Source organism: Apium graveolens, chromosome 8 (assembly GCF_009905375.1).
Source record: "Apium graveolens cultivar Ventura chromosome 8, ASM990537v1, whole genome shotgun sequence".
Classification (NCBI taxonomy): domain Eukaryota; kingdom Viridiplantae; phylum Streptophyta; class Magnoliopsida; order Apiales; family Apiaceae; genus Apium; species Apium graveolens.
Window position 1 is genome coordinate 191143439 of NC_133654.1, and position 72089 is coordinate 191215527.

Below are 72089 nucleotides of genomic sequence, written 5' to 3' on the forward strand. Positions count from 1 at the left end.
ATGGTGTAGCAGCCTTATCAGCAGTATGCAACAAAGCAATATAACCCTCCTGGTTTTCAGCAACTGCAATACACACCAAGACAACAACTCCAACTATAACAATCTAATGAAAAATCTGAATTGGAGGAGTTGAGGATCATGTGCAAGAGCCAAGTGGTTTCTATCAAGACCTTGGAAAATCAAATTGGGTAGATTGCCACTGCCTTGATGAATCGATAATGTGATACACTCCCTAGTGACACTGAAGTACCAGGAAAGAAGGAAGTAAAAGAGCAGGTTAAGGCAATTACATTGAGGTCTGGGAAGGTTGTAAGCCAAGAAAAAGCTCAAGTTCCAGAATCTGAAGATGTGGCTGAAGAAGAAGTGCAGAAGGAAGCAGAAGTGGAATCAAGGAAGAAAACTGTGGAATACACTCCTTCTGAGGGTAATATAGGGGAGAAATGGGTCTATCCTCCACCTCCTTTTCTTAAGAGGCAACGGAAGTTGCCTCCGAAGCTTAAGGATCCTGGAAGCTTCACTATTCCTTGCACCATCGGAAAAGTGTCATTCGACAAATGCTAGTGTGACTTGGGATCTAGCATCAATTTGATGCCTTTGTCTATCTTCAAGAAGTTGGACTTACCTGATCCAAAGCCTACTTATATGACCTTGTAGTTGGCCAACCGTTCTATTACATATCCACAAACATTGTGGAGGATGTATTGGTCAAGGTGGACAAACTCATCTTTTCTTCTGATTTTGTAATTCTTGATTTCGAGGAGGATAAGAAGATTCCCATAATCTTGGGAAGACCATTCTTGGATACGGGCAGAACCTTGATTGATGTGCAGAAGGGTGAACTCACTATGCGAGTACTGGATCATACTATAACTTTTAATGTGTTCAAAGCCATGAAATTCCCTACTGATAATGAGGAGTGCTTAAAAGTGGAATTGGTCAATTCTGTGGTTAATTCAGAACTTGATCAAATGCTAAGGTCTGATGCCGTAGAGAAGACCTTGTTGGGGAATTCAGATAGTGAAGACGGTGAAGGTGATGAGCAGTTGCAGTATTTGAATGCTTCTCCTTGGAAGCGAAGGCTGGATATGCCGTTTGAATCTCTTGGATTGGAAGAGCTGAAAAATTCTCCAAAGCGCCTCAAGCCATCTACTGAGGAAGCTCCTACACTCGAGCTTAAACCATTGCCTGAACACTTAAGGTATTATTTTTAGGTAATGCATCTACTTTTCCTGTTATTATTACATATGACCTTTCAGGTAGTGATGAGGAAAAGCTCTTGAGAATTCTGAGAGAGTTCAAATCGGCAATTGGATGGACTATAGCAGATATCAAGGGAATTAACCCTTCTTATTGCATGCATAAAATTCTGCTAGAGGAAGGTAGCAATCCAACTGTTGAGCAACAGAGAAGGCTTAATCCAATCATGAAAGAAGTTGTGAAGAAGAAAATTCTCAAGTGGCTAGATGCAGGGATCATCTACCTTATTTCTGACAGTTCTTGGGTGAGTCCAGTTCAGTGTGTGTCGAAGAAAGGAGGCATCACAATTGTTGCTAATGAGAAGAATGAGCTCATTCCTACTCGAACAGTCACAGGGTGGAGAGTTTGCATGGATTACAGGAGCTGAACAAAGCCACAAGGAAGGATCACTTCCCTCTTCCTTTTATTGATCAGATGCTTGACAGGTTGGCTGGGCATGAGTACTATTGACTTCTGGATAGCTATTTGGGTTATAATCAGATTCGTATCGCTCCAGAAGATTAGGAAAAGACTACCTTCACTTGTCCATTTGGTACTTTTGCCTTCAGAAGAGTTTCTTTTGGTTTGTGTGGTGCCCCTGCCACATTTCAGAGATGCATGATGGCTATCTTCTCTGACATGATTGGTCAGAATGTGGAGGTGTTTATGGACGATTTCTCTGTGTTCGGTGATTCTTTTGACGAGTGCTTGCAAAATCTTGGTGTCGGTCTTAAAAGGTGTGTTGAGACCAATCTGGTTCTTAACTGGGAGAAATGTCACTTTATGGTGCAACAGGGCATCATTCTTGGGCACAAGGTCTCTAGTAAAGGTCTTGTGGTCGATAAAGCCAAGGTGGGGGTCATTGAAAATCTTCCTCCACCAATTTCTGTTAAGGAAGTCCGCAGCTTTCTTAGTCATGCGGGTTTCTATCGGCGTTTCATCAAGGACTTCTCTAAAATCTCTAAACCCTTATGCAATCTATTAGAGAAAGATGTTCCTTTTAAGTTTGATGACGAGTGCCTAGCTGCTTTTGAGATCTTAAAAAAGAGATTAATTATGGAACCTGTCATAATTGCACCTGATTGGAATGAACCTTTTGAAATGATGTGCGATGCAAGTGACTATGCAATTGGAGCAGTTCTTGGGCAGAGGAAGAACAATATATTTCATGTGGTCTACTATGCTAGTAAGACCCTAAATGGTGCTCAACTGAACTATACTACTACTAAGAAAGAACTCTTAGCCATTATTTACGGTTTTGAGAAGTTTCTATCTTATTTGCTTGGGACGAAGGTGATAGTTTTCACTGATCACGCTGTAATTCGCTATCTCGTCTCGAAGAAGGACTCGAAGCCTAGATTGATTCAATGGGTTCTTTTACTTCAAGAGTTTGAGTTGGAGATCAAGGATAGAAAAGGTATTGAAAATCAAGTTGCTGATCATCTCTCTTGGTTAGAAGATCTGAGTATGACTTCACAGGATAATATATTGATTAATGAGTCTTTTCCCCATGAGCAGTTATTTGTGGTGCAAAAGGAAGAACCGTGGTTCGCAAAAAATTGTGAACTACCTTGTGAGCAATATTATGCCTCCAGAATTGTCTTCTGCTCAAAGGAAGAAGTTTCTTCTTGAGGTGAAGTGGTACATGTGGGATGAGCCATTTCTATTTAGGCAAGGAGCTTACCAAATCATCAGGAGATGTACTCCGTACAGCGAGACGGAGGGTATCTTGTGAGACTGTCATTCGACTGTTTATGGAGGCCACTATGATGGAGAGAAGACAGCAACTCGTATCCTTCAAGCAGGATTTTTCTGGCCTACTTTGTTTAAGGATGCGCATCGGTTCGTTTTGCAATATGTTCATTTATAGTGTGTTGGTAATATATCCAAGAGGGATGAGATGCCTCTTAATGTGCTTCTCGAGGTTGAGGTCTTCGATGTTTGGGGAATTGACTTCATGGGGCCATTTGTCTCATCTTGTAATAACCGGTACATCTTGTTGGCGGTTGATTATGTCTCGAAATGGGTGGAAGTCAAGGCTTTGCCGATGAATGATGCCAAGGTAGTGCTTAATTTTCTTCATAAGCAGATATTCACAAGATTTGGGACTCCAAAAGTCATAATCAGTGACGAGGGATCACATTTCTGTAATCGCAAGTTCACTGCTATGATGCAGCGATATAATGTGAATCATCGCATTGCTAGAGCCTACCATCCTTAGACTAAAGGTCAAGATGAGGTATCTAACAGAGAGACCAGGCGTATTCTAGATAAAGTTGTATGTCCATCAAGGAAGGATTGGTCTTTAAAGCTGGATGAAGCTGTTTGGGCGTATCGAACACCATATAGGACTCTGCTAGGCATGTCACCGTTTAGTTGGTTTATGGTAAGGGATGTCATTTGCCTGTGGAGTTAGAGCATAAAGCGTATTGGGCTTTAAAGAAGTTGAACCTTGATATGGATGCAGCTGGTCAGAAGAGGATGCTTCAATTGAATGAACTCAATGAGTTTCGACTTCAAGCGTATGAGAACAATAAAATGTATAAGGATAAAGTCAAGAGGTGGCACGATAGGGGTCTAGTGCTCAAATCATTTGTGTCGGGGAAACAATTTCTTTTGTTCAACTCTCTTCTCCATCTTTTTCCTGGAAAATTGAAGTCGAGTTGGTCAGAGCCGTTTGTTATCAAAACTGTGTTTCCATATGGAGCGGTGGAGATTTTTGAGAATTATCTAGGCCAAGCATTCAAGGTGAATGGACAGCATTTGAAGCATTACTATGGGGATACGGCAAACCATGAGGTGGTTAGTGCCGTTTTATTATCCACTTGATCTCGAGGATTCTACGTTAAGATATCGACGTAAACCAAGCGTTTCTTGGGAGGCAACCCAAGTTTGTTGTACAATAGTAGATAGATGAAGAAGAAAAGAAGAAGAAAACTTCAAAGAAAATCAGAAAAGGAAAAAATTCAGTGTCAACTACAGAAGCACGGCGCGCCCATGCTAAAGAGCGGGGCGGCCGCGCTGAAAGTACAGTAGATGCGCGCGCCCGCGCTGATATGCGGGGCGGCCGCACTGGTTCTCTAGAAATATGGCGCGCCCGCGCTGCCAGGTGGGGCGGCCGCATTGGCTCCCTGAACCTGAAAAAAATAGAAAAATCAAAAATTCAAAATAAAATCAAAGTCCAGCCGAATTTCCCTCTCCCACCTTCCATATTTCAATCTCCAAATCAGTTTCAATCACCCCATTACTCCCATTATTCCCTTAATCAAATCCCACTTCTTTTCCATAACTAATTCCTAATTCTGTATATATACACATACTTATACACAATCTTCTCCATCACTTCTCAATTCTCAAACACATAAATTTCTCTTACACACACTTTTTCTCTCGAACTTATTCGAATTCAATGGCACCCAAGAGACAAAAAACCCAAGTTAGTAGCAGCACCACCAATTCTTCAAGTGTTGGGGGGTGTGAGGCCCAGGTTTTCTACTCCGGAGGCTGAAACGGAGTATTCGGGGTTGCTATCGAAGCCGATAGCCAAGGAGAGAGAATTTCTACCATCGGGGAGGGATGGTAAGTTTCTTGAGATGATTCTGGAGATGGGTGGGGTCGCTTTTTATGAGACACCCGTTGTTGTGCCCATGAGTGTGGTTTGCGAGTTTTACACGAATGCGAAGGCGGATAAGAATGGTTTTACTGTGGTGAGGGGGTTGACTATGGATTACAGTGCTGAGGCTATTCATCGGGTGATAAATCAGCCCGAGAGATAGTCGGGTCAGGATGATTGGGTGATGAAAATCGGCGAGGATTTTAACTTGGACTTGATTGTTGCTACGTTATGTGTTCCTGAGACTCACTGGAAGTTCAAGACGGGCACGAACGAGTTTGCCACTTTCCCTGCCCCGTGCATGAACAAGTGTGCCTGTGCATGAAACTCTTTAATTTGTGTTAACATTATGCCTTCATCATATGTGCATGATGTTACGGTGGACCGGGCAAAACTGTTGCGGGGTATTCTCCAGGGAGATTATGTAGAATTGGGGTCTGTGATTTATCAGGGTATATTGAGGTTTCTGCGAGGAAGCACTACGGGTTTATTCTGTATGCATCGATTGTTACGAAGCTGTGTGTGGCTGTTGGAGTTCATTGACTGACACATGAGGAGTTGCAGATCCCTAGTGCCCCGATTTACAGTTCAACGATAGCAGTGATGCAGGAGTGGGGAGGAGGTAAGCCGGATGAGAAGGGGCTTGGTTACTCCTATGATCACTTGTCGGGTGGCCATCCGGCTGATCAAACATATGATGGTGGAACGACTCAGGCAAGAAGAGCCGCATGGAGGGCTCAGTTGGGTGAGGGTGGTCCTTCACAGGAGCAGCAGGATGATGAGAGCGGTGTTGGTTTGGATTCAGCGCAGTATAGGCGCTTGATGAGGAGGATGGATGCGATGCATGACATCCATAGTAGGTTTGCACATTATCTCACCCAGGCATTGGGGACTGCATTCAGAGCCACAAGATTTGATATCCAGTGGCCAGTTTTTGGTGAGGACTCTGTATACCCGCCTCCAGACACTCCTGACACTCCACCCGTTGAGGGTGATGATCCTGATTTCGAGTAGGTATGCCTGATTCCTTACTATTACCTTCACTGAGGACAGTGAATATTTTAAGTTTGGGGGTGGTAGTTAAGGAATATATGTTATATGTGAGTCTCATTTAGTTTGCATATTCATGATAGTTTAGTTCATATAGTTGCACATTTGTCATGTATTTTTTTTATTTTGCATGTTAGTATGTTCCATGTAGTTGCATTTGCATTATAACATGATCCCTTAAGTTTGCTTTTCCGATTGATTTGTGATATTGATGTTAGTGTAGTGATGTCGTGTATAGTGATGTTAAGTCCTATCGAGTTGATTTGCATGCTAGAAATAATAAAATTTCACTAAGACTTATAGGTTGCTTGAGTGCTAGATCATGATCATGGTTTGTTTGTTCTCAAGGTTTAATCACTTGTTTATATTTAGAATATAACATGGATATTTAAAAATTAGAGAAAAACATTGGATTTCATTGCTAGTTGTTGTGGATAGGTGTCAAATGGCTAGTAGTCGGCTCATATTTATATGAGTAGTCTAGGGTTGAACGAGATGGAGCGAAACGCACTCGTTCAGAAATTGAAAAAAAAAACAAAAGAAGAAAAAGGAAAGAAAATAATATGTGTTAATGCATAATTGATCACGAATGGGATCTTTAATACTCGAGTTATTAAGTTTTTAGGGGACTTTGTGCCTAGTGACCTAAGCCTTTTATAGTCTGGGATCCACTAACCTAACGCTCGCTACATGGGTATTATTGCATAAGTCTTTTGTGGACCTCACTCATTGCACGGTCAAATAAGCATATTTGTGTTGTTATGTGTTATGAATAAAAGCATGAATTCGTGTAATAACTCAAATAAAATTGAAGTGTTGTCAGTCATTTTGAGTTTAACATTTATTCTATTTATAACCTTGTGATTGCCTTGGTGAGTAGTGAGTCATGATTATTGATCTAGTTGCGATAGTATGTCTGTTAAGCATTTGCACACACACGCACGTTTCTGGCTTGTAAGTTGATTTATGGGATTTGATTGATCTTTGTGTGAATAACTGCATTTGTTGAGATGTTGTGCATCGGTTGGTTTAGTTATTCTGAGGGGATCGTTGCATTCATGTATTTTTATTTCTTATTCTTTGAGTCTGTTTATGCTTGAGGACAAGCATCGGTTCAAGTTTGGGGGTGTATTAAGTGGTATTTATGTCCACTTAGAACGTCCGATAAAGGCTTGAATTGGTGTTTTGTACTCAAGTTATTTATGTTTTTGAAACATTTTTGTAGTATTTTGCATTTCAGACATAAATAAGGGATCAAGGAGATTTATCATTATTTTGGTACTAAATTGGTGTTAGGAAGGTGCTAGGGGTGTTTGCTCGTGGATCGCCATCAAGAACTAGCAAAGAAAATAAAAATCAGAAGTTTTTCCAGAAGGTCAGCGACGCCAGAGAAGCAGAAAGTCAGCGTGCCCGCGCTGGGTCGAAAACTGAAGAATCTTGTTTTGATTAGATGATTGATTTCTGGACTTCTATGCTGATTGGGGTTGCTATATAAAGACAACTTAAAGACGTTTTTCATAACGGAGCTTAAGGAGAAGACATCGAGAAGACCTAGGAGCACAAATACAACCAAGGCGAAGAGGATCTAGTTTATTCTTGTGATTCTTTGTTTTAAGTTGTAACTTTGGATGTTAGTTTTCTTATTTGTTGAACCTATACTCTTGATTATGTACTTTGATTATTATTCAGTTTATAAAGACTTAGTTTATTATACCATGCTTTCATCAGAACCCGCGGTGATGATAAGTTCGGTTATGAATTAATCGTTATCGTGGGGTTCTAGCGGATTTACTTTTGGATTTTAATAGTTAACTTATTTCGATACCATAGTGTGTGGTGATTGTATGATATACTAGTATTGGTTGTGCTTATTCGTCTTATGAGCGTCGCGAACTTATAAGATAGCGTGTTAATATCTATTGAAGCGAAAGTGAATATAGAGGTTTAGAACTTGCCATGCTAGCATAGGTTCATGTATTTGATATGCATGATTCGTAGGTAATTTTAACCATCTTACTTGCCCTACATAATCATGATAGATAACTTGCGCATTAAACTGTTATGTTGTCAAATTCTATAGACATATAGGGTCTCAATATAGTTGGTGTCTATTCAGCTTCTATCTCTTTTGTGGATGTTTGGTAGTAGGGTATTCGTACAACGAAAGTTGGCGTTTACTAGTTTCGTGTTATCTGATTAGTTGTCATCACCATTGCTTGCTAAGGTAAAGAACAAAAAGGCTATTGAATGAAGTAGTAATGAAGTTAGAATCCCATGTTTGTGTTATATAAGTAATCAACCCTTTTAATCTCTTAGTTAATTGCATGTTAGTTAATAATTTAGTTATAAACAATCTCAACTTGTTATTCGTCTTAGCATTGAATAATAACAATTGTTGCATAAGTACATATTCTTAAATTAACCTAAGCCAGTCTCTGTGGGAATGAACTAGAAAGTATTCTATATTACTTGCGAACGCGTATACTTGCGTGAATATTAGCGCGTATTTTCGTCCTAATACTGGGTCATGATACAACATAGACCTCATGTTCCTCATATAGTGAACACGGGCTCTCTTCATGACTCAAAGCACAAATGGAATAAGAATTTGTGGTCTTAGAATGGAAGGATGGAGACTGGTGGGGCGTACTTCAGACGTGACTTCATCAGTCCAGTTGATAGTTCTCAATACATCCTCAATCGTACAGATGCTGAGCTTCTTGCCCACGATCTCCTTATTGATGATGACGGGATAAACCCTATTGAAATTTTGTAACAAAAACCAAGCTCGTCGAGGCTGGTATTAGAAACCTTTCTATAGAGGGTATTTACTTTTATTCTACTTCAACTTTGTACAATTTTATTCTTATATATGTCTTCTGTTCCTCTTGTTTCAGTTGCTGAGGCTCCTGATGCCAAGGCCAACAAGAGCGATGTTGTGACGGGAAGAATGGCTCGAGATGCAGCCAAGCAGGCGAACCGTGTCCCTAAGATTCTTGCTTTCCTTGAAGCATATAAATTTGGCCAGAAGAGGACCAAAGATTTTGATGGGAGTGCAAGGATCCCTTGGGAACATTCATGGGGCATCTCCACCAATGACTCAGTGTTCGACAACCCGGGTCTAGCCCTCGAGTGATCGAGGAACTGTGTTACTCCTCTCGACCTTCTGCATGTCTCCTCTGGAGAGAAACTTCTTGAGGCCGAGATGCTGGGGGCTCACGCCTTGTATCATGTACACTTCAAATTGTATAAACTCTTCGTTTAAATGCACTTATTTTAGAATTTGAAGAAATTTCGTAGGAATCACCCCTTCAGGGGGCCCTTCTTGGCCAAAGGGCCTTGTTTTATGTTGGTCGGCCTAGGCCTCGTACTTGGGGACTCAGCCCTTCTGACTTAAACTTTTGATAACTCTTTTCTATGTTTTCCTTGTCAGGCCAATGCTTATTTCGCAGCGTCCTCCACTTAGAGCATAAAGATGAGAAGTGAATATGCAGTGCTGTAGATCTCAATGAACAAGATGGATGTCTCTTCAGACGAGTGGGAGTTCAAAACCCATGAAACAGAGGGCAAGATTGCTGCCTTGGAGATGAAGTGCGCTAAGGTGGAGGAGAAGAGGAAGAAGGAGTGGAAAGACCTTGTAGACTCATACCACATATCCTCGTCGTTCACTAAGATGATGGATGAGCACGATGATGAGATGCATCTTGTTAACCTTGCTCTTGGATGGAAGAGGGGAGTCAACGATACTCAAGGCTTATGGCCGGACGTCGTCGACCCGAGTCTCATATCTTGCCCTTGGTCATTACCGATTATGGGTTGAGGGTTCACAGGTGCATGTAGCTGCTGAAATTGGGGATTCGTCCCTTAAGGATCCGGGGGATTCGTCCCTTGTGGTTGAGCCTCAGTTGCCCTTACCAGGGTTCCTCCTTGGGTAGAGGCATAGGTTGAGTGCGGTGGTACCTCTACCACTGATGCGATTGTTCGCGATGGGACAGGAGTGTATGTTCCACTATTGTTTTTTCCCCGTGTGTTTACTATGGTTGTTGTAGTCTTTCCACAGAAGGCGCTCTCGTGTTCGGGACTATCGATCCTTGCAAGATGCTTACGTATCTTTGTGTTGTAGAGAATCAAGTCAAAAACATAGTTCTAGGTTAAGGGGTAGAGCCCTTTATATAGAGTTGAGTCTAGGGTTAGCCTTGTGTCGGGAGACTTGGTGGACAAGTCTCCAACTTAGATGGCGATTAGGAGTCCTTTAAGGGAAAGAACTCCAGAACCTTCTACGTAGGACTTTGAGTCCATTTAAGGCACATGTCTCTGCTCTTCCAGCCGTATTAAGCCTAGTCTGCGAACAGCTTGTGTTCGTGGACCTTGACGACATCTGCTGGTGGGCCTTGTCTACATGGGTCGTCTGAGTCTGCTACGAGCTCAGACCAGACATGTCTGGACTTCAGACAAAAAGCTCAAGTGTAAATTAATGTGACATTTAATGTGTTTTTCAAATGTATTTTCTATCCATATCAATTTTTATCAAACATAAGTCACTAATTTGCTAAGCATAATTTTTGTAATTTAATCATTTTTGATACTTACTATTAAAATCACTACAATTATAATACTCCTGCTACGTTTTATTATATTATGACGCTTGTCCTCTAGCACACATTTCAATAATTTTACCGGGTAGTTTTATATATTATTTTTAGAATTTATATTTGTAAACCATAATATATATTTTCTTTTTATTAAAAAAATAAATTAAAATTATATATATATATAACTATACTGTCAATACACATTAGTAGTGCGAAAAGTTCATATAATAAAAACAAAAGTAACATGTAAAAATAATTTTAGCAAGAAAGAAAAAAAGGAAAAAATATTGGTTTGGACTAGGGGTGTAAGCGGTGTGATTTTTGGAGGGTAAAAACCACACAAAACCGTAACCTATGATTTTCCAATATCTCCATACACAATCAAACCGTTTGTATATAAAAACCAACCAAATTCACTCTCATAATTGCGGTTGGTTTTGCGGTTCAACCGCTCAAATAATTTAAAAAAAACTAATTTTAATAAATATTGCATATGCAAAATTATAAGGTTTTACAAAAGAAATTCAATAAGCCTAAAAATTCAATAAACTTATTTCAAAAGAAAAACTAATCCTGAAATATAAAAGATAATGCAATACTTTTCTGACTTTATTTAAATTGAGTCAAGTCCAAGGTTCAATACTTGAGTAATTTTATTTATATGTATATTTCAAATGTTTTTTAAAAAATATATTAATTTATGTTTAGCTTGGGCCTTGGACTATATTAATTTTTATCTTAATAGTGCATTGACTAGGTTTATTAGCGGGGGGAAACAAGAAGATATTTCCCAAAATGTTTAACGGTTAACGTTCGGTACAAAAGAAGTAGCAAGACCCCGGTTGTAATTTTATCGAACTGCATTTTATAATTTCGTAACTGCATTTACAAATTATGTTCATTTTTGTCCCCTGCCTACTACTACGTTTCAAATTAAATATCCACTTTTAAAAAATCTTACATACTAACAAATTTGAAAATTATAAGAAAAAGGTGTATTAATTACATTAAATGAATGTAAAATATGATATATAATTAATATTGAAAATATAAATTTGAAATAAGTGGAGTAGAGGTGATTTTAAAATCATAAACTTACGTTGAAAGGTGAAGTGGACAATTAATTTGAAATAAAAAAATTTCTCCAAAAGCGAACTATGTAATTTGAAACGGATAGAATATCATAAACTGCACCATAATTGGGTTCTCCCCATCAGTCATCTTCATCAGCCTACTTAAAACACAATTACACAGCAAAATAATGACCACATTAAGTACAACTAAATACGACATAAGTTTCATGCTGAGAGCTCAATATTTCCATTCCATAAGATTACAGGAAGAGGGTAGTAAAACTTACTATCCACCTTTATTAGTCTTATTGGTAACAATGTCACAGATTTAAACGAAGGACTTATGAAAATTATTGTTTCTATTTGGCGTCCTTGGAAAGGAAGTTCTTGGAATCAATTTTACGAGCATTGCAAACTTCATCACAGGCATCACCTCTTTCAAAGACCGCAGCAGCCCCCATCCCTGTGCCTGTAAATATACATAAAGCAGCAAAACATGGTTATGCAGAAATCAATAAAAAAATAACGTGACCAATTTTATACATATACATAGACTCGTGGGGAACGGGAGGGAGAGGGAGATACCTATGCACATGGACACGACACCAAATCGGCAGTCCCTACCACGGCGCTTCATCTCATGTAACAATGTTGCAACACAGCGGGCTCCTGTTTACTAGATATTAGTCTCGTGGAAATGAAATAAGTAATCAATACAACAAAAGACGGTACATTTACACAGTCCCATAACTAGGGAAAGAGTACTGTGAAAGATGTTCTGCTCTCAGCTCCGGAAACCACCAAAGAGAATATGAAATTCTCATAAGAAACATATAATTCCCGTAGACTGATAATTAATGGATCACTACATGTATCAATAGCTCTTTTAACCACTCGTAACATATGCAATTATGATTCTACTCTTCATTTACTAAGTCTTTCCAACGACGGTTGAGATCATAATGTCCTGGTATCTTGTTCCTATGGCATGAATTGTGCAGATATGAACCGACATATTGTGGAATGGAACAGCATTATATAAGGGAAACAAGAGAAGGCAAAGTCTTGGATCAAAATCATTTTACATTGCCCCAAAACTTCGCCAACTGCAAAGTGGAACTTAATGCATCAAGAAGCATCTTCACTATGTGCGGTAAATTAGCCAAAAGGAGCATTTTTTACTTCAACACTCCCATAAGTTGATTTGACTGCTCGATAGAGAAAGAAGAACACAAAATGAAGCCTTAAAAATTCAAAATATTGGCTATCCAACTCACAAGACACGAACTAAAACAAATAACTTGACAATAGATAGTAACATAGTCAAATATTGAATAACTTAACAGTAGACAGAAATATAGTCTACAGTCTGCACTCTAATAATTCTACTTGTAACAAAATTAGTAACATCTCAAACAAATATTTCACTGTACTACATGCAAGGGAAAAAATTCACTAGTCACGAACGTCATACTTTAAAATAAATAGTAAATGTCAAACTGTCAAAGATATGGTAGGTGAAGAACCTTTTAAGAAATTAAAAATGCATCACTAGTACACTTTCAATGTCATAAAAATGGAGAAGATCTACTGATAACATGTTCATCATAAAAAAAAAAAAAAGAAAGTTCAATGTATTTCTGAAGCAGATGAAGATCTAAACATGTAGAGTTTAAACGTAACCCGTGTCTTTGAAACACATACCTGTTACTCCCAAAGGATGTCCCAGAGCCATTGCACCTCCATTAACATTGATCTTTGCTGGATCTAGTTCCAGCTTCTTTTGACAATACACGTACTGAGATCCAAATGCCTACAGTTTGGGAGCAGAGTTGGAATAGCCGCAAAATATTAGTTCATAATATTAGAATCGTCATGCTAAATAACATCAGCTTACCTCGTTGATTTCGAAAAGATCAATATCATCAATTTCAAGACCAGCAGATTTAACTGCAGCTGGAATTGCAACAGCCGGGCCCACTCCCATGACGGCAGGATCTACCCCAACAGCAACAAAAGTCCTGCATGGTATGCCCAATAGTTTAATCATTATATAATAAAGACGTGAAAGTTCAAGCCAAGGTTTCCGAAATGACAGCCTATCCTTGTCCCATAAGGCTTCGTATATCACATAACTGATTTACGCCCCCCCCCCCCCCCAAAGACTTGATGAAAGAGAGAATGCCTTTAACTCGGTAATATCAATTTTAGCCACTCTCAAGTCTATATTTCTGTCAAACATCTATAAATCCTCCTTCTACTTCCTAAAGAAACACAATATTGTTAGAAGAACAACCCTCTCGTATTTTAATTGAGGTACAGAAATTATGTTTCACGATTCCATGTCTTGCTCACCTTCTACTTCCTAAAGAAACACAATATTGTTAGAAGAACAACCCTCTCGTATTTTAATTGAGGTACAGAAATTATGTTTCACGATTCCATGTCTTGCTTTATCTACGGTCTATTCGCAATATTATCAAAATTTTCTTTTTATCACTTACCATGGACACAATTCAACCTGATGATACCCGGTGTTTAAATTCTAATCAAATTTTGTCGAAAATCAATATTGACATATGTGCTTAATGTTTAAAATTCATTCAACAAAAACTTTAAAAGGTTCTTAATTCAGAACAGAGATTTACAAATAATTGGGAAACAAAGAGTATATTACACCAAGACATGAACATTAAAATATCAATCAGAAGTGGCACATTGTATTTTATGTTCCTAAAATCCCTTTGATTATGGCACTGAAAGACATTATGGATGCAAAAACATCAGAAAAGTTTTGGACAGGAGATAAAAGTCGAAACTTTAAACCTAAAAAACTACTAAAAATTAAATCTAAAAAGAAAGCTAATAACAAACTAAAATCTGACGAGGACAATAGATTCTTTTATACAGATTATCCAGTTCCCAACTGCATGCAACTTCGATGAACATATATCTGAAGAAGACATCTTCTATAGAATACATTTATTCACAACTCAGGTCCAAGCATATGCTTGTAAAGTTACCCAAGCTCTCATACTTTCCTCAATCAGTTGACATATTTGATCGACAAAATTCTCTTACATTTAAGTTTCTGCAGTACCCAATCTATATAGATAGTAAACCCTAAAAGCAAAATATACCATACCATTGCCTATAATATCAGTCATATGACACATAAGTATGGACAATCAGCCACCACAAGAATGTTGAAACTTGAAAGTTAGATAATATATAAACCGGGATACAATTTAGTTAAAACTAAAACAAGAACATACCTAAATACACCAGGAAATAACAATAACATATCAAATAAACCTGAATAATTTTTACGCTTGTAGCCTAAGAAAACATATAAATTTTAATTTAGTAAAGAACATACCTAAATACACCAAGGATTGGTAATCCTTTCTGCATTGCAACACTCCTCTTCATAAGAAGAACAGCTGCAGCAGCATCACTAACTTGGCTAGAATTTCCTATAAACATATGATGAATAATATAATACAGATAAATCTTCTGCAAATACAAGTCAGGTAAATGATGTGTGAATACCAGCAGTTGTTGTCCCGTCTTTCTTAAATGAAGGCCTCAATTTCCCAAGATCAGCCACGTTCGTGTTCGCTCGGATACCGTCATCCGCAGAGATTGTGACAGGTGTTTCATCACCAGTTTTTGGGTCCACAATCTTTTGTAGCAGAATATTAAGTCAGAAAAAAAGGGGAAAATGTGAAGTATGAAGTACTACTAAATTGCAAACTACACTTAAATGAGGGTACCTTGGTCTGCACAGGTACTATCTCATCCCTAAATTTCCCTGAAGCAGCGGCAGCAGCAGCTTTCTTGTGTGAATCAACCTGATGTAGTGTATAAAAAGAAAGTTAACATATACAAAAAAAAATTAAGTATCAAACATTAAACTGCCGGATGCTTATAACTAACCGCAGCCTGATCCTGCTCCAACCTAGTTATGCCATAACGACTTGCAACATTTTCTGAAGTTATACCCATGGGGAGAAGACAACTTTGGGCATGTTCCATGCTTTTGACCTAGTATTGAAGGACAAATCAGTGAATTCTGAGATACCTCCATGTGCACATACGTTCAAAGGGAGGGAGGGAGAAAAGAGGAGAGAGAACATACTCTTGGATTGACTGTTCCATCCCAACCCATGGAGTTTGCAGTCATGGATTCCAATCCAGCACCAATCCCTGTTGTATTCAGGATATAAAGTATTGAAGTATGAACGTCAAATTATAGAGAGTTGCCAAGACAGTTAATAAACACATGAAGCAAGTCACCATACCAATGTCATAAAATCCAGCTTTGATGGCTGCAGCAACATCAGCTACCGCTTGAAGACCTGATGAACATTGTCGATTCACAGTTCTAACCGGCACGGTTTCTGCGCAACACATAAATATTATGATTCAGTAATATTTGCTACTCAGCTTAAGAACTTGTTGCTTATGCATGCGAGTAATTAGTACCAGGGAAACCAGCATAGAAAGCTGCCATCTTGCATTCAGCAGCTCTTTGAGAGCCGGGCGCCAGAACTGTGCCCACAACAATGTCTGCTATTTCACTTGGGTTTACATTTGTCTTATCTATTACAGCCTGCATATATCATAACAATAAAGTATTAAACATTGTTTACTACTTCATATTCATCTTAACCATTTTTATAGACTTGTAACGACCTTCAGAACCGGTGCAAGCAAATCATCAGCATAAGTATCCTTGAATCCACCCCTCTTTGCCTTGCAAATTGCAGTTCTCTGTGCACTGTATGAAACAAAACAACCCTCAAGTTGAGATCCAACAATCGATTGCTAGAGAACGAATGACAGAGAGAAACTTACGCTACTATGACGACATCATCCCCAAAAGCAGATGTCCTGTGGTATGCAGAACTGTCCCCAGCTAAACAAGCAGATGCCTGATATGACAAAATTCATTTAAAAAAAAGACATCCAAAATCCAAATTGCAATTGTGTGCATTCTTCATGTACAAAAAGTCAGACCGCATAAGTCAAACAAACGGACCAATTCCAAAATCTCAAATCAAATATTGCTTCTACACAGTCCAAAAACACATTAAGGCTCTGTTTGGGATTGCTAATAAAATTTGCTGTGATGTTAGAAAAAGTGCTGTAAATTGCTGTACTGTTAGAAAAAGTGCTGTTAAAAAAAGTGTTGTAGGAAAAATCAGATGACTGTTTGGTAATTTTTTTGATATGTATATGTTTTGATGCAAAAAATTAAAAATAATAATGCTTTTGGTAAGGTTTGATGGTGAAATCAGCATCTGCTTCCCGCAAAAGCTGAAAAGCAGCTTTTTCTAAAAGCATGGGGGACTTGATTTCTCTGACAGCAGCTTTTAAGCCAAAAGCACTTTTCCGAAAAGCAGCTTTTGAATTTTACCAAACAATTTTTTAACAGCTTTTAAGCTGTTGTTGCTGACAGCAACAACAATACCAAATCTGATTTCATAATCAGATATATTCTCCTACGATCTAGTTCAATCACTTGTGCCAACAATTTTGCGTGATGACTAATTGACGATCAGACTACAGCAATTACAATCCCGTAAAAGCATATATAGTTTTAGAGTTCCCAAGTTTTCATTTCATAAGCTTCGGAAGTCATATATAAGCTTTACCTATTTCAAATCATGCATTTGAATATTATATAATTTCAAAATTAATTATATAATACATCACATAAATTCAACAAAGGCGGGCGGGGCGGGGCGTGAAAAACAAGAAGTGAATAGTATAGATCACAGCATAATTCATTTCACATGAAAACATATAACGATCACCAAAACAAACCAAGGTTCGATCCTGGCTCACTCCGGAATTTAGCTACTACTTATTAGCTTATAAGATTAAGAATTAACGATCAGAATCAGAAAAACAAGGTAGGCTTGAGTTGGATTCTCGCTCACACCAAGAAATAAAAGAAAGGGGGGGACTTACAGAGAGAGAAGAGTCAAGGTTTTCGAGGGTAGAAGCCGTAGAAGAAGGGCGAAGATGTTGTAGCAATACTCTTTGTCTCTCTATTGCTTTCTCCATTTCTCCTGTTGATTTTTCTTTGTAATGAAATTCAAGCAGCCGGTGTCTATACCCTCTTTTGCGTATATATACAGAGGATTGATTGAAATTATTGTATTGGGAAACGTGACAGAATGACGTATTTTTTTGTTATCTAGATACCGGCCACATTATATTATATTATTTTATTTTATTTTATTTTATTTTCTCTCGTAAAAAGAAGATAACAATTTAACAATGTATGATTTTTAATATAAATTTTGGAAAAAGTTTCTGGGAGAAGTACCTTTTAGAACCCATTTTTTTTGTAGTAGTAATATATGTGAAAAGGTTAAATTTTACAATATTCTCGAATATCCCAAAAGAAAATAGTACCAGTCTTTGAAAGGTGAGTTTGTATAATCTTTGTATGCAGATAGATGAATGACGTGGGCGTATATCCTATCTTCTGGATTATTGTGACAATTTGAGGCAGCCATCGTGAGAGGTGCCTTGACATGCGTGCAAGTTACTACTACTGCTTCTGTTTACCATCTCAATTCTCAGCAACGTAACTGCTGATCAAAGAATCCAAAAATATCTCACAATTTTCAAATATCGTATCTGTGTTTTAATTTAAGATCGCACATAAGTATGGGCCAAATTTCATATACTATTATTTTATAACAACTGCGAACAATTATTTAACAATGTATATTATTTGAAAATATTTTGGGATTAAAAATTCCGAGTCCATTTTTGTTTCTTTTTTAATTTTACCTGCAAAATAAATTGAGCGTATCCTTCGTTCCACAATCTACATTAACTAGCTCTATAACTCGTGAAATGCACGGACATACTCTATATTGCCTGAATTGAATTTTATTCAAAATGTAATTGTTAACAATATATTTATATTATTGTCTGATAGATAAATGATGTATTTATTTGTGAATATGAGCACGAGTATTTGTGTTGTTATTGTAATATTGTTACGAGTATTTGTTTTAACTGCAATTATTGACAGTATATGCATGTCGTTACCCAGAGGATTGAGGACATATTTGTTTGTGTATATGACTTCTTTTTTGGGGCGTGATGATATTTGGGTTGAACGTGTTCTTGAAAATTTGACATTAAACTGAAATAATAGAGGCCGAAAGTGGTATTTCTGTGTCCACTGCTACTGGCGATCCATGGGGGTTGTTGTAGAAATGTTTGTGGTATCTATTATTGTCCACTGCTAAGGGTGATCCATGGGGGTTGCTGTAAAAGTGTTTGTGGTTGTTTGGGATACTGCACAATATAGTAGTTTGTACGCTTATAATTTTATTTTTGATTGTTATTTAAATGTTTATTCTTTACCTTAGTAGCTTTTTACATCCCTTATTCAATTTTAACAAATACATAGTTTTGAACATGCAAGGCTCCTTCTAGTTTCATTTAAATTCGATACAAAAACATTACTAAGATTATTTGCTTCGGTCGATACCATTCTTTCAAGTTGTGACGTGTAAGGACCAGTCAAACACCGATATAAACGAACATGATCATATGTTTAACTAAGGCTATAATCCAAAAATTATACGTGTGTCTATATTCATTTTCAACCACACATTTCAAAGAAAACAACATTTATGGAATAGAATGGTACATATAACTCACCGTAGACGATAGAGAAAATAATAACAAGATTAGGGGTGATCACGGTCTGGTTTAAACCGCAAAATCCGCATAAACCAATTTGATCTTAATCCGATCCGAAACCGGAATGAGGTTTACGGTTCCGGTTTGACTAATTTAAAAAACCGTGGTTTGTGGGTTGGTTTCGGTTTCATATTAAACCAAACCGCTAAAGAACCGAACTGCGTATATATATACATATAAATATTTTATATTCTATATACACAAAATATTAGACATATAAGTATATTAATTTTTTAATTTACACTTGCCGTTATGCTTACCTTATCAACACCAACTAAATTGTGGGTAATTGCAAGTCATATCAATCCACTGTTCAATCTTCCATCTATCTCTACGTATTATTCTGCCTCTCAGTCTCCCATGATTCCACGAAGTCTTCTCCCTATAGTCTATATATAAATACATTTACATTTCATCTACAGGCTATAACTTTGCAAGGTAAGATTAGGGCTTTACGTTAATCAATTTAATTACTAATTACTACATGTTTATTGTGCTAACTAAATTTATATTATTGCATATGTCTAGTTTTGAGTTTGATGAAGTTCAAACCCAATCGGGGGATCCTAATTGTACTTCAACTCATGAAAATCAGGATAATCAGGGCACTATTACTCCAGATAATTAAATAGAACCAACTCAGCCCCAGGTGAGTGAGATTGATCCAACGACAAATAGAAAAGATAATTTTGCTATTTGGTTAGGTTTTGACAAATTAGTAGATCGTACAAAAAAGTAACCAATGCTAGATGCAAGTATTGTAAAAAAGTCTACAAAGCAGGTAGTAGAAATGGTACCAGTACTCTATGGAATCACTTTAATTCTTGTGTCAAGAATCCTAATAGGGGAAAAAATAAAAAATAGAAATGCTTAAGTTTTCAAGGGGGGATGGTAATAGTGCATCACATATAAGCGTTAAATTTGATCAAGGGCTTTTAAAAAAGGAATTGTGCAAAATGATAGTTGTTCATGAGCTGCCTTTTATGTTTGTGGAACGAGAGGGTTTTCGTCGTTTTATTCAACTTTGTGAACCCCGATTTAAAATACCTTCGCGCCATACTGTAGTTAAAGGCTCCCTACAACTTTATTTGGATGAAAGAAAGAAATTAGCTAATGTTTTGCAAAAACATACTCAACAAATATGTTTCACTACTGCTATATGGACATCTTTGCAAAACATTAGTTATATGTGTCTTACTGTTCATTTTATTGATGATGATTGGCAGTTGCATAAGAGAATTCTGAATTTTTGTCCAATTACAAGTCATAAGGGAGATGATATTGGTAAAGAAATTGAAAAGTGTTTGCATTCTTGGAAAATAGATCAAGTTTTCACTATTACCCTGGATAATGCTAGCTCTAATGAAGTGGTTGTTGACTATTTGATAAAAAAATTAGGGAGTTGTGATGGAAATGTTTTGTCTTGTGAATTTATGCATGTGCGTTATATTGTTCACATCCTTAATCTTGTCGTAAATGATGGTTTAAAAGAATTAGATGTGTCTATTCAAATAATTTTGTAACAAGTTTTTGCAGATTTCAACAAAAGTTTTATGCACTTTTAAACAATTTTTAGTGTAGATTTCTGCAAATTTCTGCAGCGTTTTTATATAGATTTTTGCATCAGTTTTATGCAGATTTTTGCAACAGTTTCTACGCGGATTTCTGTAAATTTCAGAAGTTGTTTACTTTAGTTTTGTGCAGTTTTTTATAGCAAGTTTATGCGAATTTTCATAGTCGTTTTCTATAATTTTTCGTAGCATTTGGAGATACATAAGTTGTGACTGAAAGTTATATTTTTATGGCAGGATTTATGTCAAGACTGTTGTCGACTTTGTTGAAGTTGGATGCTAAAGTTTTGCACCACTTTGCTCAAGTTGCTCTGCTGTTTAAAACTTTTACTCTTTTAGTTTATCATATGTCTACATTTTTATTATTTTAATTCATTTTGAACCATTGTTGAAATACTTTCAAATAACTTTTGACATTGTTGTCGAATTGATTCGGGTTTATGCATTTTTTAAACTTAAGTTCTGATTCAATTTTATGCATTACTTAGACTAAAGTTTGTATTTATATTTAGCTCTATGCAATTGTGCACTCGTGCACTCAATGGAGACAAAGTGACATTACTTTATGCATTGCATAAAAATGTAACTACTTTATTTTCTATTATGATTTATTGATATTTCTTTCTGATCGTAAGCTTTAGTCATAAACCGATTAAATCATTTAACCGAACCATCAAAAACCGCACTGCATGGTCCGGGTTAGTTAGTTTTCAGGTCACGAGTTGGTTTGATATTTTAAAAAACCGGGACTATATGGTTTGGTTCCGGTTTTACCTCCAACCCGAACCAAACCGGACCGCGATCACCCCTAAACAAGATATCTTGGAGGTCGATTCCTTATACATAACACAATTTTTTGCAGTGTGATGCACGGGTATTCTCTATATATGTATAAAATATTATTTTGTCCATAATCATTTTATTTGTTTGTATATTAGAAATGTAATAAAAAACATTCCATATATTTGTTGTGTTAAAATTGTGATTGATTAGCCATACAACACTTAGTGTCAAATGTCAATACAAGTTTGTATTGTACTTATATACATGAAAGTTCCTTAATCTTTGTCTGAATTTGAATTTATTTGAATCATAAAAATATAATAGTTAAAGTATGACAATAATCTATATAACTTATCTAATTAGAGGCATAAATAGTTCAATGCACATATGTATATTTGATACATAATTTTTTTCCAGCTGACATCTAACTCATGCATTATTATTTATCAAATTAAAAATATAATTAAGTGAACTAAAATGTTAATATTCAGAATTTTAAATTTCACTGAAATATCACAAAGTACTTAATTTAAATTAGATGTATGTTTGATATGTTTCTCACGTATAGTTATGGGATGATATATTATTATTATTATTATTATAATTATTATTATTATTATTGACAAAAAATATGTATATATGGACCTACTGCGCAACAATAAATCTAAATCAAAATAAGTAAATTTAATATTTTAGTGAGATTTAAAAAAGATAAGTATTAATGATGCATTAATTGAGAGATTAAGTGTGAAATAAGTATTATTAAATAAAGCACGACCATGAAAATATGTATAATTCATTAATTTTTAGAGATTATTTGTAACGTCCTCCAGACCCGGGGTATAAGTCTGGGGATTACTAGCTAATCACCAAACATGTGCAATCTGATTAACAAATAATAAAGAAATGCATCCAAAACCCCTTTTACACTAACCAGGATCTTTTTAGGTTGAAGTATGAAAACAAGAACCACTAAGTACTTTATTACAAACCAAATTCAAAATATTACAAACTCTCTTTATTATAACCCATTGTCTAACCAGTTTTAAACTAATTTCATCTTTTATTCCAACACACACACTAACTATCTACACTCCACCTGTTCGGACAACTTAAAGTTTTCTTCCTGGATTGGGATCAACACATTGGGTATGAGAGGATCCCGAGGCTTGACCCGCTTCTTTACCAATCGAGTCCTGATGGGTTTCATATTCCTTCTTAACTGAAAACAATAAGGTGAATAACAACAAAAAGGGGTGAGCCAAAAATTGCTCAACAAGTCCACAAAATATAAATAGTGTTAAAGCAGTTTAATTGAATCAGTAACCTGGGTATATCTGCAAAGATATAACCCTGCGAGAATAGAAAGAAGGCCATTTCTGGCGAGTACAAACGGACTAAACTGGACACAAGTTCACATCTATACCCTGCTGATCAGCCAGGATACAGTGCAAATCTATATCCCACTATATAGATCCAGTTGAGCACCCAGGCACTATGGCCCATCTCAAGGATCCGGTTATGTCCCGGTCCTTAGGATTAAGTAAACTTAATCCCCAAAAGTATCACTATCCAGTCCCTGGAGAGCAACCGGAACAATCGGTATGCTTTGATATATTCTAATCACCGGAATATATTAATATCGGTGAGTGTCAATTGGAATATGAATAAGGAATTCAAGAAAAAAGAGAAATCAAGAATCAAAATGAAATATGAACAAGAGAATAACAAGTGTGTATCCGTGTTTATGAACAAGAATCAAAAGAGTGCAAGCGTGATAAGAATCTGAAGAAATATCACTATTCTGAAATTAGACTAGGGGAAAAACTTGCCTTCTGCGCGACTCGCGTCAATTATATCACCTTCGTCTATCACCAGCTCAACCTGCCTTGCTGGCTTAACTTCTTTGATTTGACTACTCGAACGGCTTGATTTGGTATAGAAATCAGATCAAAATCACCGGTTTAATTCTCGACCCGACCCTGTTCTTCCCGACCCGATTTGCAGAGAATTTGTGTATTTTTCAGAATTTTAATGATTAATTAATTGTAATTAAATAATTATTAGGCTATTTATAGTAGTAAAATTAATACTCCTAATTAAAATTAAGGCCCTAATTTTACACTTTTTAAAATTAATAAGCCCCTAATTTTATAATTTTTGAGTATTAAAATTTAATTTTTAAATATTTTATATATACAATATATATGCCAAAATTTTCCAAAAATTGTGAATAATGCAAAAATGCAAAGAAATGGTATAAATGAAAGTCCTATAATTTTATAAAAATAAAAATATGATTTTTGTGGGGTTGTTAACACCCAATGGGGCCCGGCAAAGTCATTTTTCGCAAAACGAGAAAATTTATAAAAGACCTAGATGTTCAGAATAATGCGATGGTAAAAACCGTTTGTCGAAAAATAAGGCCCATTGTTTTATTTGAAATACCTGCTTTAAAATCATGATTCGGGTCGTAAAACTTTTGAAATAAAAGCTATAAATGAAAAATAAAATATCTGGAAAATATCTTAAAAATACCGGGACGACACAGAATGCACGTAACACATAACAATTAGGGTTTGACAGTTATTTCCACATAAATGACACATTAACACACATAATTTATTATAAATATGATATAATATAGTCGTAAATTTCCCAGACGTTACATTATTTTATGTGTACGTATTAGAAATGCGGTTAGAATTCTTTTGTGTGTCAAAAATATAATTGATGATTAAAATTAGTAGCTCGGCCAAGTATTCAATTCGAGTATTCGCTTTTGACCCATTTGTCCGGTTCAAATAAGTATATGTGCATGTGTGTGTGTATATGTGTGGGCATGTGTTTATATGTATGTATATATATGTATAAATATGTATCTATGTGTAGTAATCATGCAAATTTAATAGATTTTAACAAATAATGATTTAATTAAATAAAATTTTACATTTACATTAATGTATATATAAAGTACATAATGATAATGATGAAGCATATTAATGATACGTCAATTAATATATATTAATCGTGAGCAATAATTATTATATAGGTATTAATAGTCAACTAACAAATATTAATTGTGAGAATAAATGTAAAATAAATATTATATAAATATTAAATGGGGGCATAATCATCATATGAATTAAATTGCTCAACAAACCCCTTGTTGTTGTATTATATATAATAGATAGATAGATATGATTTTTTCACTTACTTTAATGTTTATAAAAGATAGTTCCATATATTAGTTCCATATAAACTGATATGTATTTCGATATAAAGGCAATAGTATATATATTATCGAATTCACACAATATTATCGAGTTCACACATATCTGGTCAACCCAATTTTATCTTGTTAAATTTAAGTAAGTTCAAACTACATAAATTTGAATTATAAAGTCAAATTTGAACATATAAATGCTCATTTTACCTAGTTTTTAATTTGATAATTATTAGAGATTTCATATGCACTATGCACGATTAAAAAAAAGACTCCAACGACCCAGAAGAAACATAAGCATATAAAATGATAAAAATCAACTAAAATGGTAGAAATCAAATATTTAGAATACATAAAAGAATTTTATAACATAATTTAAATAAACTAAAAATTGAACTAAAATATTACAAGTACATGAATAATAAGATATAATAATTTTAAACAAAGAAATAAATAAAACGAAAATTACTTCAGAGGTAAATTTATATAAATTTTTATAACAAACATCATTTAATTATATTAATATAATTTTCATATTTACTTTTTTTATTGAATATATAAACATTAAATATAAATATAATTTTCAAAAAGTTAATCACCTTAAAATTGAATTATTTAAATAGATATAAGTAGACAAGTTATCAAGGAAAAACTAGTGAAAGATTTAATATTATTTGTCTAACCTATGAAAAAAATTAGCATTCATGTTACATACTTTGTTAATCAATTTGTTTTCAAAATTTTATGGTTTCTAAAATTTTTAAGATTAATGATTTTTAAAATTTTTCTTAAGATAATAATTTACAATTATTTAACAATTACTATTTTTTTAATTTTTACTCTATATTCACATTTTTTCCTCGAAAATAAAAATTATACCATTTTTTTGTATACACATAAAATACACACATACATCTATAAAAAAATTGTGCCCTCCAAATTTTTGGACCATCTACGATCGAATACTTCGCACACCCTCAGGCACAGTCCTGGTATTCATGAATCGATTTGATTTAGTTTAAAATTTGAAATTTATATTCAAGTTTAATAGGTAAGACTTGCATTCACTCTTCAATTTATGAATCGATTTGATTTAATTTGAAATTTAGATTCAAGTTCAACAGGTAAGACTTGCATTCACTTCTCTAGTAAGGTGTACACGTTGAATTATACCATAATTATTATTAAATTTAATATCTTAAAAAATTATATCACATACGTTAGAGCATTTTCAAAACTACAAAAATTTTGGGTAAAAAATATCGACAATAATTTTCAGTTGATTATATTTGTCCAACTAAGAGCATCTACAATGCTAATATTTAAAATGGTTGGTTTTGTGATTGATATGGATTGAAAATACATCATAAAGACACATTAAATGCCACATTAATTATATAGAATTCACGTACAAAATCCAATACAAACCAGGTTGCTCTAGGTCCATAACAGATTAAAAACGGCTTAAGCGGTCAAGGCCCACTAGAAGAGGTCGTCACGTTCCACAAACATGAGTTGTTCAGTGATTAGGCCCAATACGGTTAAAAGAGCAGAAACATGTGTACACTACGGACATAAAGTCCTACAAGAAAGGATCAAGAATTTCTTCCCTTACACGAATCCTAATTACCATTTAAGTAGGAGACGTGTCCACCAAGTCTCCCAACACAAGTCTAACCCTAGACTCATCTTTAAATAAATGGCTCTACCCCTCAACCCAGAACTATATTTTTGGCTTAATTATTTACAACACAGAGATATGTAGGAATCTTCCAAGAATAGCTAATCCCCATCGCGAGAACAACCACTAAAGCTCGAAACTCACAAACCCTAGCATTAATTACGAATGTACCCTACTTTTTATTCCACAATATTTGGCGTTGTTTGTGGGAAGACAATAACAACCATGGTACTCACACAGAGCAAAAACAACAGTGGAGCTGATGATACTGTCTCATCATAGACAATCTCCTCAATAATGGAGAAACCTCTGCACTCAACCTATGCCTCCACCTAAGGAGGAACCCCTGTAGGGGCATCTGAGACTCAACCCTAAGGGACGAATCCCCCAATCCAAGATCCTCCACTAGGGATGAATCCCCCAACTCCTCAAGGGATGAATCCCCAATTTCAGCAACTACATACAACTATAAAGCCTCAACCCATTGGGTATGAATACTCAACGGTCATAACCCTGGGGACCACCAACCCACCTTAAGGGATGCCTCTATATCCCGAGGTTGGAGGAAGTGGAAACTCTAATCGGAGCGAAGGATAAGGGCGGACGCCCCAATACATCCGTGGCTTGGCTCCCATCCCTGAGAATAGAGAATCCGCTGGACCCTATTCTGCTAAAGACTCTGAATCATCGGATGATAAAGTCACTCTAAGAAGGAGGCGTGCTAGTAAGGAGCCAATGCCTACTGGCTACCAACAGCTCAAAAGCACTCAGAGAACGATTCCCAAAAGATGTAAAAGAAATGATTAGGGCTCATGAAGCTGAGATCCAAAGGCTGAAGCGTGACCTGGAGATGCACTTCACCCCAAGACCTCCACTTGTAGTGAGGCAAAGGGATTTTCTTCCTATCATAGACCCGGAAGGTCCAACACCAAGAAGGGAGGATGATCCAAGTGATCTGAGGCCCCTGGGAGATCTTGATGATCCCAGCCCACCATTAGATAATGAATATCAACATCTCGAGAAAGTTCAAGATGCCCACCATCAAAGCATATGATGGTACTGGCGACCAACTAACCATGTCAGGACATTCTCTAATGCCTTGTTGTTACAGCCCGTGAACGATGCTATTAAGTGTCGGGCCTTCCCTCAAACCTTTTCGGGTATGGCTCAAAGGTGGTACAGCCATCTACCCCCCGAAATCGATTGGATCTTTCAAGGATTTGAGCCAAGCTTTCATTAAGCAATTTATTAGTGGCAGAGTACACGAGAAAAGTTCGGCTTCTATCATGGGCTTAGTCCAAGGAGCAAAGGAGTCCCTTAGGGACTACCTGAACCGATACACGAAGGAGCCCCTAAAGGTCCCAGATCTTGACGATAAGGTAGCTATAATAGCCCTATAGCAAGGGACTAGAGATGAGTTCTTTGAGATGTCCGTGGCCAAACACCCTCCTGAAAGCATGTTGCAGCTCCATGATAGAGCCGAAAAGTATATAAAGGTGAATGAGGGTATGAAGAAGATGGTGGTGAATAATGAGCTCGCTGGAAACAAGAAGCAGAAGACGGATCAGGAGTATGATTCCAAGGACAAGTATCCATGAACTGGAAAAAGCTCTGACTCTTCTGCTAAGAAGAATCAAACACCCAGGTTCACTGAATATGCAAGGTTGAACGCTTCAAAGAGCCAAATACTTATGGAGATTGAGAAGGACATAGAGTTCAAATGACCGAAACCTCTAAGGGGAGACCACGAGAAAAGAGACAAGGGTTGATATTGTCGGTACCATAAAGATGTTGGTCATGATATTAATGATTACAGACAACTCAAGGATGAGATTGAGTATTTCACTCGAAGAGGAAAGTTCGGATGTTTCACCTAGGGTGAAGAGGCTGTAGGACAAAAAATAGATAATGATCGAAGAGAGGTAACGAAAGGGATCGTAACCCACAACCCAGAGGGCTAGTGATCAACATGATCTTAGGAGGTCCTACAATAGTTGGGACTACAAGGAACTCTCCAAAAGCTTATGCGAGGGAGGTAATGAGTATAGTCGGAGAATCGTCTAAGCGTTCCAATTCGGAGATGACGCTTCAGTTCGGTGACCCAGACCTTGAAGATTTGAAATTTCCTCAAGACTATCTTTTAGTCATCACACCAATTATTGGAAATTGTCCTGTAATGAGGGTCCTAGTGGATAATGGAGCTTCCATGGATATTTTTTTCCATGACAGGTTCCTAAAGATTGCTACAATAATTCCCAATTGACTCCATCTGACGCACCCATCTACGGGTTTAATCATGTGGAATGCCAATTCGAAGAAGCAATACAACTTCCCATAACTATTAGGAAAGAGCCCAGGGAGGCCGCGTAGATCTTAAACTTTTAGGTTGTTAAGGCAGCCTCTACTTATAACGCTATCATGGGTAGAACAGGAATCCATGCGTTTAAGGTTGTGCCCTCAACCTACCACATGGTACTGAAGTTCCCAACTAGGAACGGTGCCAGTGAGGCAAGATGAGATCATAAAATGGCTCGTAGTTGCTATATTACAGCACTTAGGATCGATAGAATTGATGGGAAGGTCCTCCCCATTGAAGACATGGATGTCCGTGAGAATGAAGAACTTTGAGGGAATTCAACAGAGGATTAGTCCCAATTCACCTGGACTTCTTAGAACCAGAGAAGGTCATATCTATTAGAGCATCTTTGGACAAGCCCCCGAAGGGCCAATTGACAACTTTCTTACAAAAGAACAGTGATGTGTTTGCGTGGACGGCAGCTGGTATTCCTAAAATTGACCTCAACCTTATAACTAATAAGTTGAATGTTGATCCAACCCGGAAGGCCGTAAAGCAGAAGAAGAGAGCTTATGTCCCTGACAGGCTGGAAGCCATTAGACAGGAGGTCGAGAAGCTCCTAGAAGCTGGATTCATTGAGGAAGTGCAATTCCCTGAGTGGTTGGCCAACCCCGTAATGGTCAAAAAGGCTATTGGGAAGTGGAGAATGTGCATCGACTTCACTGACTTGAATGATGCTTGTCCTAAGGACTGCTACCCCCTACCAAGGATTGATACCCTGATCGATGCCACAACCCGATACTAGATGCTGAGTTTCATAGATGGTTTTAACGGTTACAATCACATCAAAATGTACAAAGATGACACCCCCAAGGTATCTTTCATAACTGACTTTTGTGTCTTTTATTATCTTGTTATGTCTTTTGGACTTAAAATTATAGGAGCTACTTACCAAAGGTTGGTAAATAAGATATTTGCCCATCTAATTCGGTAGACCGTGGAGGTCTATGTTGATGACATGTTAGTCAAAAGCTTAGCCAAGGCCAATCATATTAATAACTTCAGAGAGGAATTCGAAGTGCCGAGGCACCACAAGATGATGTTAAACCCCATCAATTGTGCTTTTGGTGTTGGGTGTGGAAAATTTTTGGGTCATGTGGTCTCGAAGAGGGGAATCGAGGCCAATCCTGACAAGATCAAAGCAATCCTGGACATGGAGCCACCATGCTCCATCAAGGACATTTAGAAGCTAACCGGAAGAATCACAACTCTAGGGAGGTTCATCTCCAAGCCTGGAGACAAATGCTTTCCCTTTTTCAAAACCCTTAAGAATGTGAAGAATTTTGAATGGATAGCTGAAAGCCAAGAGGCCTTCAAACAACTGATAAAGGAAGAACAGAAACTCCAGAAGTCTGTTTACTATGTGAGCAAGGTACTTCATTGAGCGGAGTTGAATTACTCTACCACTAAGAAATTCACACTTGCCCTCATCACAGCCTCATGAAAGGTAAGGCCATACTTCCAGGCCCACAAGATCGAAGTCTTGATGGACCAACCCTTGAGGAATATTCTCCATAGCCCAAAGGCCAGTGGAAGGCTCATCAAGCGGGCGATTGAGTTAGGAGAATTTGACATCAAGTACAAGCCTTGAATAGCCATCAAGGCTCAGGCCTTAGTAGACTTTATGGTCGAATGCACCATTAGCGACCAAGAAGTCGGGGGCCAAAAGATAGTAACCCCATATGGAGGAGAGAAAGAGAAAGATGTAGGTGCGACTCTGAAAGAGTATTGGGTTCTCCATTTTGACGGGGCATCTAAAACAAAATCTAGTGGTGCAGGCCTAGTCTTGCAAAGTCCCGAAGGGTTCATGATTGAGTATGTTTTGAAGTTGGACTTCCCAACTATGAACAATGAAGCAGAATACGAAGCGTTAATAGCCGTCTTAGGCTTGGCTAGAGCCGCGAGGGACAAAAACCATAAGATTTGTGGAGATTCAAGACTTGTAGTTGCTCAATTCAATGGAGAGTTTGAGGCTAATGATGATACTATGGCCAAGTACCTGAGAGTCGTGAAGGGAATACTAACTCAGCTTGATGAATGGTATCCTAAACATGTTCCAAGATATGAGAACACTACAGCCGATGCCCTATCTAAGTTCGCCTAGTCTGAAATCGAGAACTGCCCGAGGAGTATCTACTTTTAGGTCCTGAAGACGTCTGCTATATATGTCATAAATTTAATAGCACCAATTGGTGTGGCAAGTTGTTGGATAGATCCAATCAAATCTCACCTTGAGACTGGATGGCTCCCCGACGATGCCCAGGAGGTTGCAATTTGTCGGTGAGAGTATTGAGATATTCGTTGATTGAAGGCCTTCGGTATAAAAGATCCTTTGTTATTCCGTACTTGAAGTGCATGAGACCTCTTGAAGCAGATGAGGCACTTAAGGAAGCCCATGAGGGGATTTGTGGACAGCACTTGGGGAGCAGGGCCCTCACTCACAAGATAACTCGATTGGGGTTCTACTAGCCTACGATATTAACCGATGCAAAGGCTTATATAAAGAAGTGTGAAAGATGCCAGAGGCATGCTCCGATAGTACGATAGCCCCAAGAGAGGCTTATATCCATCAACACACTCATCTCTTTTGTAATGCGGGGAATGTATATACTTGGCCCATTTCCTGTGGCATCGAGACATAGGAAGTTCATTGTGGTAGCCATAGACTACTTCACAAAGTGGATTGAGGCCAAGACACTAGCCAAGATAACCACCAAGCAAATCACCCAATTCTTCTGGAAAAATGTGATATGTCGGTTTGGTATTCCGGGCATCCTTGTCACGGATAATGGGCGACAATTTGATAATACAGAGTTTAGAGAATATTGTGATGATAATAGCATAGAGCTTCGCTTCACCTCGGTTACACACCCACAAGCAAACGGGCAGGCAGAAGTTGCTAATAGAATCATCCTTGATGGTCTCAAGAAATGGGTCGAGCTCTCGAGGAAGACTTGGGTGAAAGAACTGATGCCTATACTATGGGCCTATCGTAACACCTGTAAAGTGACGACTGAAGCTACCCCATTCATGCTGGATTACGGAGCCAAAGTTGTGGTACCTCTATAAATCACCCATGGATTGCTTAGGGTCGAAGCTTATGAACCAGAAATCAATGAAGAAGGCATGAGGCTCGCTCTCGATCTTATTGACGAGGTCAGAGACGAGGCCAACACCCACAATACAGAGCATCAACAAAGAGCCTCCCTTTATTACAATATAAGGGTTAAGGAAAGGTTCTTTTAGCAAGGAGACTTGGTTATAAGAAAGATTGAGGCGTCATGAGTCGGGGAGAAAGCAAAGCTAGCCCCTAACTGGGAAGGACCTTATAAAGTCAGGAAGACATCCGGACGAGGATCCTACAAGTTAGAGACCTTGAACGGTAATGAAGTGCCCCGCACTTGGCACGCTTCAAACATGAAGGTTTATTATGTTTAGGACGTTCATAACATATTCCTAGTACTTAGTAATAGACATATGAATAAGGTTGACGAAACCATATTATATAAGGGTTGAACCCAGTTTTCAGAGATATTATCTATGCAAGTATGTTTTTTAACATCTTGTCTACCATTATATTTAAGTACGTGCATCTAAAAAATGTAAGTCCTGAAGGACCAATTGCTGAAAATAAAAGACGAGTATGAGATGAAACCAAATGACATGCTTAAATAAAGATCCTGAGGGATCACGAGTTAGTCTCGAATGACAGGTAGGTTACAAACCAAGATAGTTCCAATAAACAAGTTCTCAATACTAAAGCCATAAATGGCACCTAAAGCCATGCAAGGCTATCACAATCACTCAGAAGAATGATCCTCTTCCTCATCATCATTCCCCTCTTCCCGGGCAACCTATCCTTCTTCTTCTCCTTCTTTTTTTCTTCTTGTTCTTCACCATCTTCATTTAAAACCGGCCTTGAAGGAAGAACTGCTGCTCCCTAGAACCAGCTTCTGGATCTTCCCGTAGAGAGCCGCTTTAGACCTGAAGCTTTCTGAAGGAGCCTTACCCTTGGAACCAGATCCCCCCGCGGCTTGAACTGGATTGAGACTGCCGGAGGGAAGTCTCAGGCACAGACCCGGAGGCTTGCCTTGATGGATCTATAACAGGAACCTCCCAAGGGAAGTGAAGAGACTTGGATCGACCACGTCTGCATACAAGCTGTAAACATCTTTGACGCCCCTTTTCCATCATATGGCTAGGTTCACATGGCGCATTTTTTCATCATGAGCATCCATCATCTGGGTGAACTCTTGAGATCTATGATACACATCCACAAGGTTCCTCCACTTCATCTTCCTCCTCTTCATCTCCTTGGAGTGTTTATTCTCTATGACAGCAACCTAGTCTTCTGCCTGATGAGCCTTAGGCTCCCATTCATCTAAGGAGATCTTCATATTGTTCATGAAAGTCTGTAACGATGAATAGTCACTCCTTATATTGATGCTTTGAGTAAAGTACGCAGAAAAGTAGGCATTGGCCTGACGAAGAAAACACAAAGAAGAGTCATAAAAAGACTAACTAAAACAAGGGTTAAGAAATTAAGACCGACTAAGACTCAAGAGGGTCGAGTCCCTAACACATAGAGTCACAACTGACCAGAACCTTCTCGAAAGAGTGATCTTGGTCGACCAAGACCAGGAAGGGCCGAGTAGGCCACATGGAGGGCTTGGGGTCGACCAGGACCTCCAGTAAGGTTATTCCAGGACCTCCTGAAGGATTCTCCATGCCTTTCTGTAAAAATTTCTTGAAAATTTTAAAAGAAGTGCACTTTAACAAAAAATTATAAAAGTCAAAATGTACCTGGTACAAGGAATGAGCTCCTAACACATCGGCTTCGAGCAACTTCTCACCCGAGGAAACGTGAAGGAGGTCTGGAGGAGTAATGCAATTCTTTGACCACTCCAGAGCCAGGGTCGGACTTTCAAACACCAAGTCGTTGGTAGATATGCCCCATGAAGGTTCGAAGGGGATTTTTACATTTCCATCACAATCTTTAACCCTCTTATTGCCAGAGCCAGAGGTATCAAGGAACGCCGGAACCTTAGGAATGCGGTTAACTTGCTTGGATGCTTCCCTAGCCATCCTTCCCGTAATCATGTCGCTCTTATTAGTGATTGCATCCAGGGCCTTAGCAACTGAAACAAAATAAAAGAAAGATGGATATAAGAACAAACTTGAAAAAATTAGATAAGAATAAAAATGAATACCCTCTCTAGAGAGGCTACTAATACCAACCTCGATGAGCTTGGTCTCCGTGACAAACTCCCAATAAGGGGTTCTTCCATTATCATCGATAAGGAGATCACGATACTGTGACAAACTGTCCACATGACAGTTGAAATTGCGCCTGAAGTAAACCCCCCTCCCAGTCACCCTTATTCCATTAAAAGACTACAAATTTCTTGTTCCAATGGTGAATAGAGTCATGAAGAGAATGTGTGTTCATGATATGAGGAACACAGGGCATGTGTTGTAGAAGAACCCAGCCAGGCCTAGTCAAAGGAGATGCCTTAACATGAAAATACTTCGGAAAATTGAGACACTCAGTGGAATACCCAGGTCATTATACCTCATGATGAAAATGATAATGAAAGACCACCTATTGGGATAGAGCTGGCATGGGTGAACCTTCAACTCAGTAAGGAGCCTCAGGATGAAAGGGTGTAATGGAAACCTTAGCCCGGATGTCAGAGCTTCCTTGTACACATACAATCTGTTGGTGCTCAGATTATAGGTCCTCTTGTTGGACTTGGCCTTATAAACCTTTATGCAATCAAGCCAGGGGTAACTCGATTGGATCTCGTCGACGTCCTCTTCATCAAGCACGCTCTTATGCTTGAATCCATCAAAGTAAACGTTGCTTGAATACTCATAAGACCGCTCATCTACCATACTTTAAGCTGTTAGAACAGCGGTTAAGGGAATAAGAAGAAACAAATGCTATACCTTTCAATGATCAGATTGTAGCTCTCTTGTGCATGGATTCCTTGGCTGAGATGGAGGGCTTTCTAGGATGTTGAGACATCTTGAAGAAATTAAGAAGTTGAGAGCTTCTAAAACTTGAGAGAATTTGAGAAGTTGAGAAATGAAAGTATGAATTAAAATGAGCACTTCTCATCTTCTTTTATAGGAGAAGAGATACATGCTACAACAAGACATAACTCTGTCTGCTTCATGTTAGCAGGTATCCCTCGAAAAAAGACCGAAGAATGGTAGGAAAAATGATCAAGAAGTCTGAGAAAAGGAAATAATAAATGAATAAAGCAATACAGAATGTCACTTAATGTATCAGTCCTCCAAGAAAAACCTGGATGAGGCTAAGCACAAGTCATTAGTCTTCGCTTAGTGATTAATTATGCTAATCACTATGATTATTGAGAACCATGAAGATTAGAGCAAGATCAAGCTCTTAATCCAACATCAATGGCCATCTATAGCCACGACTCGATTATGGATACATTCTGAGAAACAACTTTCATGAAGAGTAGAATGTTCACGAGAACAGGAGCAGAACATACTAGAAAAATAATAGAACGTCCACCAAAAAAGAGCAGGACGTTCACCATAATAAACTTAGAACGTTCGCAGGGACGAATATAAAAAAGTTCGGAGAACGTTCGCCTCCCGGCCGACCAGGACCACCACGAAGGTGGCTCCATGGCTGACCAAGAACATGATAGGCTGAGTAGGCCACATGAAGGCCTTAGAGCCGACCAGGAGGAGCCGAGCAGGCTACGTGGAGAGATTGGGCCGACCAGGACCTCTTGGGAGGATGGTCCAGGGGGTCATGTGGGTTTTCCGGTGACCCTCCTGCAAAAAAATTCAATTTTTTTAGCAAAAATTGGAAAAAAATTGAAACTTTTTAAAAAATTTCAAGATTTTAAACTTAGCCCTGAATAGGGCTGATTAGTGAGATTTAGCCCCAATTAGTGTATAATACACGTAATTAACCTAAATCAAGGGTAATAAGCGGTTCGTGTGATGCAATTAACCCCGATTAGGGTTATTTAATTTATTCACGCACATGAGTAGTATGAATTAGGGATAATTAGTGTCTCGTTCATACTAATTAGTCTTGATTAAGATAAATTAGCCCTGATTAGAGCAGATTAGCTTTAATTAAGACTAATTAGCGCATTCTAGCTTAAAATTAGGCTATTTGAAGCCTAACTAGCAACTTATACATGGAAATTAGCCCACTTAGGGTCGATTAGCCGCGGTTAGGCCTGTTAGCAGCTCTCACCCTATAATTAACCTTGACAAAGATTAAGAGGTGATAAACGCTCACTTTTTAGTCTCAATTAGGACTATTTAGTGTCTAACTCTATTCAGTTAGACTGTGTAAAGGCCTTAAGTGTGTATACTCACGTTATATAAGTCGTAAATGTGTAGGTCGCTCCATACTTTACGATAAAACGACGATACCCATGAAGCGCCGGTACCCGAGAACGGTCGAAAGTACCCCGAGTCGCGAATGGACTATTATAACTTCCACGGAAACCCGAGTATTTTCCCCGGTAGTTGGGGGGCAAATGATATGGATAGAAAATTTATCCTAAAGATACATTAAATGCCACATTATTATACTTGGAATTCTTGTCCAAAGTCCAATACAGACCAGGAAGGTCTAGGCCCGTAACATACTTAAGACGGCCCAAGCGGTCAAAGCCCACTAGTAGAGGTCGACATGGTCCATGAACATGAGTTGTTCACGGATTAGGCCCGGGATGGCTAAAATAGCAGAGACATGTGTCCAACATGGACACAAATTCCTACAAGGAAGGATCTGAAAATTCCTTCCCTTATAGGAGTCCTAATTGCCATCTAAGTAGGAGACTGGTCCACAAAGTCTCCCAACACAAGTCTAACCCTAAACTCGTCTCTATATAAAGGGCTCTATCGCTCAAACTAGAACTATGTTTTTGGCTTGATTCTCTACAACACAGAGATACATAGGCATCTTGTGAGGACAGCTAGTCCCCACCGCGAGAATAACCGTTAAAGCTCGAAGCTCATAAACCCTAGCATTAATCCTCTATTCAGGAAAAACCTTAGCACCCATTCCTTCGTAAAATCTAATAGAATTCATATTCTAATCCAACATAATCCACTTAGCTCTCCCAAACCCCACCACTTGTTTCATAACAAATTCAAGAATAACCCAGATCATGAACATTATCCATGGTTTTCATAAATATAAAAACACGAGAGAGGCAGAGAAATGGGAAAAGAGAGGGGAGGAGAGAGGGGGGAGGGCAATGGAGAGAAAAGAGAAGGAGATGGAGAGAGAGAGAGAGAGAGAGAGAGAGAGATTATACCTTCAGATACGATGTCGGAGAGAAAGCAAGACCGTGTGCAATGGGATTGAGATAGCGATGTTGGCCACCAAAAAATAGTCAGCGCCAACACACCAATTTGGGGAGTCAGAAATGTTTAGTTTAACGTTCAAATAAAACCCTCCCCAACTCTCATTTGAACCCTGTCAAACCCAACCCCTGATTAAAAAAATTCCCAGACACGGTTCTTTCAAACTCGGCCCATCCCATCCCAGCCCATCCACTCCCAACCCCTAATCTAAACATGGCCTAAATGAAGAGAATTTCTACAGGACATGGAAATATTTTACCGAAGCAGCTTAATAGTTGAGCATAATTTCTCTAGAAAAAATTCAAAATACAAACTTCACTATTAACTTCAAAAAGTTTAAAAAATAAGAACGAAGAGTAAAGTGCATTTTGCATGTAAATCTGTACTGTGGCTGTTATACCACTTGCAGTACTACAGTTTTAGAGCTACTAGTTGTAATATCAAACTTCATATTTTTTCTATGTTAGCTAATTTTTTATATTATTTTTTACTAGATCAAATTTTAGTAGCTTTATTTGTATTACGTATGTTTGTCCTAAGTCCCAACTAAAAATAATACTTGTTAAAATAAGAATCACATAAAAATGTCATAAAAAAGGTAGTTGATATAGACGAAATGTACATAGATCCAACGAAATGTGAACTCTAGTGTTGCAAACAGTAGTTTCTAAAGTGTAGTATTGCAAATGGTATGTTGGTCAAAGTAAAGCTACACATAATGCACTTTACTCTAAAATTAAATGATTTTTTTTAGGAGATTACCAAAAACACATTAAGGTAAAGTAAAACAACCTCACTTAGAGCTGTTCGCGAACCGAGCCATTTACAAACAAGCTCAAGCTCGGCTCGTTAAGGGCTCGGTTCAGCTCGGTTCGTTAAGGGCTCAAGCTCGAGCTCGAACACAAAAATGTGTTCATTAAGAAAATGAGCTTGAGCCGAGCTTTTGGCATGTTCGGCTCGAGCTCGGCTCGAGTTCGGTTCGGCTCGAGCTCGGCTCGGTTCAGCTTGAAGAAAATTCGAAAAAAATTATTTTAATTTTTATATAATGGATTATTAGGAATATTATTTAGTTTTTTTATAAATATTTCTCAATTACTGAACTGTATTAATGTCAATATATATATTAGTAATCTAAAAAAAGTTTCAGATAAAAATAAATATATTTAATTTGATGTTTTAATAATTAACAAGTGATTTAGCTACTACTTGTAACTAGTATTTATTCCCAGATTGGTATTTCGATATTTTTAAAACTATTTATGAATGATCCAATCGCACAGATATCAAGATCTATATATTTTAGTAATATAATAAAATGTTTTGAAAAAAATAAATGTATTTAGTTTGCTATTTTAACTGTCAACCAGTACTTCTTACTAGTGTTTAGTCCCATATTAATATTTTGATTTTTTAAAAATATTTATGAATGATCCAACTGTACAGATATCATGATCTATATATTTTAGTTATATACTAAAACTTATAGGAAAAAATAAATATATTTAGTTTGCTATTTTAACTGGCAACCAGTAGTTTGACCAGTACTTCTTACTAGTGTTTAGTCCCATATTGATGTTTCAATTTTTTAAAAAATATTTATGAATGATCCAATCATACGGATGTCAAGATATATATATATATATATATATATATATATATATATATATTAGTGATATAATAACACTTTTAGAAAAAAAATAAATGTATTTAGTTTGCTATTTTAACCGTCAACCAGTTGTTTGACTAGTATTTCTTACTAGTGTTTAGTCTCATATTGATATTCCGATTTTTTTAAAAATAATTTATGAATGATCCAACCGTATGAATGTCAAGATCTATATATTTTAGTGATATGACAATATTTTTATTAAAAATATATTTATTTGAAACAGTCAACAAGTGGTTGACAAGTACTTCTTACTAGTGTTTAATCTCATATTGATGTTTCGATTATTTTAAAAATATTTATGAATGATCCAACTGTACGGATTTTAAAATTTATATATTTTAATGATATGACAAAAAATTTAGAAAAAAATAAATTTATTTATTTATTATTTTGAAAATCAACCAACGGTTTGAACAATACTTGTAACTAATGTTTAGTCTCATATTAATGTTTCAATTTTTTTTAAAATATTTATGAATGATCCAACCGTACGGATGTTAAGATCTATATATTTTAGTGATATAACAAAATTTTTAAAAAAAAATAAATACATTTGATTTGTTATTTTAACAGTCAACCGGTGTTTTGACCAGAATTTTTCTTTTCATCTCAGTTCAGTTCGGATCGATTCGGCTCATTTTGATGGAGAAAACTCGTGTATGACTCGTGTTCAGCTCAGTTCGACTCGTCTCGACTCGGCTCGATGTTGTTCGATAAAAGCTCGTGTTCGGCTCGTTCGTTAACGAGCTCGAGCTCGAACACGGTTTTATGTTCGTTAAGAAAGCTCGGTCGGCTCGGTTTATCAGGAAAAAAATTAAAGTTCAGCTCGGTTCGATTAAAACTCGGATCGGCTTGGTACGTGAACATCTCTACTCACTTATGGTGCAAAATACATGAATACTTGTTTCAAATATTGCAAAATTGTATACAAATGCTTCAATATGAAATTCGAAGCTATCTTTTACCTTATAGTTATCCAGCAAATTTGATGTCCTCTGGAACTTTTCCGTTGTTATATTTTCCAGTCAGAACTCTTGAGGCTAGTGGACTTCATGTGCTTAAACCAAGGCCATAATTGGTATATAGAGGAAGGAACTCAACTTCAACCTGCAGTATAAGAATAAACAACAAATAAAAACCATACCATTATTGAATATGGAAGGAAAGTCTGGACATGAGGAGAAAGGAGGTAAAAGAGGAGAAGGACATATCCTTGCAAGTTAAAATTTAAAAGTGACTAGAAGAGTATGAAATCCGAACAAGTTAACTTTATTTCAATACCCTGTTCCGAATTTTCAGATCGACACCAGTTTTTGTATTGGAATATGGCATCACTTCATAGGTAATATATGAAGAAAACAGAGCGTATGTAGTCTTCACTAGTATAGAATCTCACTTGTCCATCAAATAAGCTTAATCTGTATGGTTTAATTAGTAGGGTAATATTATTATACCCTGCTACTTGGAGGGTTAATAATACAAGACATTTAGATATACTAGTTTATTGTTCTCCATATAGAAATTTCTTAGTAACTCTGCATAAAAATTGTAAGACTTTGCCTTGTTCTTCTAACAATCTCATAGTCACCTGGAAGAATTATACACTAATTGTATCAACATCATATGTGATAACAAACTAGCACCTCACACATATAGGCAATGTCGCAGAACCAAAATATGTAATCTACTCCTAAAAGAATAATTAATCACTAATGTAGGTAGACATAAAATTTAAGAGCTGCCTAAAACTAATATCATTCAACATTAGATAAGAGTAGGAACAACAATGTGTAAAATAACCAAAAAACCCGACTTATTATCACCATAACTGTTAGGTCCCGAAGTATTGTAGAAGGGGGGTTGGATACAATACTCACTAAATTAAAAAAATTCTTTCAAATCTTTTGCGGAGATATAATTTAGTGTTCGGTTAGCGGTTTCATGTTCTTAAGGTGAATAGTGTTTAGGAAAATAAAATGAGGAAGTTAAACGGATATTCAAGGTGCCTAAGCTTCTCTGTAAATCGTTGCTTCTTGTTTTATCATCTCTCGTTGTTGGAGAAGAAGATAAACTGAAAAATACAAACTAAATTGTTAATTTTTTTGCTGATTGAGTCTAGACTTATATATCAATTGTAATATGTGGCCAAAAATTAACCACACAAATCAATTGATTGGATCAATAAAATTGTGGCTGTGATGTGACTTGCGACCAGGGAGCTTCTTTTCTTTACTTGAGACCAGAGGGAGATAATTGCCTTGGATAATTTACCATGCTTCCTTTTTGTTTGTTGCGACTAGAGAAGGTCATGGGACTTTGCCTTAATTAATTGAGTTGCTTGATCACAACTTGCGACGAAGTACCCATCCTTGTATGTTCATTAGCGACCAGAATGGAAGTACTAGTACTTAGTTTCCCTTGTAAAAAAACAAAACAAAATGGCCATCTCCCTTTTTTTCCCTTTTTATTTAATTTTAAATTGTAACTAACTTAATTTATAAAATAACCTTAAATATAACTTATATAAATAAACTAATTTAGATTTATAAATTAAACTTATTTTAAAGTTTATGAAATAAATCATTTTAAGTTTATTAAATAAATTATATTAAAGTCCATTAAATAAACTTATTTAAGTTAACAGTTAAACTTGGCCAATTTCTCGACCTGTTTAGCTGTATACCCTGCACAACTCTTCTCGTACTTTAACAGATAAACGTTCAATCCAGGTATGCTCTTCAACTTAACCATTCTTCTATAAATAATACTCAGATTCCTTTCACGTGTTGTTGACGCCGAGTGCAACTAGTCTGGTTCACAGACGACTAACTCCAATTCAGGTCTTCGTATTATGTCCTTGATTCCATTGTTAAGCTTGCAACAACTTCATTGCTTCAAACACCGACTGTCAATAAACAAATATACTTTCACCGAAATCTTTTCTTGTACTTAGACAACATCTTTATTGTTACTACAATATTCAATACTTCATTCACTGTTCTTCATTAACGCTTGAACATATAAATAAACTCCTTTTAATGAGTATAACTTCAAGACTGTAGCTGTCTTCTTTAACCTTTGTCTATACCCTATCTTCAATTCTTCAGATTCCTATGCTTCGAACACTTTCTATCTTCAATCAATGCTGATACACTGAAATCTTCTAGTGGCACTTTTATACTGAATCTTCAACATTTATGAAACCCTGAAAGTCTTTAACCTTTATTCTTCACTGAGGCATGAACATATTAATGAACTTCTTTCAGTGACTTGTAAACAGACTTTAAGCCTACTTCTAATCTTTTGATTCTTTGTATTTGACTTGTCTTCATTTCTTTCTGATTTCTAGTGTAGATGTAGTATTATTTACCTATCATGTTCTAGTGTTGTTCTCGTGTTGAGTTATCACATCTACTGTTCATACAGTTTTGCAATCTCACCAACAATCTCCCCCTATTTGATTATTAAACATAACAAACCAAATAAATAGAGAGGATAACTCAACTAACAACTAGAAAAAGTAAAATACTAGGACTTGCGAATAATGCTATTGGTTTTCTGAATCAAATTCCGCATTTCCAGATTTCTTGAGTAACTGAAATGAAAGATTTTTGTTCCTCTAGCACTGAACAGATCTTCAAGTAGTTTTATCTTCATTTCCTTGGTTCTTCAAATCTCTGCAAAATAAAACTTCTCAATATTGAAGCAATCATCAGCAAATTCTTTTGTTCAACCACATTTCTTATTGAAAAGCACAGATCTCTCTTGCTTCTCCTCCTATGAGAATCAACTGCTTAAAGGAGATCACCTTCGTTTACCACCTCTCCCGTACAATAGGATCCGCATATAAAAACCAATGGTACTCCCCTTTTAGAAAACAGCTTCTCCCCTTGTGAAGAACAGTGATGAACCAAACCACTTTTTTTGATAACTAGGAACTCACCTACGTGTTTACCATCTCTCCTGTACAATAGGATCTGTAATTTCAAATAACAATGGTGTGGTGTGGTGTAGTGTACGTGTGCTTTACCTTTTTCCTCATGCTTGCTATTTCTCCCCCTTAATTGAGGAATCCTCCAAACTATTATTTGTGCTATTATCTCCCCCAAAATGTATGCTTTTATCTGAAGGAGTTCTCATATTTTACTTAGTTGGAAAAGAAATAACAAGTCATAGTCTGATCACCCATGTCCCTTCAAATGCTGCAAAAAAGTGGCTTCACCGTTGATCATCCTGTTAACCAACCTTCCCGACATCCTTATACCTTCTAACTGTTCGATCACAATTATTAGTCCCAACTATTTGAATCCAATCTGTATACGTTAGGTCCTTAAGAGTTAGGTTCTAGTCATAAATAGAGTTGAGGTGAAGTATCAAGTTGGATCCCTAGTTAGGTCCCGAAGTATCAAGAACCATGTTTAGGGATAGGGAATGGGATATGGTGTTTCTCTTTCTTCCTCACTGTGAGTATATGATTCTATTTCGTGTACCTCATAAGTGTTTCACTCTTCTCTCCACTCGTGTTTGCACTCATTCTTACAAGTGTATCACTCCTCTCATAGCTCCAAAATTCAGCTATACCTGCAAGGAAAATCACCATAGTCATCCTTAAGGAGGTCACATATGGTGCAATGGGAGTTCACAAATCCCCATCCTTGTTAGACTCGTCAGATGAATCTGAGTCATAATCTACAAGTTGCTAGTTTCCCTTTTAGGGTTCCAGATTTAAACTCTGGGAAGATAAACAATGATCCAAAGAATTTAGCATAAAGATCAAAGTTTCCTTGTAATACATGTGAAGACATTTCCTTGTGACCCATCAAGTAAATCTGTATCATTGTCAACAAGTTGTCGATCTGCACCTATGTCAGACCCACTATCCGCAAATGCATCCAGGGGATTTAAGCCTGGGGAGGTAGACACTGACCACTGATATATGGCTATTGGATCAATATCCTCTCCTAACACCTGTAAAGGCAATTGGTCCATTAAAGAACCTTGAACAATCGAATCTGGCCTTATAATGGTTGAAAATCTTGTTTTCGTTAACTCTTCCTTTGTGTGTGTAACCTATCCTTGTGCATCAAGAATTGTTTATATTTGAGGTGGTGACACTACATCGGATACCCTGACCGACATGTGAATTTCAATAGACGCACCCTGTTGTGAGGATGAATCTAGTAACTATTTTTATGCCTTTTATTATCCATTACATCTTTTTGAGAAGATGTATGGGGGTTAGAAGTTGCCTCAGTTTTAATACTACTCATCTTTGTAGGAGACAGAGCTGTTGGGTTGACTTCAGGACCTTCCTTATGTGGTGCACTAAGGCACTTTCTCCCTCACACTCATTTATACTTCATTTTAGTGGTAAGAGAGTGTTGGTTGGTTATATTTCTATGTTTGTCTTTACAGTCTGGGATAGAAGTTGTGGGTTTTAAACCTCATGACTATCAGATGAAAGAAGGCCATTGGAGGCTAAACCTGCATTACAGGATAAATGGCAAAGTAAATAGAATGCACATGAATCTATAATGAATGAAAATTATACCTTTAATCTTTTGAGAAAAAGGATTTACAATAGTGATTTCACAAAGATTTTCATGAAATAAGTAATCACCACTGTAAAAAGAAGTTTGATTTTTGTCTTAAAATTGTTCGAGTGCACGAGTCTGTTTTTATGCATAAAGAGATAAATGATCATGTCTTTTAATATGAAAAAGACACAGACTCATGACTTGGCAGTTTTAAGAAGAGAAAGAAAGATTTTATCTTTCAATATGAATGAGTTTTTATAATAGCATTGATCACTTAGGGTAAAGTCTAAGCAATTCTCATTCATGTCAAAATCTCCATAATCCAAATTTATAAAATTATTATCAGCAACATTGTTTATTGATAAATAATCTTAATAAGAATGACTATGCTGCTGATTTCAAATTATAGTGAATCTTTCAGATATAGCAAAACATATAAATTCACTAGAACTTAAAATATCATAACTATTTGCAATAAAATATCAAAAATATATCATTAAATGATACTTTTCAAGTATTTTAGATACCAATAATTATGTTGCACCCTATTTTAAATATTAAAATAAGATATCAATGAATTAAATACCAACTATCTATTAAATAAACATTAGCTTTCAATTTCATATTCTATACAACTGTTAACTCCTAACAACTGTAATATCTCAAACAATATTGGTTCGATAAATAAAGCAACATTAACCGACATTGTCTTGTTTGCAATCTTAGAAAAACATTCTAAGTTCCATATACTTTGATCCATTGATTATTGCATCTACATCAAAGTATTCCGGAATTTGCAAATAAGTTTAAAAAGTATTCTAATTGGACAATATATGGTTACTTTTAATAAAGTATTATCCACATTGACCATAGTTGCACTTAGGAAAAAATTTCACACTTTGTATATTTGTATAAGTGACCGTTGATAAGCATGGTTACTTAGAGGAGTTTTAAGTAATGCCATAAATACTAATACCTCACAATTAGTTCATAGTTAAAATCTTAACTAAATATCATTAACTGACATAAGTCAAGAATTAACTCACAACTAATCATGCTACAATCATGATTTTGATTTCAGTGAATTCTTGAGATGTAAAATTTGCTAAATTCACTAAAACCAAAGTCTCACAATTAACCAATAACAATTTAGTCATAATCAATATACTAGATATCAATCGTTGATAGATTTTGTTATGATTAATCATGCTGCTTATTTATTTTAAGTTAGTTTGAATGATGGAGCAAATAAAATCATTGAATTGCTTCAATTTCCATAATCCAAACATCCGAAAATAAATAATGAAAAAATAAATACTAAATATCTATGAGTTAGATACTAGCACTTAGATATTTATAATTATCCTTGAATAATCACCAATATGATACATGACTTATATATATGGCAATCACTTACTGGATAATTAATAATTTCAGAAATACTTTCTAAGCATATAAAATATTGAAAGTTTTATACACATAACTTAGAAAATACTTCACCTTCTAATATTAGTGATTTTAGTAATGAACATTGATTACTCAGAATAAAGATTCTAAATAATATCATTAATACTAAAAATACCATAATTATTTCTACATGATACAAATAACTATGCTGCTTATTATTTTAATTTTATTTAAAGTATGTGACTGATATGGAATGGAATTGTCTCCTATCATAATTTAAATCAATTAAAATAATGTTCAAACTTAATGATATAATACTTAATTACCATAAATGTATATGTCATTGTAATCATGATAATCAAGATAGTAGCACTAAGTACGAGGTACTGGATTACTGATAAATTCACAAGTCCTTTAAATATTGAAAATTTAATTTTTGTGAACTCATTTAAAGAAATCCTAACAGATGAGATTTCCAACTAATATGCAATGAATGGTATCTCACATTTCTAAACCAGTCTTGAAAATTTAACTTTATCAAGTGATTTAATAAATGTTTTTGCAAGTAACTCTTTGACTAAAAGACATGCTCTTGAAATAAATGATACCTGGTGTCAAGGTGCCTTGTCATAGAGTGTTCCACAGATTTGTTGGATTTGACATTGTTAATTATCATAATAAGAACTCAATCTTCTTCCATGAAGTTGACAGCTTTCTGAGATGCTTCTCCTGTCATTTGAGTTGACAGCTTCCAGAGATGCTTCTCATGTCTTTCTTACAACCTGCGTAATCTATATCTATATAGCCAAATATGTTAAGCACAATATCTATAGGGTACTTTACTCCAAGAGTTGGTAGTGCCTTACGATATCTAATAATCTTATTAGTAGCTATAAGATTGGATTATCTAGGATCAACTTGGAATCTTGAACTTTGGCATTTTGAGAACATTACATGTTGTCTATTAGCATTTGAGTGAAAGAGTGAGCTTGTCATACCTCTATAGCTTGTTATTATTACCTGAGTTGCACTGATCAAGCTTTAGTGGTTTCTTCATTCTTTTGGTTTACTTTTGCTTGTAGTAATAATAATTAGAATTGCAACCTTTACAACATGCTCCTCCATACTTACTCTGCAATTACTTAGCAAATAATCTTGCACAAGTTTTTATTAGTAGACCAATATATAACATTATCATCATATCACTACACATGTATAACATTATGTTTGTGCCTAGTGATAAAGAGAATTATCAATATGATGACTCTACTAATTCATATTAAATTATAACTTCAGTTAGAGTGCCATACCATGTCCTTGATGATTTCTTGAGTAGTATACTAGTTCACACCAACTGAAGTGAGCTTGTGAAGAAGAGATATACAGAGTCCAATAGATCTACAACTGCAAATTCCATGAAATGTTGTGCATTGTCTTCCTCTTTTAACTCACCAACCAAGAGTGCACTTGTTCACATTCAATAGAGTCCAATTCCAAGTTAGAATGTGCATCAGGTGCCTGGTATGTCATAATATCGTCAAGTCTCATTAGTGGTGCTTTCTGCTAGATACTGCTTCCAGATAATAACCTAGCATCCAGTTTTGACTTCTGGTTATCCTTGTACCAATTATAATATTATCGTTTGGTTTTGGATACCATATTCTCTACAATCTTCTTTCTCAATGATTGAGTTCATCTTGCTTTGCAATCACCCAATTAATCCGGATATATTAGAGCTTCTGTAACTTTCTTAGTTTTCCTCTTCAGATAGAAAACTAGAGATATAATCATTCATACTCAGTAGCCCTGCTAATCATTAATCCACCATCTAGATCATTTCAGAACTAGACTCTGGGGATAACATTGACATCAAACCCTTTATCTCAGCAGATATGTTCTTGTTGTGTCCTCTTGATTTATAATGAGGTGTTGTGTCTGACTAGTTGATAATGCTTTTGCTCCCCCTAAGTTGTTGCTGGTATTCCTGAAAATCCTTACCCTTGGTGAATGGCTTCATTGAAGTAATGAGTTGTGTTATACACTGCCATTCCGCTACTTGGATATGAATCATCAATACCATTAATTTCTCCTGTAGCAGCTTGGAGCATGGAGTTGTTGAATTGTGCACTTAGACTGTAAATCACCTTATGTTGATCAACCACAAATGCCCTGTAGGTTGTATACTCCACTAAGTATCCATGGAAAATATCCTAACAAGTCTTAGCTGCAAATGTCAAGATCTTCAAACAACTGAAAACATTTCTTTATTTGTTTTTTGTAGAACATTCTCTTGAAACACTTTCAGGTTATCCAGTGTTAGCTTCTGTAGGCCATTAACTCATTAGTGGTCTTCATGTGTACATCCTGATCGATGCATAATCTTACTTGTAGCAAACTATTTTGACTGCTCCAGCCCTTTGGTATTTAGAAAGTCTTGATTTTCTTGATATTTCCCTTGTAGCTTTAATCAAGTTCCGTTTCTTTCTTTATACCACTCCATTTTGACACGGAGCTCCAAGTGTTGACTATGTTTTAGAATATTCTTGATGTTACAGATATTAATCAGAACTACTTCTTGAATTCAGTCCCATCATTTGACCACAAGATCATTTCTTTTAAAGTTGTTTCCAGATTGATCTTCTTTGATGTGATCAATCACCATATGTGATGTCTTGTCTTGAGAACGCACGAACAACAACTTTGATTTAAGAGTAGTCATCAATCATCACTAAGGTATATCCTTACTTTGATGTGATATTGTCTTTGACTCCTCTTTCTGACATGCCTCACATTTTTCATCATTCTGAATTCCAGATGAGGCAGTCCTCTCACTAATCCCTTTTTATAAAAGAGTTCCTTGATTTTATGTTCAAGGGTGAGAGCTTCTAATGTCACAACTAAACTTTTGTTAGATGAAGCTTAATAGTAGAAACCATTGACCTCACCTTTCCTGAGATTCCAGCCTAGCCACGAGCATAACATTTCCTTACTCTAAGAAGAGCAAGACACTAATCCTTCATTGAATTGATATTTTGTATTTTGATGCAGAACTATCTGATATGAGGATTTGTGCATTGATTCTTCAACAAGAAAGATGCTTCAAATGTTATCAGTGACACTAGTGATTAGTTATTATCAGTGATACTAATTGTTGAGTCCATGGTGACATCCCTTTTTTTGTATAGCTTGTCCCATGATGAAAACCTTTGCTTTCATCTCCAAATATTATTGACAGAATAACTTTTGTTAATCACATTTTATTGTGAGGCTCTTTTTTTGATCATATGCCTGGAGTATAAATTACCAAGAATGCATATGAATCAATTAACCTGTTATGTCCTGCACTCACAAATAGATTAACAGTTCTTTGTACCCAACTTATCAGTTTGGATCCAGAGGGATTAGATATTTTACTATAAATAGAGATAACAACAGCTGCAACCTTATCATGATGATTCTTATCTTTGACTGACCATTTTCTCTATTTTAATACCCTTGACAAATTTGTCTCCAAGATAAGGAAAAATGGTTCCAACCTTACATAAGGAGGACTAGCAGTCTTTGCCCTATTATAATCCTAAAACATGTTTTTCTATAATTAATGCAAGTACTAAGAGATGCATTCATGGCATTGAAATAAGCAAGCATTTCATTAAAAATACATGACATTCATTCAAAAATATTACACATAAGAATTAAGCAAGATAGGCTTGATATGGAACAAATAGAATTAATATATAAACCACTAATTCTATCTAGACCAATCTTGTTGATGTATCTCATCTAGTTGTCTCAATCCAATTATAAACTAATATATCTTAACAAACAATTCATATCAAATGAATAAATCACATTACGATAAGGTACAGAAAATAAGCATAAACAAAGGTCTTATATGCTGGAAAACTTATATCTCGCTAGAGCAATAAATCATGTTCAATAAATATTCAAACACATATTTAAGATCATCTAAAGTAACATGCATAAGTTAAACATCAATCATAGTTACCAGAAAAATATTCTAGTGAACTAGATCAGAATTATCTATATGTGACGCTATCAAGCTTGTGCGAGTGTTAAATATTTAAATACTAAGATCTTATCATGCATTGAATATTGAGAGCAAAATATTGCAGTGGTTTAAGAAATTGAAACCTGGGATATGTCAGTTGGACCATCTTCAGAGATTGCTATGAAAGCAAGATATTCATGATCTTCCTTCTCATCATCTGATCCATCCCAACTCTTTCTCGATGCACTATAAGTTTTGACTGGCTGCTTCCTTAAGAAAACATTCCACCTTTGTCTCGACTCGGCAACTGACTCCCTACTCATCCTTGTTTGTCAAGCTTCTTGTTCTGTTGTAGCAAACCCTTGATAGTTACTTGATACATATTTTTTGTCAAAACTGTAGCTATTAAATCTTGTTTATGTCACCATCTAAGTCTTGTAACCACCTCTTGAACTGAATCTTTAAGAGTCTCTACTTCAGAATAGATAGGCTTGATCCTTAGATATAGCTTATGTACTTCTTGTGAATCTGATGCGACTAAACTTCCCTAATAAGTGAAACACTGCCCTATTGTCCAGTCTCTCAAGTATTTATACATGAGCTTCCTCTGATTCAACTATCAGTAACTCTTACATTCTGTCCTGAGGTTCCAACTTTAATGTTTGTAACTGAGATATTTGTATGTTCCCACTATCCTCCCTGACCTCCTCGATTCCTTTCTTTATGATCTCATTGATTTCTGAATAAATATAGCATTGGTACATACCATTGTGTGACTGTACAATCTGGAATCATTAGACTTGTCTTTAAAATCTTCGAGAATAATTATTCCCGTAGAAACTTTCTTCATTTCCTGCATCTGAAAATCCAGTGGTATCCTATGGAGTAAGCCTTTGAAGGAATTTCACAATTTTCTTCTGTAGGTCTTGAAATCAGCTTCTTTGGAATAAGAAAACCACTATCTTCAAAATCTGTGTTCGGAGGAATCTTGAGTCTACCAATACTTTGAGAACCCTTAATTTAATATTTAAGAAAAAATTAAATTTCTAATTTTTTTAATTTTCTTAGAAAATAAATTAATCAAAAATAAATATTTACAAAAAATTTAGTTTTCAAGAATTTTGAATTTTCTTAAAAATTAAATAAAATTTAAATTATTATCTAAGAAAAATTTAAATTTAAAAATTTTAAATTAAAAAAATAATCAAAAGTAATAAATTGATAGCAGCGGAATTGAACTCTTGTATATTAGGAGGAGATACAATTGTTGCAGCAGAGGCTGAGTTGCGACAAGAGGGTAATACTCGTACTTGATTTTTTTTGTGGTAACTTGCGCATACAAGGAGGAGTTGTTTAGCACTTGAATAAATCACCAAGTCCTAACTTGTGCATTCACTACTCCTGCCTTGCACTTCTAACTTCTGAATGACATTCCCTTGAAGCTTCTAACTTGCGATCCAATTGTTAGGAGTTAGTTTTTCGTTTGAAAAGCTCTTAGTTACGACTCCTTGTGCTAGATGAATCCTTGGAATCAGTAATAGTACAACCCCTATTTGTTTATTTCTCTGTACTTGCAGGCGCGTACAGGGCGTGTAGGTCACTAATCAAAAATTGTTTCCAATCTGCCTTGCTGCCTGGCGCGTGTAATACACCATGCATCTACAACTAACAACTTTGTTGCGCGTGCACAACATTGGTCCCCTGTCTATTTTTTTTCCCGCGCATGTACCGTCATTTTTATTGCCTTTTCCTTCTTTTATTCCTTCGCGCGTTCATTCCACACTCATAGTACTTGACCAACTTGTTAACCAAATCTGGTAGCCACAAATTGAAAATTGGATGTACCAAACAAACAAGAAATTGGCAGGCATTTTACAAAATAAAATGTACCGAAAAGCTAATTTAAGTTAAAAAAATTATTTACTAAAATTTAAATGATAAATTTATTTAAGTCAAATTTATAAAATAAATTTATTTAAATTAAGTTCACAAAATAAACTTATTCAAGTTTATATCATATACTCATTTAAGTTAAATTTATAAATTGAATTTGCTAAATCAAATTTATAAAATAAATTTATGTAAATTTAAATTAATAAAATAAATTAATTTAACAAGGTCTCTCATCGATTAGAGTCCAAACAGCTTCTGCACACCGAACTGTACGGGATAAGGATCTTGATTTGTGTATCAATCAGTCTGCTCTGATACCAATTTTTAGGTCCCTAAGTATCGTAGAAGGGGGTTGAATACTATACTCACTAAATTAAAAAAAATTCTTTCGGATTTTTTGCGGATATATAATTTAGTGTTCGGTTAGTGGTGCTGTGTTCTTGAGGTGAATAGTATTTAGAACAATAAAACAAGGAACGCAAGATATTCGGGGAAGTATGTATTCATATATAAATCCTCGCGGGTTGCTACACTCCAGTAAATAAATTAATCTGCTACAATCCAAAAACAACAATATTATTGCTTCTACAAAGATATTACAAATTAAATCCTATACAATGATCTAGCTTTTGTTTGTTTAAGGATCTAATTACCGGATAACGATTATAATGCCCCTATAAATATACAAGAGTTAAACCGGGCATTATAATGTTTCTCCGGTGAGAAGTTAAACGGATATTTAAGTTTCCTGAACTTCTCTGTAAATCTTTGCTTCTTGTTTTATCAGCTCTCGTTGTTGGAGAAGAAGATAAACAGAGCAATACAAACTGAATTGTTAAATCTTCTGCTTCTTGAGTGTAGACTTATATATCAATTGAAATATGTGGTCAAAAATTAACCACACAAATCAATTGATTGGATCAATAAAATTGTGGCTGAGATGTGACTTGCAACCAGGGACCTTCTTTTCTTTACATGCGACCAAAGGGAGATAATTGCCTTGAATAATTTACCATGCTTCCTTTTTGTTTATGGCGACTAGAGGAGGTCATGGGACTTTTGCTTAGTTAATTGAGTTGTTTGATCTTAATTTGCGACCAAGTACTCACCCTTGTATGTTCACTGGCGACCAGAATGGAAGTACTAGTACTTAGTTTCCCTTGTAAACAAACAAAACAAAATGGCCACCTCCCTTTTTCCTTTTTCTTTTTTCTATTTAAATTTAAATTGTAACTAAATTAATTTATAAAATAATCTTAAATATAACTTATATAAATAAACTAATTTAAATTTATAAAATAAACTTATTTAAAGTTTATAAAATAAATCATTTTAAGTTATTAAATAAATTATATTAAAGTCCATTAAATAAATTTGTTTAAGTTAACAGTTAAACTTGACCAATTTCTCGAGCTGTTTAGCTATATACCCTGCACACCTCTTCTCGTACTTTAACAGATAAATGTTCAATTCAAGTACGCTTTTCAACTTAAATTTTTTTCTATAAATAATACTCAGATTCATTTCACGAGCTGTTGACACCTAGTGCAACTGGTCTGGGTCACAGACGATTAACTATGATTCAGGTCTTCATATTATGGCCTTGATTCCATTGTTAAGCTTGCAACAACTTCATTGCTTCGAACACTGACTGTCAATAAATAAATGTACTTTCACTGGAATCTTTTCTGGTACATAGACAACGTCTTCATTGTTACTATAATCTTGAATACTTCATTCACTGTAATTCACTAACGCTTGAACATATAAATGAACTCCTTTCAGTGAGTATAACTTCAAGACTGCAGCTATCTATTTTAACCTATGTCTATACCACGTCTTCAATTCTTCATATTCCTATGCTTCGAACACTGTCTATCTTCAATCAATGTTGATACGTTGAAATCTTCTTGTGGCACTTTTACACCGAATCTTTAACATTTCTGAAATCCTGAAAGTCTTTAACCTTTATTCTTCACTGAGTCATGAACATATTAATGAACTTCTTTAAGTGACCTGTAAACAAACTTCAAGTCTTCTTCTAATCTTTTGATTCTTTGTATTTGTCTTGTCTTCATTTCTTCCTGATTTTTAGTGTAGACATTGTATTATTTACCTGTACTGTTCTAGTATTATTCTCATATTGAGTTATCACGTCTACTGTTTATACAGCTTCGCAATCTCAACAATACAAACACAAAATTTGAAATTTTTCACAAACATAGTCAACTCAGATACCATTCACAAGACCCTAGGTAACTTATTTTTTTCTTTAAGCTTATCTAGTCATCTTTATCAATTTGCACCATCTTTTAAAACATCACAACACACAATCAAATACCTTGACAATAACAACTTGGAACCCAAATTTTCCATCATATATTCGAACATTAACAATATCAAATACAAACCTTTACCATCATACCACCAATTTCACATTCAAAAGCGTAAACTACAAAATTTGTCTACATTAGCTCTAAGCCTCTAACCATCTATAATATCTCGTAAAAAGAACCTTCAACATCCACATTTCCATAAACATGATCCCACAAAAATACAAATAACAAAAACCAACACAAAACACTAAAGAGCACAATTAACCTTATGCCTATATAAGAGCTTATACTCAGGTTGTTCAACAACAGGTCAAATAAGCCCGAACCTCCGAACGACACTCCAAGCCTCCGTAATCTGGTGAGCTGACCACTCACTAGTCCCCCAATAAAATGTCATTCCTTTCTCAATCAAATAATTCATATCCCTCACAATCTCTTCAATAGGAGTACTCGGATCAGGCCTATGACAATAAACCATAAAACATAACTCATATTAAGTCCCTTCAAACACCTCTACATTGCCTCAACAACATATTTTCTTGACAGCCCTATGTCATTGGGCCAGGACCTCCCCAAAAGATTTTTGTTGAGATGACAATGTCTGATCTTTTCCAGCCCAGTTCACGAATGGATTGGTCCATGATTTCTTCGGCTCAGCCGTTGGCGTAGACTCTGCATTGTCGAATAAATTGACGCTGTGGTCACGACAGCATTGGAGGAGAGATTTGGCATCTTGGACGTTGACTTGGTTGCCAAAACTTACCCAGGCTCAGGAGGAGAGTTGCCAAAACTTGACTTGGTTCTTGTATTGCATTGTGTGTGTTTTGAGATTGAAGATTTGGGGGGGGTTTGTTTTCTTTTGTGATGGCACTTTACGGATATTTGTGAAATGATGAGAGAGAGAAAGACGGGTATGTTAAAGATACGAGGAAGTACAGAAGTGACAAGTGTTCAGATGTTTGAGATGTGACCCCACACTAAATTATTCTTTTGAATATTTGACACCCCTAGCTTAAAAGGTTATTTCAAAATAATTACCAAACTTTTAATTTTTTTTAGGTATTTCAGATATTTGATGCAAGAACACAATTTTCTCACAAAACCAAATTATAGAAATGCTGATCAAGTTTACAACTATTTCGTCAAAACCAGTTCTGCAAACAAAACTACTGGAGAAACAAATGTAATTTCTTCGACCAATGTAGTAAATTTTCAAGGTAATTGAAAGTTTTGATCAATATTTTTCTTGGCAACTTTATAAAGACTACAATTTATTTTGGAAGAATCTGTAAGTGTTCATTAGCTTCATAATCTTTTATCTTAATATCATTCATTGTATGTATTTTAAACCTTTAATTTGTTACACTATTGGTCAGTTTTCTTGTTGGCGATGTTCACCTCATTGGTGCTCTCATTCATCTAGGTACTTTAGGTATCCAGCTCCTCACTATTCTTGATCACAAACTCATCACCTCTTAAGTGAAGTATGTTGTTAGGAATATGTCATAGGCTTGATGATAAGTTCACCAAAACACCTTAGTAGATTTAATTCAGTGTTTTTGTAGCTCTCGATAAATGATCACCTTTACATCCGTTGAGAGAGTAGCTTATGTATCAATAAGTTTTGTAACACATTTTTGTATACTACAATACCTTGGAGATCTAGGAGTTGTAGGATATTTAAAGTCATGTTGACTGCTATATTGATATGCAAAGTAGGTTGGCTAATTGTAAATATTATATGCCTTGTAATTTTTCATAAGTGAAATAGAGTTAACTACTATGGAAAAATTTCAACGGATGACTCTACAAGGTTTCGACCGATGATCCAAGTCACATTCAACGGATGATCTAATAAAGCTTCGACGGATGATTCAACACAGTTTCAACGGATGTTCAAATTCAAATAGCAGTTGATAGTGACTTGACAATCACATGCATTGATTAGATGCAAATGAAATGTGGCATCCTATTTACAGGTTTAAGAGAACAAAGAAGCATTTCCATTTTCATGCTAAATTGAAGATATTCAAAGTTGCTGGATAGAGAAATGACGAAGCATGTAATTAGACTAAGATACTTTTGTCTTATTAGTTTGTCTTTTTACCATGTAACTTGGTGATATATAAACTAAGAGTAGCAAGTAGAATAAATGTAATCAATCAAGCAAGTAAGCAATAGACGAGAGAAATAGATAAAGCTGTAATAATGAAGAATTTCTCTGTTCTTTTGTAACTCTATTTGAAAGCAGCCGTGCACAATTTTGGTGTCACAGAGTTCTCGATTATATATATATATATATCTGGTGGAAAAGTTTAATCCACCAGGAAATTTTTTAAATACTTGTGTTTAATTACTTTATGTGTTGATTACTTCAATATTTTCACTCCGCACTTTTGTTTAATCAAACACTGTTATATATTTGAAGTAGAATAATTCTTGGAATCGAAAAGAAACCAGAATAACATTCAACCCCCTTCTATAATTCTTTGTTAGATTATTTGGGAATAACATATATAATCAAGTTATTATTCATTCTGATAATGAAGCTGCCACAATGAAGGATATATACATTGTTTAAGTGGTTTTATATGTACTTAGATACAGGTGTTGATTCTTCAATCTTATTATATAGTATGATGCACCATAAAATAGTTCAACTGACAGCGTTCCGTCTGATATGATGTGGTGGTCTTGACATGTACATCTCTATTTGAGTTCAAAGTTTTGCATTACCTTTCTGTATGTGTTAATATGTTAATACATAAATATTTCCTTTCTAATATTCGCCTCTCTAGCGCTTTTAAAATGAGAAAGGATGAAATGATGAGTGGTAGAAGACGTAGTGCAACTGGAGAGCTTGAGGATGCAGGCATTTGTTAAAAGTTGTGCGATTTTAAAAGCTTCTTCTATGTTTCCTACTTTAGATGATGCACTGAAGCAGGACGGAGGTCAAGAAAAGGTTGTGACTGAGGCGCTCTCCAAACCCGGGTCAGAAGTTTGGGGTCCACAACACACACACACACACCATATATAAACCTGCTTATGACAATAATAATGAAGATAATAATAGTATGCAGTGACCCTACTTACCTTTATCCACGGATCGCAACAGGTTAAAGTATGCACACAAGCCACAAACACACACTTATATTACAAACGTTCCAAACCCCAACTATTTAAATGTACACCTGAATATTAAACATTCTTACAAACTTCCAAACTTAAACTATTACAAAAGTCTTCAGCTAGCTTATTCCGCTCAACCTAGAATCCTAGCTCGTGCAATTGGTTGGGGATCCTCGCTACCAGTGGTTTCTTTCTTAACTGGAAAAGAACATAAACAGAATCACACAAATGAGCTAACTAGCTCAGGAAGTCACATTGACAATACTGAGATTAAATAATGATCAAGTGAAATGATTTAAGGTATAAATTTTGTGGATAAGCAATGATTATAATTGGATATTCATTTTTAATTTAAAAACCAAGGTTAGGCTACTGATCAATCACGCAATAACCCCGAGCAAGGCACACAGATCTGCTCTAATTACTGGATCCAAGGCATACATTGGCCTAACATGACCACCAATCTGGTCTGACCATGAATCTGGTCTACATTTTATAAAACAATCCAATTCTATAACAATAACAGAATAAACAATGTAAAACAGTAAACAGAATCATAATCAACATTGATTTTCAAGCATAAGGTGATTTGGAATTATTACAAGGGGATAACATGGTAATTACAAGGATTGGCTATTAGCCGGTAAAAGAATCAGATAACAGAACAATCAAGGTCTCGTGGTTATAAGGATTAGTCTTTCAATATATAAGGTATGAAGATTTGTATGTTAAAAAATTCTGGTTCAGTGATCGGTATTTAGTTTATATGTATTTGTGGAGTAGTATCGTATATCGGTGGTTCGTATTTGGGTATTCAACAATCAATGGTTTAAAAAGAATAAGGCTTATGACTCAAAGATCAATAACTGGAATCAGGGTTTAGGGTTCAGTGTTTCAAAGCACTTGCAATATAAAGTAGAACTAATCAATTACTCGCAATATATCACAGTAAAGATCGAGAATACTTGCAACATATCAAGAAGGTTCGGAAATACTTGCCTTATCTTTTCTCGCCAACTCTTCACTTGCTTTCGTCTACCGAATCTTATTCATCGACTACTTGCTTCCCTTTCCCACGCCTCGCTACTTTTGCTCAGACATCATAAGTCTATCAATACTTATTCGCACTTAATTCTATTCGTTATAAATTTCTATCAACCCTTCGTTTCACCCAAATCCGATTTACAGATTGAAAATCACGATTAAAACAGTCAAACAATACACATATATGCATATAACACATCAATCAGATCACATATAGCACATAACACGTTAAGATATTCGATGAAAATACTTTTTCAAAGAAGATTTGGCGTTAAAATGATTTTTAGGATATTTAATATGAATTTTTAAACATTTTTCGGAATTAAAACGGGCCGTTGAATCATTTTAAAACAATAAACAGGGTTTGATTGCCCGAATCTGCCTTTAAAATCATTTTATAACAAATATCGAGCCTTGAAAATAATTTAAAATAATATTTTAAAACTCGAAACTAGTTTTTGGAATTTTTATATCAAAATAAATAAATAATTAATAATTAATTAATAATTAATTAAATCAATTAATCAATTAATATATGAAATAATTGACCAATTAACTAATTAATTATCAACTAAAATTAATTAAATTATTAATTCAGATTTATTTTTAAATTAAAATTAATTTTTAGAATTAAAATAATAATTTTTGAAATTTTTAATAATTGAAATCAAATTTCTGAAATTAAAATAAATAGAAAATATTATTTTATAAAGTTTTAAAACATGAATTCAAAATATGTAATTTCTGAAAACTACAGGGACCTAACTGTTTCTTCCCCAAAAATTCAGGGACTAAACTGAAAATATGACAGCCCTGTCGTAGATTCGCAAGAGCTTCACCGGAGAACATGATTCTGACATCCTCACACCACCATCTCCTCCAAATTTACTCTATAATTCACAAGGAATATAACCATGCAATCAAATCATCCCAATAACCCATGAGTTGGCCGGAAAATCCCGAAGAAAACTCGTCGGACGACGAGTTCTTCTTTTCTCCAGCCAGCTCGATTCCGATATCGTTTGTACATGAAACCACCACTAACCGATTCCACTTTTCAAGCTCTACAAATCCCTACCAACCAATCAATCCAATAACCTCTAGAACAGAAGCCCCCAAATTCAATTGAAAACATTCATACGAACTATAAACCCTAATTTCATAATTCAAAATTAAAACACAGATTTGAACATGTTATTGAACTTCAAAACAGTCATATAATATACCAAAATGATCAGGAAGAAAATATCTACAACATGAAAGCATCAAATCACACAAACAACATCAGGAACAAAATTCATATTTTAAATCAAAATAATTCAAAATTAAATAAAAATATAGAAAAATAACCTTTGATTCTGCAGAAAAACTAGTCCTTGATTCTGATAGTAGGTTTCAAGATCTTCGTTTTGGTTACTCGAGCTTCACAATCGGATATCGGTAACGCCTTCAAATTAGGGTTTGATTCTCAGAAACTATTATGAATATAAAGATTTTCTCTGAAAATTATATAATTTACTGACTACAAATGATTTTCTATACAAAATAAAATACGGTAAAGGCTATTTATATTTACGGAATATTGGTACTCCGTTGGATCATACCAAGTATAAAATATTACGTTTATTTGAGAAAACAATTCCAAATCGGTATCGGTTTTAGGATAATTATCCAAATCCATACATTTGGTAACTACAGACTTGGTCTCAACGCTTTGGTTACACGTATTATGAGAAGATAATATAATAGTTTAATTAAAAGATCCCGTTTCTCGAAATTACGGGTTTTATCGATTTACCGAAAGGAATATTATATCGAAAATTTTGCGTCGGCACCCGCACGGGGAAAACCGTACTCCGGATCTGTTAGATATATTTGAGATGTCATGTCTAATATGATTTGTGTTTAGTTTTCAGAACTTAACAACATGACAAATTAGGACTTACTAAAATCAGGACTTACTGGAAGTCAGAACTTAAAATCAGAACTTAAGGTCATATCAGAACTTAAGTGTGGGAAGACTTTCAGTTAAGGAATGAAGCTGATTTACAGGAGAAGATCGAGACTAAAATAAAAGAAGATATGCATGGAAAGAGTTAGAAGACTGGAAGACTTGTAGAAGATATCTGATTGATATATTTTAGGAGACAGAATTGTATTCCATATCAATTAGAATATATCTTGTAACTGTGTACTATATAAACACAGACTTAGGATTTACACTATATATGTTATCATTATCGAGAAGATTATACATTGTAACCTAGCAGCTCTTAGTGATATTTGTTCATCACTGAGAGAGAACAACAGTTCATATTGTAACAGAGTTTATTGAATATACTTGATCTTTGTTACATACTCGTGTTAAATCGATTTAATTGTATAAACACTGTATTCAACCCCCTTCTACAGTGTTGTGTGACCTAACAATTGGTATCTGAGCTTTTCTGTTAAAACACATATAGTAAAAATCCAAACAATCATGTCTGAAGAAGCACAAACTCCAACCAAGCCCACCAAAACTCAAGAAACTCAAAACACTCAAACCCACAGTCGATATGAGACTATTAGGGTTCCCATACTGAGACCTTCTGAGTATCCCATATAGAAAGTGAAGATGGCTATGTTTCTGGAAGCTACAGATCCAGAATACCTTGATAGGATTAATGAAGGACCATATAAGCCTACCAAGCTCTCTGTTGCAGTTGCTGATCAACCAGCAAAGTCCATACCAAAGGAGAAAGGTGATTACACAGCTGAAGACATCTCATCTATTGCCAAGGATGCAAGGGTAAGGCATTTGCTGCATAGGGCCATTGATAATGTCATGTCAAACAGGGTAATTAATTACAAAACTGCAAAGGAGATATGGGATGCTTTAGAGATAAGATGCCAGGGAACTGATGCAATCAAAAAGAACAGGAGGACTATACTCACTCAAGAGTATGAGCACCTTGACTCAAAAGCTGATGAGTCATTAACTGAATTATATGACAGGTTTGTCATACTCTTGAATAATCTGTCACTAGTGGACAAGGAATATGATCTTAAAGATTCAAATCTAAAATTCCTTTTAGCTCTTCCTGAAAATTGGGATTTGAAGTCTACTACCATAAGAGACAACTATGACCTTACTGAAACTACTCTTGATGAAATTTATGGTATGCTAAAGATTTATGAACTTGAGATGGATCAAAGGAGCAAGAGGCATGAAAGAAAGTCAAGGACAGTTGCTCTTAAAGCTGAGGAGGAATCTCCTAAAGTGGTTGCCTCAAAGAGGGGGCAAAGGAAAGGCTCTCATCATAAAGTCTGATTCAGAGTCATCATATTTTGATGATTATGATTCAGAAACTGACAAACCTGAAATGGATGCTGATGCAGAGATGATGCAACTGTGTGCTCTTATGGTGAAAGGTATCACAAAGATAGCCTACAGGAAATTCAGAAAGGGCAAGAAGTTTTCCAGGAAAAGTGGAAGTTCTGATAAGAAAGGGTTCAGAAAGTCTGAAGGCAAAGGAGGAAAGTCTGAGAGAGGAGACAACTCAAATGTCAAATGCTACAATTGTGGTGAAAGAGGCCACATATCTCCTAACTGCAAGAAAAGAAAAAGTGACAAAGGCAAGGCACTTTTCACAAAAAAGAAAAGCTGGACAGACACTTCAGATTCTGAACATGAGGTGAACTATGCCTTGATGGAAAATGCTGATAGCAGTCCTGAAACTGCTGAATTAAAGGTACCTCAAACAACTTATGATTTTCATACTGATGATATTATTGAGCTGAGATTATATCTTAAAATCATGTTCATTAGTTATAGAGATCAGACTTTAACATGTGAAAGATTAACATCTGAAAATCTTGCTTTTAAAAAGAGAAATAACTATTTAGAAAATGAGTTAGTTTTTCTTCATCAAACTAAGAAAGAAAGAGATGATGCTTTGTATGTTAGAGATGAAGTGTTAAAACTGAATGAATCTCTAAAAGATGATTTAGAAAAGGAAAGAGAGATTATCAAAACTTGGACTAACTCTGGTAGAACAACTCAGAATTTACTAAGTAGTGGAAACTGGAAAGAGGGCTTAGGTTATGGAGATGATAAGAGTGAGAAAGGAACTGTGCAAATTGAGCCAATTATTGTTAAACAGACTGCTAAGCTAAAGGTAAATCCTGTTCATAGCAAAAACTGTAAAGTCTAATTCTGAAAAGATGAAAGAGTCTAGGACAGAAGTTAAAGAAAAGTCAACTTCTGACAAATTAAAACAGGATAAACCAGCTGAAGTAAACATAGGCTTAATGATAAAGAAGCAGCTTAAGCATAAGCTGAAAGAGATTAGAAATGTGAACAAGGTAAAGTAAGCTAGAAAAATTAGGAATGGAAAGGAAGGTATGAATAAAAGCAATAATTATATGCTTGTTCCTAATGCTCCTAGAAAGAAATATTATAACTGTGGAAACACTAACCATCTTGCTTCTTTTTGCAGGAAAAATAAAGATATAAACTCTTTATCTCCTAAATCAGGAGTTAAGAGTCAGTCTGTTAGGTTTAAGCCACAAAATCCTTTTTTTCATTGTGGTAGTTTATGGCATTCCATTTATACTTGTAAGGAATATCATAGTTTGTACTATGATTATTATCAAATAAAACCTTCTTTGAAGAAAGTTAGTATTATTCCTTCTAGTGTGAAGTCTGATGCAAAGTCTGGTATAAAGTCTGATAAACAGCATGTTAGCATAAACTCTGAAATAAATCCGTTGTAAATGCTAACAAACTTAATAAGGCCAAAGGATCCAAGCAAGTCTGGGTCCTCAAAAATAACCAATAGTGGTCTTTTAGATTGCAGGGCAACAGGAAAAATATCTTAGTTCTGGACAGTGGATGTTCAGGACATATGACTGGAAATAAAGCCCTACTATTAGACTTTGTGGAGAAAGCTGGCCCAGGAGTTTCTTATAGAGATGGCAACATGGGAAAAACTCTGGGATATGACAATATCAATCTTGGGAATGTCATCATTGAAACAGTAGCTCTTGTCTCAGGACTTAAACATAATCTGCTAAGTGTGAGTCAAATCTGTGACAGAGGTTATCATGTGGATTTCTTTGAAGAACACTGTGAATTTGTAAGTAATTCTAGAGGTAAAGTAGTTCTGAAAGGTTACAGGCATGGTAACATTTATGAAGCCAGACTTTCAACAAGTTCTGATGGTTCTGCAATCTGTCTGTTGAGTAGAGCATCAATTGAAGAAAGCTGGAATTGGTACAAAAGACTCTCTCATTTAAATTTCAACAACATAAATGAGCTAGTAAAGAAAGATCTTGTGAGAGAACTGCCAAAATCAGTATTTGCTCCTGATGGCCTTTGTGATTCATGTCAAAAGGCAAAACAAAGAAAATCTTCATTCAAGAGCAAAACTGAATCCTCAATTCTTGAGCCTTATCACTTACTGCATGTTGATCTATTTGGTCTAGTCAATGTCATGTCTATTGCAAAGAAGAAATATGCTATGGTTATAGTGGATGAGTTCATAAGGTACACTTGGGTGTATTTCTTGCACAAGAAGAATGAGACTGCATCTACTCTAACTGATCATGTCAAACAGCTGGATAAATTGGTCAAAGATTCTGTCAAAATTATAAGAAGTGATAATGGCACTGAGTTCAAGAATTCAATAATGGAAGAGTTCTGTAAAGAGCATGGAATTAAGTAGGAATTTTCTGCACCTGGAACTCCACAGCAAAATGGAGTTGTAGAAAGAAAGAACATGACTCTCATTGAAGCTGCACGAACTATGCTTGATGAAGCAAAGCTACCAACCTACTTTTGGGCTGAAGCTGTGTAGACTGCTTGTTTTACACAGAATGCAACACTCATAAACAAGCATGGAAAAACACCATATGGGATGGTGAAGAAAAAGAAGCCAAATCTGAAATACTTTCATGTATTTGGATGTAAGTGTTTTGTTCTTAAGACTCATCCTGAACAATTGTCAAAATTTGATCTAAAAGCTGATGAAGGAATTTTTGTTGGATATCCACTTTCCACAAAAGCCTTCAGAGTCTACAATTTAAGAACAAAGGTTGTCATGGAATCTATCAATGTATCTTTTGATGATAAGAAGATTACCGGACTTAAAGATTTCAATGATCATGATCTGCTGAGATTTGAAAATGAAGATTTAAATTCCGATTCTGTAAATTCTGATGACTTAAATCCTCATCCTGTAAGTTCTGACGGGTTAAGTTCTGATGTCATTGAAACTGTGGTAACTACTCCAAGGGAAAATGTACCTGTTCAGGGGGAGCAAGCTGAAGATCCTACCACAACTCAAGACTCTCAAGAAGCATCAGAACCTATCATTGGCTCTTCAAGTTCTGATTCATCAAGTTCTGATGAGCCAAATTCTGATAATTCTGGAAACTCTGATTCTTCAAATCCTGAAGGATCCAACTCAAATTCTGAAGTCTCAGAGAGCATAACTACAGGGGGAGCATCATAAAATGCTGATGGAGACATCATGGATCATGAAGGAGTATCCAGTTCTAGAAATCAACTTCCATGTGCAAGGAAGTAGACCAAATCACATACACCTGACTTAATAATTGGAGATCCTGAAGCAGGTGTCAGAACTAGAACAACAACATCAAATGAATGTCTCTATCATTCTTTTCTATCTCAGACTGAACCAAAGAAAGTGGAAGAAGCTCTTCAAGATGCTGATTGGGTGCAAGCAATGCAGGAAGAGTTAAATGAATTTGAAAGAAATAAAGTCTGGACCCTAGTGCCAAGACCAAAGAACAGATCAACTGTTGGCACAAAATGGGTGTTCAGGAATAAAACTGACAGTGATGGCATAATTACAAGAAACAAAGCAAGGTTGGTTTCTAAAGGTTACTCTCAACAGGAGGGTATTGATTATGATGAAACATTTGCACTAGTTGCTAGATTGGAAGCCATAAGAATCTTTTTAGATTATGTTGCTCACAAAAAGTTTAAAGTCTTTCAAATGGATTTGAAAAGTGCTTTTCTCAATGGAGAATTGGAAGAAGAGGTATATGTTGAACAACCTCCAGGCTTTGTAGATTCAAAATTTCCAAATCATGTCTACAGGCTTAATAAAGCACTTTATGGCCTTAAGCAAGCTCCAATAGCATGGTATGAGACTTTAGCTCAATTCCTTCTGGAAAGTGGATTTCACAGAGGTACAATTGATAAAACACTGTTCTACCTCAACCATGGAAAGGACTTACTTTTGGTACAGATATATGTTGATGATATCATATTTGGTTCTACAAATGCCAAACTATGTGAAAGGTTTGCAAAGCTAATGCAGTCAAGATATCAAATGAGTATGATGGGAGAACTTAGCTATTTTCTAGGACTTCAAGTCAAGCAAAATGAAGAAGGTACTCTTATCAATCAATCCAAGTACACCAGAAATTTACTGAAGAAATTTGGAATGCAAGACTGTTCAACTGCATCCACTCCCATGACCACTGCTACCAAGTTAGATAAAGATACTGGTTCATCAGTAGATATTACTAACTACAGAGGTATGATTGGCTCTTTACTCTATTTATTTGCAAGTAGACCTGATATCATGTATGCTACCTGTCTTTGTGCAAGATTTCAGGCTAATCTAAGAGAACTTCATCTAATAGCTGTTAAAAGAATTTTCAAGTACCTCAAGGGTACAACTGATCTAAGATTGTAGTATCCTAGAGAATCAGATTTTAAGCTAATAGATTACCCAGATGCAGATTTTGCAGGATGCAAAATAGACAGGAAAAACACTAGTGGAAGCTGCCAATTTCTTGGAGGCAGATTGGTTTCTTGGTTTATCAAGAAACAGAAATCAATTTCCATATCAACTACAGAAGCAGAATATATTGCTGCAGGAAGCTGTTGTGCACATATTCTTTGGATGAAGAATCAGTTACTGGATTATGGGTTAGAATTTTCTAAAATACCTATTCACTGTGATAATCAAAGTGCTATTGCTATGACAGGTAATCCAGTTCAACACTCAATGACAAAGCACATCAGCATTAGGTACCATTTCATAAGGGAACATGTGATGGAAGGTACAGTGGAATTGCATTTTGTTCCAACAGCTCAACAACTAGCAGATATCTTCACAAAATCACTATGTGAAGCTAATTTTACAAGACTGGTAAATGAACTTGGCATGGTTTCAGGTTCTTTCTCAAAATATGCTTAGTTTTTATTCTCATGCATCAGACTTTATAATCAGTGTTTGCAAATTGTCTTATCTCCATGTAATCTGTGCTTAAATTATAATACATTAAATACTGATTGTTATCTCATGTGGATCTATATACTCTGAAAGTGTTTTGAATGTTCTGTGACTATTCAATCCAATGAGGATTACTGTGCTAAATGCTGACCTAGTTGTCTTTAACATACTAGAAATCTCATGTTTGAATTAGTTGTTTATGTGGAAATTCATTAACACAAGCAAATTCTGATGTTGAGCTTAGTCAAATTTACTTTGTGTATCTTATTACTAAGTCACAAACTAGATTCTTGCTTCTTATCTGTCAAATTCTGATGTCAGTAAATCTTAAAGATAAACCACATGCTTGATAAGCCTCACTTATCTGAAGAAAAGAAAAGAAAAGAAAATTGAAGTCAGGTACTCCTTTGAGATGTAGAGTAAATATGTGGAATGGAAGACCCAAGTGCATTGCTAGTATTAAGTAATATGCATTAGAAAAGCAAATAAATCTTTCTTGGTGACTTTTCACATTCTCTGATTACTGGAGAAATACTCTGATAATAGCATAAATTCCGATACACTGAGAAGCCACTGTAAAAAGGAATTTCAAAAGATGCATAAAATGAGCACAAACAGTTGAGGTAGATTCTTGTATAAATTTATTCTATAGTAGACTTCATTATTAATGACAGATTTTAAGGACTGTTCTTAGTTATGCTGTTAGGTCACACAACACTGTAGAAGGGGGTTGAATACAATGTTTAATACAATCAAATCGATTTAGAACACAAGTAACAGAAAATAGATCTATTCGATATAATAAACTCTGTTATAATGGAACTGTTCTCTCTCAGTGATGAACAAATATCACGAGAGCTGCTAGGTTACAATGTATGATCTTCTCGATAATGATAACACATATAGTGTAAACCTATGTCTGTGTTTATATAGTACACAGTTACAAGATAACTTCTAATTGATATGGAATATAATTCTGTCTCCTAAATATATCAATTAGATATCTTATATAATTCTTCTAGTCCTCTAACTCTTTCCTTGCATATTTTCTTCTGTATTAGTCTTGATCTTCTATTGTTAATCAGCTTCATTCCTTAACTGTAAGTCCTCCCGTACTTAAGTTCTGATATGACATTAAGTCCTGATATGACATTAAGTACTGCTTTCAATAAGAACTGATATTTCCTATTTGTTAAGATCTGAAAACTAAACATGAAACATATTAGACATGACATCTCAAATATATCCAACAATCTCCCCCAACTTGTAAATTATGCAAGAATATACAAGTCAATAGATTTGATGATGTCAAAAACATTTAAGTTCAAATGCAATAAGAGTTTAATAAGACTAACAATTACAAATTACAGTCCTTTTAGCTTTACCAACTTCACTGGATCAATCTAAATCCATAATGATTCTTAACAAAATATCTTACCAGCTTGTCTTCAGTTTTCCTCAGAATTTCAACTAACTGTGCTTTGACCTACATCAGTTCTTCATCTTTACAATCACCAATCTGATAAATGGCTGTTCTGAGAGCTTGAATTGATGTTCTTTCAAGTCCATCACCAAGTCTGATAACTTTAGGATGTGAAGAGTTTTCAGTATAACATAAGCATTTTCCTTTCAGAATTACTTCCACCTTAGCAGAATTCTTCAGCATATGAATTTCTCTTCCATCATCTTCAGTAATCATTGGATTGTAATGAGAAGTCTTTATACCAGAGATTCTGAGTAGATCTTTTATAGCCTTTAAAATGTATTCTGACCATCTTCTTGTAACATTAGATTTTATTTCCAGAAGATAGTGAATATGTTGAAGTTCTCTGACAGACTTCTTTAGTACATCAGTATCAGCTAGTCTGTAAGTTAATCCATCATAGAGAAATAAAATCAATTTCTCCTTTAGATTTTCCTTATCATGAGCATCTATCACGATTTGAGCAGACAACACCTTATCAATGTGCTTTTGTTTGATTTGTTCATATGGTTTGTCTGTCAACATAAAAGGATCTCTTAGAGTAACTTCTACTCCTATTTGAATCTTCTCTTCGTCAGAACCTAATCCAGATCTATCTCTAGGTTGCTTGGCTCTCAACCCAAATGTAGCGAGTTGATTAATCATGAGATTGGATTTTGGTTCAACTGGAGTAGCTTTCTTCCATAACAGCTTCTTCTTATCAGCAATTGTCCTTTTATTCAAATCAACTTGATCAGAATTTGCTGTTTCTTCTATAGCTTGTTGTCCTTCATTCTGACCAACTTGAGCAGTGTCAGAGGTTGTTTTAGATTCTTGAATTATCTTTCTTCTTTTCAGAATTTGAACAGTTTCATCTTCAACAAGATTATCATCAGTTACTTGAACCATTTTGCACACTGGTTTCATCAGAACTTGAGGAATTTTCATCTCAAGTGACTTGGTTGGTTCATCAACTTTTCCTTTCCCTTTGTCTTTGGGATCACTCTCAGTCTGTGATCTAGTCTTGAACTTTGAAATTTCAGAATTTGACTTTTCCTTGATCACAATGCCTTTTTCCTTAGGCCTTGGAGGTTTCTTTGCATCAGAAGCTTTAGACTTAAGATTTGTCTTCTCAGTTGCAAATCTAGCTTCTTCCTCCTTGAGAGCTTCTAAATCCATTCATGGATTGTGTTTCAGAAATAATCTTCTTGCTATCTCCTCATCAAGTGTCTGGATTTTAGGATCTTTGTAATAAACAATAGTCTGCTTCCCTTTTAGCTTCAGAGTTTGCATAAACTTCTGAGAGTTTTTTGATCCTGACTGAATCAGAATATCAGAACTTGACATCAGACTTTGTTTATCAGCACTTGACTTCAGACTTTGAGCATTCACAGCATCAGAACTTGACTTGTTCTGTATATAAGATTTTCCTTGAACTTTTCTTTGACATCTGTTCTTTTCATAGTTTCCCGGGTCATCACCTTTATCATCCTTCTTCTTCAGTACTTGAGTAGGTGAGCATTTGGACTTAACTACATTCTCCCCCTTTTTGGCATCATCAGGAAGTAAGAGAGAGAGAGAGAGAAGAAGTTCAACTGAAGATTGGATTTCATCCAATTGAGCTTTCTGAGAAGATTGATTAACCAGACGCTCAACAATTTGGGCCTGTTGCTCCTCTTGAACCTTCTCAATGGCTTCAATTTTCTCAAGAGTAGGTCTGACATACCTATTCTTATCAAGCTTGAGCTGTAAATCTAGATTATCAGCTTGTTCCTTGAGTGTATCAACCTTAGCATGAGTAATAAAATGTAGACCCTGAAGACTTCTTGTACTCATAGCTGTAACTTTGAGTTGAGTCTTAAAATCAGAATTTGACAATAACTCATCAGCTTTTGATACATGCTCTGTCAGAATTTTGGTGCATGGAATAAAATCTGATTCATTCCACTTCTTGGTCCACTCAACTCCCCTGTGAGTTTCTTCCCAAGGTACAGGAGCATCCTGTCTAACAAATTTCTTCACCAAAGCTTCCTTTCCCAGAATAGGAACTGGCGTTTCAACAAAAATACTGTCTCCAGAACTTGAGGAAGTTTCATCATTTTCTGATTGTACAAGAGTGTGTGATGCAACTAGAGATTCAGGAATAACATCATCTAAATTCTGATTATCAGAATTTATCTCCAGAGCTGGTCTCTTTGATGTAGATGGTATCTCAGCATCTAAGATTGGAGATTTGACTGTAAATGGCCGAGCTTCAGTAGTTGGAGCTTCCAGATAAAGAACTTGAGCTATATTCAAATTGTGAATATCTATCTCAGAGTTGTCAGTTTGTTCTTTAGCATCATCTGTAGCTTTTATTGGAGAGTCAGGAGGGGTAACCACTGTATTAGTAGCAGTGTCTGTGGCTTGTGCTGGAGAAATCAGAGCTTCAATAATGATTGGTTCTTGTGAGATCAGAGATTCCTGATCCCCTTCCTCTGCTTCTTCATTATCTTCTGAAGAAGATTTAGCCAAATACCTCCTAGCCTTCATTTTCTTCAATATCCTTGCCAAAGAAGGAGTTGCTGTTGCAGCATCAGAATTTATAGATTTCCTTTTCAAAGTATCAGAACTTTGAGCTGCTCTTTCTTTCTGAGAAGTAACATTCTCAGCTTCATTTATCACAGGTTCTGATGCAGGAACCCGTGCTTCAATTGTTTCATCCTCAAATCAACAAAATTTATTATTGACCATAATTGTAATAAAAAAATTCATCACAGGATAAAGTGAAAAATAGATGAAGTAAAGATTAACAAATTGCAATTAAAACATGCACAATCACATAATTTGAGAAACAGAGACTAAATCTTGCAATTAAAGGAAATTTCATTAATATATCAGGTGAGTACATTTCATGAAATTTATCAATTACATGCAAAAATTACAAGATAGTCCTATTCTAAGATTCTTAACATCAACAGCCTTAGTCCTAGTCTAAGAAGCCCTATCGACTAGTTCCTTCTGCTGCTGACAAAGAGCACTGCAAGACGGATGATCCGTTCTTGCTGACGGAGAGCTTCTCTCATTTCTTCTTCCAATCGATCAAAATGGAGATGGTAGTCCATTGAAAAGAACAAGAGGTCTGTGTGAACCTCTTGTGGAACGGAGTTCCAGAGTTCTTCAGGAATGGCAGTGACATGCCACTCCTGTTGCCAATCATCACAACTCAACTCGATATTGAAAGTTTCATAGTTCATGAACAAGTTGAAATGAATCATTTTTGTTTATGAAAAAGAAAAATGATGAGAATTAAAAGAGAGAGTGAGTTTGTGAGAAAACGGAAGATGATTTGGCAGCGATGAATAGTCAGTTTAAATAGCCAATAGAATACCAAGGGACACGAGGACTGTTTAATAATTACAAGTAAAAATAATGATGCCTCGACTCCCTAGACCGATGTGTAATAATAACAGTCAGTAAAAAGTTAAAGCAGGAGTTAATGGGCACGGGAAATAATTAACAATTATTGTGCACATGCAGTTTTTCAAGACCAACACGTTTACCACTTACCCATAATGATTATGACTGTTTTTATTTTACCCAAATATATTCTGATTTAAATATGACTATTTCAGATTTTACAACAAATAAGTCAAGTAAAGAAAAATGCCACGTAAGCATCAAGGATTCCATCAGGATTTAATATTAGACCTTAACTTATATCAGATTTTAACAGTCATCAGAATCTAGCTTCTGTACTCAATAAGTGAATGTTTGTTTCTGTAATTCTCCGTACAAAGACTGACTTGTTTTCCTCAGAGTTTAATCATCAGAACTTCCATCAGAACTTGTCCTCAGAATTTATGCAAATGACACTTAACTGTTTGTCAAAAACAACTTAATCACCACAATAATTTTCATCATTCATATGGAGTGAAAGTGTGTGCATTCAGCAGAATATCAGATAAAGATTAAAGTCTGATAAACTTCAGTACATCTTAGAAATAAGGCTTAACTGAGAAAAATGCTTAAAATCTGTCATCAATCATGAAGTCTACTATAGAACAAATTTATG

The 72089-nt window shown here is 35.6% G+C and overlaps 2 protein-coding genes and 1 pseudogene across 2 annotated transcripts; 1 reads left to right on the forward strand and 2 right to left on the reverse strand.

Moving 5' to 3' along the window:
- Positions 1-11651: 11651 nt before the first annotated feature.
- Positions 11652-17708, reverse strand: LOC141677053 (3-ketoacyl-CoA thiolase 2, peroxisomal-like). Its single transcript, XM_074482785.1, has 14 exons — positions 17544-17708; positions 16425-16501; positions 16263-16347; positions 16053-16179; positions 15869-15967; positions 15706-15773; positions 15504-15611; positions 15341-15418; positions 15117-15249; positions 14944-15040; positions 13462-13585; positions 13269-13377; positions 12150-12233; positions 11652-12033 (listed from the first exon to the last, which is right to left on the reverse strand). Exons 1-14 carry the CDS (start codon positions 17637-17639, stop codon positions 11924-11926), a joined length of 1395 nt encoding a protein of 464 aa, XP_074338886.1. The 5' UTR covers positions 17640-17708; the 3' UTR covers positions 11652-11923.
- Positions 17709-30545: 12837 nt separating this feature from the next.
- Positions 30546-31025, forward strand: LOC141680222 (uncharacterized). Its single transcript, XM_074486510.1, has one exon. The coding sequence runs from the start codon at positions 30546-30548 to the stop codon at positions 31023-31025; it is 480 nt and encodes a 159-aa protein (XP_074342611.1).
- An 8907-nt stretch (positions 31026-39932) lies between these two features.
- Positions 39933-54959, reverse strand: LOC141680223 (putative voltage-gated potassium channel subunit beta; annotated as a pseudogene).
- Positions 54960-72089: the final 17130 nt, after the last annotated feature.

What these genes read in the sequence shown, in the direction of transcription:
- LOC141680222 (XM_074486510.1), top strand. Translation starts at nt 30,546, where the DNA reads ATGGTCGAATGCACCATTAGCGACCAAGAAGTCGGGGGCCAAAAGATA.
- LOC141677053 (XM_074482785.1), bottom strand. Translation starts at nt 17,639, where the DNA reads ATGGAGAAAGCAATAGAGAGACAAAGAGTATTGCTACAACATCTTCGC. An exon ending in GATGATGTCGTCATAGTAGC is followed by an intron (nt 16,348 to 16,424) that starts GTAAGTTTCTCT and finishes TGTTTCATACAG; the next exon opens with TGCACAGAGAACTGCAATTT. An exon ending in ATCTTTTCGAAATCAACGAG is followed by an intron (nt 13,378 to 13,461) that starts GTAAGCTGATGT and finishes CCCAAACTGTAG; the next exon opens with GCATTTGGATCTCAGTACGT.